General features: G+C 49.9%; 2 protein-coding genes across 2 annotated transcripts; one reads left to right on the top strand and one right to left on the bottom strand.

The window, feature by feature from the left end:
- Positions 1-206: 206 nt before the first annotated feature.
- ITGAE (integrin subunit alpha E) lies at positions 207-59701 on the bottom strand. The gene is made up of 31 exons (XM_036033265.1): positions 59488-59701; positions 43567-43687; positions 36601-36707; positions 35426-35493; positions 34940-35057; positions 34595-34732; positions 34060-34175; positions 33268-33419; positions 32524-32677; positions 31757-31907; positions 31202-31269; positions 30323-30458; positions 29565-29707; positions 29093-29233; positions 28219-28443; positions 27070-27200; positions 25567-25688; positions 24170-24333; positions 22864-22992; positions 19317-19390; positions 15987-16119; positions 14280-14378; positions 13517-13596; positions 12757-12834; positions 12218-12287; positions 12029-12136; positions 8653-8709; positions 8247-8342; positions 6732-6827; positions 1426-1536; positions 207-529 (listed from the first exon to the last, which is right to left on the bottom strand). The coding sequence occupies exons 1-31, from the start codon at positions 59519-59521 to the stop codon at positions 383-385; spliced, it is 3567 nt and encodes a 1188-aa protein (XP_035889158.1). The 5' UTR covers positions 59522-59701; the 3' UTR covers positions 207-382.
- Positions 8899-11392, top strand: HASPIN (histone H3 associated protein kinase). The gene has a single exon (XM_028534322.2). It carries the CDS (start codon positions 8925-8927, stop codon positions 11196-11198), a length of 2274 nt encoding a protein of 757 aa, XP_028390123.1. The 5' UTR covers positions 8899-8924; the 3' UTR covers positions 11199-11392.
- Positions 59702-59918: the final 217 nt, after the last annotated feature.

Genomic DNA, 59918 nt, shown 5'->3' with positions numbered 1-59918 from the left:
GAGGGAAAGGGAGGGAGAAAGAGAGGGAGAGAAACATTAATGTGCAAGAGAGAAATCAATTGGTTGCCTCTCCCATGCCCACAACTGGGGACCCTACCGGCAACCCAGGCATGTGACCTGTCTGGAAATCAAACCAGAGACCTTTCAGTTTGCAGGACAACACCTAACCCAATGAGCCACACCAGCCAGGGCCAAAGACACTTCTATAAATAAAACAGTTTAATACTATTTAATACCAAATGTTTCCCAAGTTTATTTTTTGCACAATGCACAGACACATTTGGGACAATGTATTATTAAAAACCAATATCCTACAAACAATTTCTTCAATTCTGCCCTAGATCATCCTAAAAGAAAAAGTAATTAGTAAAACACCAAGTTTCTATAGGTTCGAGGACAGGCTGACAGTCTCTCCCAATGCACGAGGAAGCTGGTCCTGATCTTCTGTGAGTGAATTCTCTGATTTCGTCTGGGCCTTCCTTACACTGTCTGAGTTCAGTTGCTGGTATTTTCTCTTAAAGAAGCCACACTGAAACAAAGGGCAGGGAAGCCCAATTATAGACCATTTATCTGGCTGTTGCCAAAAGAGCCCTTATACTCCGCGGGTGCTCATGCTTCCTCTGACTCTCTCCCAGGTAACACAACCTTTCAAGACTCATCTTAAATGCTGCCTTTCCCACAAGCCTTTCCTGGCGCTCACTCCCCAGTCAGAAATGATGTTCACCCTTTCTCTGAACCCCCAGAGTTCTTTAACCCTTTGAACTTAATTCTGCAAAATATTACAGTTTTGGTTGTACCAGATCCTGTTTATGTAAAAGGACTCAGCCTACTATAGTAAGGCCAGAAGATCGAATATGGCCTCCTACATCAAGACACTCACCATCTGGTACAAAGGGAAAGAATTGCCACATAGTGTCACCTGGAAGGGTTTCTGGGAAGGAGCTCATAGGAAAAGCATGTAACTCAGCTCAAAGGACTTAGGACTCTCTGGGCTGAGTTTTCAGGGAAGAGTGTGAGCAAAGTGAACAATGTGAAGAGCATGGGGCGGTAGACAGCTTGATTCCAAGCACAAAGACGCAAACCTACTTAGTTTACGCTCTGAGGAAAAAAGCAAGACTTAAGGGCGGAGTGGGTAGAGGCCAGAGAGTAGAGAATCTTGTATAGCAGAAAGAGAGAACATTAAAAGGATTTAAATAGGGAAGCAATAATCGGATCTGAGGAAAAACTCTCTGTACTCCAATACCTCAATTACATCTTTATCTTTCTCAGAGAGAAACCGTCTCACTCATTTGCCTAACAGATGTGTGGCCAAAGAAAGAGGGTCAAGTGGCCAAATGGCCAGGGCAGCTACTCTAAGTCTGGGCCGGCTGTCCCAGAGAGTACTGTGCCCAGCACCAGAGCCTGTATGGGCATGACAGAACTGACCTTGAACAGGATGACTATAATCACGACCAAAACCAGAAGGCCGGCAACACTGCTTCCAATGATGAGAGGCAAGGAGTGGCGGGCCTCGTCCTGCAGGAAGATGACAGTGATCTGGGACAAGACAGAGAGGTCACCCAGTAAGTCAGGTAAAGCAAATGAGAAAAAATTCCACATGTTATTTTAAGGAGGAAAATATGAGTAGAGGCTTACAGTGCTGGGGTAGGAAACCTGAACTAGAATTGATGAATTGCTGGATGCTCAGTGTGGACAACTCTGAGAGTTAAAAACTGCAGGGAGCCCTGGCTGGTATGGCTCAGTGGACTGAGTGCCAGCCTGGGAGCCATAGGGTTGCCAGTTCGATTCCCAGTCACAATACATGCCTGGGTTGTGGGCCAGGTCCCCAGTTGGGGGTGTGCAAGACACAGAAAATCGATCGATGCTTCTTTCCCTCTTTTTCTCCCTCCCTTCCCCTCTTTCTAAAATAAATAAAATCTTAAAAAAAAAAAAAAACCACTCCAGGGAACCCAGTCATAAGGAGGTCCCCACAACACTGAGATTTACATCCAAGAGCTTCACCAGGTTCCCACAGTAAATACTGGAGAAAAATCTCTTCCCCTCCAGCAGGGGGAGAAGGAAAAGGAACCATTTTTTGAAATATACCAGAGCACCCATTCTCCTAAAAAGGCCTGCCTTCAAGAGAAACTAGTTAACCATAGCCTAATCTACTAGGGTATTTATTTTCGGGGCCTAACTTACCTGGGTGGGGGAAGGGAAATACTCAACTTGAGCCCTCTCTAGCTGTTCTGTACCGCCTATGGCAGTTGGAAAAAAACCTGAGAAACACTTCTGAAGGTCACAGACCAGAGGCACAAGCCCCCTAAGAGACTGAGACCTATTTACAGGCTCTGTCATCCTTCCCCTCCCCCACTCCTCACCACCACATCACTGAGGGCCTGTTAACAGCAGTTCCTTTTACCTAATACATTGTGCCCAGCAGTCAAGAAAAAATTACCAAGCATACCAAAAGGTAAAAAACACAATCTGAAGAGACAGAGCAAGCATCAGAACCAGACATGGCAAGGACATTAGAATCATCAGACCAGGAATTTAAAACAACTATGAGTAACATGCTATGGGCTCTATGGATAGAGTAGGCGGCATGCAAGAACAGAAAAAGAACATATGCGCAATGTAGGTAGAAAGATGGGAATCCTAAGAAAGAACCAAAAAGAAATGCTAGAGATAAAACACTGTAACAAAAATGAAGAATGCTTTTGATGGCTCATTAGTAGACTGACCCTGGCTAAGGCAAGACTCTCTGAGCTAGATAAATCTATAGAATCCTCAAAAAGCAAAGAGAACAACTCTGGCTGGTGTGGCTCAGAAGCTGAGCACCAGCCTGCAAATCAAAAGGTCACCCATTCGATTCCTGAATCAGGGCACATGCCTGGGTTGTGGGCCAGGTCCCCAGTTGTGGGCATGCGAGAGGCAACTAATCAATGTTTCTGTTCTTCTCTTTCTCCTTCCCTTCCCCTCTTTCTAAAATAATGAGAATACTTTATAGAAACTACTTTGACTTGTAATACAGAAATAGAGCTAAGTCTGTCAGAAGATTGTGACCTTCTGTTAAGGATTCTCTGACAATATAACAGAGGGTCCCACGGGATTAAGGTCTTTAGGTTTTAAAGACTGACAGCTGGGCGATTATATATCCTTGATCCCCAAGCTCATCATCTTCAAAAAGATGACCTATTGAAAGTGATCTTTAATTCCTTCCAACTCTGCTCTAACAGCTCTTTCTGAGTTCTACAACGTCTGATAATACAATTTTCTCCACAAACTCTATGGCAAAGATACTGGCCTGCTCCTCACCGGACTAAAGTGTATGTTACCCCAGAGACACGAAAATAAATGCAGAACCACACCCATGTGTAGGCCTTGTAGAGCTCTTCCATGAGAAGCAATCCCCAGACTCAGTTTGAGAGTCTGAGCTGTCTCTTCACTAATAGCCACACAGAGAGATCCGATAAGATCACTGGGGAGGAAGGCGGCAGGAGGGAGGGGCCTGACGAGGAGGCTGCCCGAGGCAGTGGTAACCAGCCTAGGGAATCATGGGCCAGGTTTAAAAATACAAGGAGGGCAGAGATGGCTCTTGGGTTCTCTTCCTCGAGGATACCTGGATGATCATGCTGTAGCTGCCTGCGTTCCCCAAAGGCCGGTATTTTGGATGGATTTTGGATGGGAGAAGAAACTCCGGGCACAGCCTAGATAGGGCTGGCCTGGCAGAGGATGGCAGGGTTATTCTTTGGGTGTGCTAGAAGGGATAGGCTCTGACATGAAGCCTGATATTCTTCCAGACTTGTGTAGCTTTTGTGTCTTACGTTGTTTTGGTTTATAAACTAATCCTACAGAAATAATTAAAAACTAACAGGGGGAATGACAGGGGAACTCAGAGTAAAAGAGTTTAGCCCTGATAGGTTTAAATGACTAATGCATATGGAAAGCTGTTATTGCAAAATTTGTATAGCTTTTGAATAAAGACTCCTTTCCTCTATCACCAAATCTGTGCCTACGGAATTTTGCCTAGTGGGTGGCTGGGCAGCGGGACCCCACTTGTGGTTTAGTGACAACAGGACTCAGCTGGAAAGCTCAGGGGATGTGCTTCCCAAGTGCGACCCAGACGTGGCTGTCCTGAGTTGTGGGGAGCATACACATCATGGCCAGAGCACGACCCTGGCACTTAAGTGAGGCCAAAGGGCCAGCAAAACTTCTCTGCCTGCCCAAAATACGAAGTTCCTTTCACGCGAGGGTTTAAGCACTGAGGTCATCAATGCTTTGGAATGAAATTCTGTATGGAGTGGAAGGCTGGACAAATTTGTCTCTAAAGCCTCTCCTAATTAAGTTACAAATGCTGGTAGCCCTGGCTGGGTAGTACAGTGGGTTACAGCACTTTCCCCATTTGCCAAGATTGCGGGTTTGATCTCCGATCAGGGCATTACAGGAAACAACTAGTGAATGCATAAATAAAAGGAATAACCAATCGACGTTTTTCTTTCTCTTCCTCTCTCTCTCTAAAATCAGTAAGTAAAAATTGTTTTTAAAAAGAGACAATCAATGAATGCATAATTAAGTGGAACAAATCAATGTTTCTCTCAAATCATTAAGTAAATTAAAAAAAAAACACATGCTGGTTACTTCCTAGGGTTGACCCTCCAGGCCTTATTTACACAGCTGAACTTAAAAAGGATTAAGTTCTAGGTTTTGAGAGTAGGAGGGAGCAAAGCAACCAGAGGGAGGAACAGGAAGAGAGCTGGGGTTTTTTCCTTCTATGGAAGTGAAGTGGGAGGAAGAAAGGACTTGAGAATCGGGGTTTAGGAAAGTGATGAAAGGAAGTTCCAAGGTGAGAGTGGTTTAACAGGCCAGGTCTGAGTTGAAGAAATGCTCCTACTTCTCAAAGTCTCTTCCCCTTCCTCCCTTCCAAACCCACAGGTTTTCAAAGGGCCCCAAGGCCACCCTGGTAGAGGTGAAGGGAGAGGCAGGACACAGGATACCACTGCTTGTAGCAGACACTGACAGGGCTACTCCACAGCCATTCTCTCCTTTTAGATTTGGTCCAGAAATCATGACTGGTCTAAGCTAAACACGACAAAGCTTGACTGTCACCTTTGCCAACAACTGACATAAGATTCAGTTCTCACTAACAACATATAGGGAGATATGTGCTGGGAGTTTTTAGGAAAATTTCACTCCCTGAAAAGGGAAAGCACATGAAGAAAAGATTTTTTTGCTACTGACCTCTTGCTTCCTATTTTGTGTCCTGCCGTGTGAAAATACAGCTGTGGGCAAGGCAAAGCTCTGTGCGGGCCACTAGGGAAGCATCACCAACACAGAGATGTGTGCACAAGACTCAAAGGAGCCCGGCCGTTGACCCTGGTCTGCCTCCCTTACTAGGTGAACAATGAAGGCCAAGTCTGCCCTTCCTTGCAGCTGAAACGCACTTGGATACACAGCTATTTATACTCACAGATTCACTGCAAGTCAGGTGCTCATTGTCAGGAACTACTTAATACTTTGCTTAGGGCAGGGGGGTCAAACTCATTTTCACCAGGGGTCACATTAGCCTCGTGGTTGCCTTCAAAGGGCCGAATGTACTTTCAGCTCCTTAACAGTTAAGGAGTAGTTACATTTATACAGTCCTAAAATTATTTCAACCCTTTGAAGGCAACCGTGAGGCTGATATGGCCCCTGGTGAAAATAAGTTTGACATTCCTAGCTTAGGGTATTGAATTTAAAGAAAATAATTATAAGAAATCTATACTGTAGAAAAATATCGGTAAGACGAGGAAATATATAAATACTTAAGAACGCGTACAGAAGAAACTTGTTAACGGTAACTCCCTTTGGGAAGAGGGAGTTGGCGTGGGAAGGGTGGAGGGAGGGAGCCATTATTTTTCATTTGATATCTTTCTGTAAGGCTTGGATTTTGTTCTAAGCCTTACTTCTATTTTTTAAAAATCTGGGCAGTGGGATAATGGGGCCCTTCTCTTTCTTCCATATCATTTCCTGTATTAGAAATGCTTAAAAATAAAGGGACATGTTATTCCTGACATGTCTAGAATTGTTCCTTTCTCCTCCTCCTCCAGAAAGGAAATCAGAGGATCTAATAGTTAGCAATTGAGTCTCTAAACATTCCTTCCAGTAATGAACCATGCCTGGCTGAAGAGATGGGTCGTCTCTGAAGCCAGGAGCACATCTAGGTGAGTGTCATCAAGAATGACAACCAAGGGGAAGGCACACAGCACTCAGGCCACAGACTGCAGACGTCTGTTTGACCTGCGGTCACACATCTGTAAAACCAACCCCAGGAGTTCCAGTACTTAGTCTAAGGCTTGTCAAAGGAGTATGGATTTCTGAGTACGGCAACTGTTTAATATTGTAATGAAATGCTGATACTATACACTGGAAAGGGTTAATACACACAATTTCTCATTTCACAGATTTTTAAAAAAATATCTTCTCAAATCAAAGTATATGTCACTGTTGGATCCAGCCTAGTTTTCAGCTTAGACTTCCTCAGCTTAGGCCTCGTGTTTAATTGCGTCATTTCACAGATGGAAAAATTGAGACAGAAGCCAACTAGCTCAAAGTCACAGAGGCAGCTGGTGGCAGAGTTGGCAAGATCAGAGGCAATGAGACTGAAAACAGGAACAGGGCAACAAACAGCAGAGCACCTGTGCAGAGGCTCTAAGGCTAGGCACAGTCTTCTAGGACACTACCCAGGAAACCAGAAAACAGACAGGGATTACCTTAGTTCTGTGGTTCTCTGCATTCAGCCCCTCATACAGAGATTTGTTGAAAGATATTTCACCAAGGATCTGCAGTTCAGTTACATCTCTTAGGACCTATGGGGGGAGGGGGGAGGAGAGAAGAAACATGTTTTAGACATGGACTTACTGTTTATGTACAGCATTTACCATCCTCCCTTTAAACGTGTTCCATCTCTAGTATTCCTAAGCCAGTTAATGGCTTTGGTAACCAAATTACCCAAGCAAGATACCTGTAGTTCCTCAACTTTTCCCTCACCCTTTACCTAATGTCACACGCTCACCCACCCACCTCAGCTCAGTTTTCTTGATAATGTGTCCTTTTTCTGAGCCTCTCTTTCTCCATCCCCACAGTTACTTGTCCAGTTTAAATCTCATCAGTCACCTGGATCACTGCAAGACGTTAACCTACACTGTAGCTCTCACTTTTGAATGAGTGATCAGAGAAAGCCTCTGTAAGAAGGTAACATCTGAGGTAAATATAAGAAATCACACACATGAAAATATGGAAGAACAGTGTCACGCAGAAGAACAAGCACAAAGGTCCTGTGGCCAGAACAACATGGCAAACTGGAGGAATAAAAAGGGCAGAATGGCTGGAGTATAAGAAGCTCAGAAGAGGAGAGTACTAGCAATGATGTTGAAAAAGAAATCAAGAAACCAGATCATGCAGTGCTTTGCAGGCTGCTGAAAAAGTATGGACTTTAGTCTAAGTATATTCAAAAGCACAACATTTGCTTTTATAAGATAGCTGTTATGTGAAGAATGTTTGGAGAGGGCACGCCGAGCGCAGAGGCAAGAAGAGCAGACAGAAGGGAACGGCAACAATCTGGGCAAAAGATGGCCACCTGAACTACAGCATTGGTGGGGGTGGGGAGGGGTGTGCATGGATTTAGAATATACCCTATTTTGCCCTGTATAATCCACACCCACGTTTTGGGACCAAACTTTCAGGGGAAAAAATCTTTCACTTTAAGTTCTTAATTCAATTTTTAATTTATTTATATTGAGATCCTTGTTTTGGGTACTAGAAAGGAATTTTAGCATTTATTTTTGAACATACGGACATCGTTATTGCTTCTTAGAGCTACACTTTTAACGCATAAACATAAATAAAAGACTTAAAAACATTTATGTAGATACAGAATTAGTACTACCCACGTATAATGCACATCCCTATTTTCCCCTAAAATTTTGGGCAAAACAGTGCACATTATACACAGCAAAATACGGTATTTGGGAAGTGGAATGATGGAACTTGCTGTTGGAATAGGTACGGGCATGTAAGAAAACGAGGAGTCCCAAGAAATTCCTAGAAAGTAACTGCAGTGTAAGTTATCCTGTGTAATCGGGTAAGGAACAAGCGGGAGCAGAATGTGGGTCAAGGGACGTGTTATATTTGAGATGCTAGTATCCTGCTATTACCCTTTCTACGGGAGACAGATGCCCGTGAGTTGCAGGATAATCAACTCTGGAGCATTTCACAGTCTCAAGTACCTGCTTGGCTTCATTCACGGAGATCTCCACAGCTACCGTTACATTTTCTTTATCCGAACTGATGGCACAGCTCACTGAATGCCATTCCTCCACATGCTGGAAGAGGAAAGTCTAGTTAGCACAATCCCTCTTCGTATGGGAAAGCTGGGATTTTAACACAGCACACAGAGTACCTAAAAGTCTCACAACACAGATGAGAGCGGCTGCATCGCTCACCTTGGCCAAAGCAAAGGCACGACCTAGGCAAACGTGATCCAGTGAAGGAGCTAAGGAGGGCACTGGGGCCGCCCCGCTTGCGTTGCGAGGGCAGGGGGTGGGCAAGGGTCGGAAAAGTAGTATCGGGGCCTCTCGTCATCTGCTTCAAGCCTTCCTCCCTCCCTTGGCCTCTGGGGCCCACAGCGCTCACCTGAACCGGATCGCTCCCACAAGCGCGCTCCCGACTCTGGGTGCACACAGTGTAATCCTGAAACGAGAGCCATTACCGCTACACAATAAGAACCGAAACCACTGAAACAATCCGTCAGAGCCGGTAGCTCCAAAGAGTCCGTAGAAATACGCGTGCGCGTAGGATGGTGCATTACGACCGGATGGGCGGGCCTGCCGGCTGGCGCCTCTGCGCCTGCGTCAGTGAGGTTGTCTCGCGGTGTTTGCATTTAAATCGATTGGCGGGTGAGAGCTATGGCGGCGTCACTCCCGCGACACAGGAATCGGCTCTTACGAACGTACGGGGCTGCGGGCAGCTGGGGGCCTCGGCGGCCGGGCCGGGCAGGCGCGCAGTGGTTCGCGCCTCAAGATCCAAAGCGTTTCTTCAGCAGCACCAGCAGCAGCAACGCCAGCAGCAGCGAGGAACCCTCGCAGTCTGTCACTTCCGACGATTCTGACGACCCCGACTTCTGCAGCCAGGTGGGTCGGCGGCAGAGGCGAGCTGGCGGTCGACTCTCCAATGACCAGCCGAGCCTGATCGTGACCCCAAGACGCCTGAGGCCGCGAGCGCGGCCCCCGCAGAAGTGCAGCACCCCCTGCGGCTCACCGCCCAGCAGCCCGGGCCGCTTCAGCCCCGGCCTCAGTGTATGCAGCCAGTCCAGGGACGGCGGCGAGCTGGGCACCAGTGCCTCCCTGTTTAGCTCCCCGGCCTCTCCGGGCCCTGGCTCTGGGTCTCCAGTGCCAGGAGACAGTGTTATCGGCCCCTCCGCCCCTCTGGGTGCAACTTCTTTGGACCAAGCACCTTATCCCTGCTCCCAGGAGGCAGCAACAGGAGGAGGCAGGTTCACCAGGTTGACCCACCACGCCAGTGCCAGCCTCAGGTCAGCTCACTGTACCCTTACGGACACAGGAAACCATGAGGATTCTGAGTTTGGGACAGATGGGAAGAGTATGAGGGAGACCTGCTGTGAAAGGGTACTGGTGGGGAAGAGGCTGGAGAGCCCAGTTTTATCAAGCATCCGAAGGAAGAGGGCCACAGCCCAGGACTCATGTCTAGAGACTGGGGCTCAAGGGTCTGTCCAGACAGTCTATGAGGAGGCCAATGGGAAAATGAAAAGGCCCCAGAGAACTGGCCCAAGACGGAAAAGGAAACATCAGGAGGCAGTAGAAACCTCCCTCCTCCAATGCAACAAGTTTAAAAAGGGCCAAAATATGGAAAAAGACTCATTCCTCACCCAGAACTTGACTCATTTACAGAAGGACAGCTCTTGGACTAAAGCCAGGGCTTCCTTCAGTTTCCACAAGAAGAAGATCGTGACTGCACTGTCAGAGGTGTGCAGCAGCAGCAACGACATTGCCAGTTCTCCCTCTGGCTCCCTCATATCAGAAAATCCAAGCCCTCCTGTCATGAACACAACAAACAGTGCTTTGTCCCCTTGGCACTCCTCTTCTATGTATTTGTTGAGCCCCTTAAAGACACTACATGTCGCAGACAAAAAGGCATCTTATGCTGAAAAGGTTTTTAGGGAATGCAACCAGGAGGGTCTTGTCCCCTTTAGCTCTTGCCTTTCCATGGAAAAACTGGAATCCTGTAAGAAGATTGGGGAGGGGGTATTTGGCGAAGTGTTTCAAGCAGTTGTTAATCATATACCTGTTGCCCTAAAAATCATTGCTATTGAAGGACCAGATTTAATCAATGGAACACATCAGAAAACTTTTGAGGAAATCCTTCCAGAGATCATCATCTCCAAAGAATTGAGCCTCTTGTCAGATGAGGTATGCAACCGCACAGAAGGCTTTATTGGGCTGAACTCAGTGCACTGTGTTCAAGGACCTTACCCTCCCTTGCTCCTCAAAGCCTGGGATCATTATAAGTCAACCAAAGGGTCTGCAAATGACCGGCCTGACTTTTTTGAGGAAGACCAGCTCTTCATTGTGCTAGAATTTGAATCTGGAGGGATTGACTTAGAGCAAATGAGAAGGGAGCTCTCCTCCATAGCTACTGCAAAGAGCATTCTACACCAGGTCACTGCATCCCTCGCTGTGGCAGAAGCATCACTGCACTTTGAGCACCGGGACTTACACTGGGGGAATGTGCTCTTAAAGAAGACCAGCCTCAAAGAAGTCCACTACACCCTCAATGGGAAGACCAGTACTATCCCCACCCGTGGGCTGCAAGTCAACATCATTGACTACACCCTGTCACGCCTGGAACGGGATGGGATCGTGGTTTTCTGCGACATTTCCATGGATGAGGACCTATTTACAGGCGAAGGTGACTACCAGTTTGAGATTTACAGGCTCATGAGGAAGGAGAACAACAACTGCTGGGGTGAGTATCACCCTTATAGTAATGTGCTCTGGCTACATTACCTCACAGACAAGATTCTGAAAGAAATGACCTTCAGGACTAAACGTAACACCCCTTCCATGAAGCAAATGAGGCAAAAGATCCTGCATTTCCATAAGACAATGCTGAACTTCAGCTCTGCCACTGACCTGCTCTGCCAACACAGTCTATTTAAGTAAGTCAGAGGTGCCTTACTACCCTAAACTTCGAGGCCACTAGTCTCGAAAGCCCCCCCCCCACCAGTGCTGTTTTCAACCTCTATCCCCAGAGGAGGGTGACATTCTCATTGTTTCCATGTTTCTAATCAGCTTTCCAAAGAAGAATTTTGTTTCCAAGTGGAAACTGAAATGTTTAAATGACAAATATTCTTTAAGAATACACGCGAGAATAAGTGTCTACAATTTATAAACCCTCTTTCAGTCAGCAGAGTCCATTCTATAAATGTCTTTGCACATTTCATTTTTGAGCCTTGACACTTTATGTAGCCTAAAGAAAAAAGTATTCAGGAAAGCCCAAGACCTCTGCTGTCATACTAATCAGAACCTGCAGAGCCTGTAGGTATCATCAGGCTGGCTTTGGGAACCATGCTACAGATCAGGAGTCAACTGACAGCAAAGCAGAGACCACGACAGACAGACTGGAGGGAGAGAAAAAAGGAAGATGGTAACCAGTTTATAGGGAGACATCCAAGAAGTGCCACATACTTACCAAGCTCATTTGCCAATCACAGAGAAGTAGACTAGCAATTTTCAACAGGAAAATAAATGTCTCCATGGCTACTAAAAAGGTTTGAATTTTTGCTTGTTTCTCATCAAGGGAAGGGAACCAAATGTTGCTTTAAGAGCTGGGTGGTTTATATTCCTTCTGAACATGAAGGAATTTACTCCTAATGTATTCCCAGGTTAACTAATCTTGTTTTAACTCTAGAACTCTGGTTTTTATACTTTTGAGAATTCGTAAGTCACTGTGGAAAGAAATGTGATTGGGATTAAGAACCACATCTAAGTACCTGAGTCTTTGTCAGTTTCTTCACTGTTATAAGCCGGAGCCCTTGTAATTTGATGGGAACACAGATTTGCAGCTGGAATTCAGCTTTAAATAAATTTTCGCCATGTATCTGCAAAGAAAAGAGTGGGAAGTCTAAGTTGGTGTCGCTTTGCCACCTACAGCTTTGCAATGATAATTACTAAGCACTTACATTGAAGGGGAATTCTTTGTAGTCAGAGCCACGGAGCTCCTGGCTTGTGTTCACATACATCACTGATGGCCTGCAATGGAGAGGACATGTGCTAGCCTCAAGGCCCCCTTGTTGTAAGTGAACCTGAACACTACCATTTGGATACACTAGGACAGGTTCCTTAAGAGGATTCAAAGCTAAATACCAAAATGTAAATTGGCGGTAGGGCAGTTGGGATCAGGCAGAATATGTGGGCTGGTTCTGGGTATAATTATTTTTCTCAGTGGCCTTACCTTTCCCTTCCTTACTTTTCAATCCCAGAGCCCATCTTCTTCCCTCCTTAGCATCATGTCAGTACTTTTTGGTAGCAAGACCAGTTGACACTACTACTTCAATTACTACTGTGGGTTTCTAGGACCCGACTGTTAAGGTCCTAGAGATCAGTGGGAGCTTCCTCCCAAAGAAAAGCAGTGCCCACATCCAGCCTGCCCTCCAGTTCCACTTACAAGAAGGAATACCTGAAACTGTCCTGTAGGTTTTGGCCCCCTAAAGGTACTTACTTGGGAAGAACTGCAGTGAAGGCATGCCTGAATTGAAGGCTCCGGGTCTCTGTGACCAAAGACAGTCTTTCATTGGCACTAAGAAATAAAAGTGTCAGTTCTTAGCACACCTGCTTTGTACATACGTCTACTTCTGTGCCTTGGCTTCCCAGGGTCATCAGGGGTCAGATAAGAAAAGGCTTGTAGATAAGCAGAGTGCAGAAGAGTTGCTAGAAGACCATACTTAGAGAAACCTTGATTTAAAAGGGTTTTTCAACCTCAGCAATATTGATATTTCAGGCCAGGTAATTCTTTGTGAGAGACTGTCCTGATTGTTCAAGATGTTAAGCAGCATCCCTGGTCTCCACCCACTAGATGCTGGTAGCACTCCCAAGTTGTGTCAATCAAAAACACCTTCAGGTACTGCCCCTGGGGTGCAGAATCACTCTCATTTGAGAACCCTTTCCCAACACTGTCCCCCACCCTACCCCCAGACACACAGGTTTCACAGATGACAGAGCTTCCCCAAAGTTAAATAAACCAGAACTAGAACTCCAGTCCAAGGCTCATTCTACCAGACTATACCACAGTTTTACTTGTGTGCCAATAAAAGAATGTTTTAAATCTCTTTGATAACAATCATGGGGACAAAGGTGCCTTTTCTGGGGTCACTGAGGTTCTTCCTGGGCAGTTAGGGAGCCATAGTTCTTGTGCAGCCACACGGCAGGGAGACTTCTTCCAGGGCCACAGCCCAGTCTGCTATGACACGGACACTGCTTACTTTGTGATGTTCACAATGATGTCAGCTGTCCTGTTCGGAAAGGTACCCTCCTTTAGTTGCCAGACTACTGAGAAGTTTGCCTATTAAAAAAAGAAAAAGTAACTTGATTCTTCTCTATACTATTCACAATTCAAACTGCTTGCTACTAAGTAGACAGTCCGGGGAAACACAGGCTCCGGCACAAATAATGCCCCTTTATTACAAAATCACAAGCATGTAATTCTGTAACATAACAGTATCACACTCAAACACACCATATGACATTTTAGGTGAAATGTTCAAATTAAAATTAAATTATTACACCCATATTATTACCTTACCAACCCTCTCTCAAGCAGGTGTTACTTCTGCCAGAGGCTGTATATTTCTCACATTTTGGTGTCTTGGAATGCTTCCACATTTATTATTCCATGCAAGCCTCTTATTCCCCTTTTACAACTGAGGAAGCATCTGAGAAATTCTCACCGCTCAAAGATCGGCAGTGGCACATCAGAGACTCACCTCAGGACTAATAACTTCGGGTCTCATGACCCTTCTATACTACCCTCTGCCTCTGCTGTACTGCAGTGAGCCAACAATTTATGGCTCTACCCCCCACCCCCCACTCCCTATTTTCAGAACAAACTTGGCAGGTCTGAGCACAGCTATGGATTGACTGTACAGTACAGGGAAGTGTGGGGACCACAACTGAAATTCCAATGAGACGGAAGTAGAAGACAAGTCTAGGGCAGTGAGAAGAGTCAGCCAATCAAAACGGACTCACAGATGACCTCTTGAGTATGGGGTGACTGATCTTGCAGTTCATGACCAGGACAGAAGCAGCTGGCTTAGGGTCATCACACTGAATGTTTGGGGAAGGAGGCTGTTAACACAGAAAAGACTTATTAAAACGAAAAAAAAAAAAAAAAAGCAGTTTCCTCACACAAATCTACAGTGCCATTTGCTGATTTTTCTCACATGCAAGACACCCTGCTAAGAGCTGAGTGCACCACTCAGACTTGGTCCTAGTCTCCCTCACAACCTGGGCAGGAGGGCTCAGTAGTAGATGGTTGAGCAATTTAAACACAAGGCCTAGGGAGTGGTTCTGTGAGAGGTACAGAGCAAAGCAGTAGAGAAAGAGATGAGTTCGAATTCGGAGGAAACTGAAAGTCTTCATGGGGAAGGAGACATGTGCATCAGGCCACAGGCCAACACAAATTAACCTACTGTGGTGGCTGGAAGGCTGGCACGAGCCCCAGCACCACCCTGCCGCCTTCAACCATGGCTCCTCCTCCGGACCACTGAATACAGAAAAGGATTTAAGCGACTACTATCAATTCTCCCAAGGAGGGTGCATCACTAGTCCATTCTAGATGCTTAGGAGATCATTTCATTCTTTTCATATAAGGGATGCTACCCTAGCCCAAATAGCCTGAGACCATCAGGGGTGAAGCCAGCTTTATTGGTCCATTACAGTGAGGAAAACTGCGCTGGTCTGTCTTAGCAAACAAAGGAAAAGATAGTTATTAAAGGACTCTGGGAAAGGGTGGTGTTCAGGTGAAATGTGAATGAAGCAGTGTTTTGATAGGCTCAAAATAAAGCCAGCTGCCTCAGCTGGTGTGCCTCGCCCCATAAACCGAAAGCTCCCATGTTTGGTTTCTGGTCAGGGCACATGCCTAGGTTGCAGATTAAGCCCCAGTTGGGGCATGTGTGAGACAATGAACTGATTTTTCTCTCCCCCTCTCTCCCTTTCCCTCTCTCTAAAATCAATAAGCATGTCCTTGGATGAGGATAAAAATAGATAAATAAAGCAGGACTGTGTGTCAAAGGGTCACTCAGCATCAGAAGTGCACTGCAAAGTGGGCCCAGGGACCCATTTCTTTGCAAACGATTAAGATGAGTGTGAAGTTCTGTCCAGAAATGCATCATGCATAGTGCTGTACTGCGGGTGAATCTAGACTGCTTGTTCTCATCAAAGTGACTTAGATTGTCCAGGCGAAAGTGAGATGATTCCACAATTACAGATAGAACTTCAAACAGCAAAGTTTGATGGTCAGTGATTTTGGGGAACAACACTTCTCAGTGCTATGATACTTCACAGCTGCAGGATGTCCTTAGGCAAAATGCCATTCCCTAGTATCTTGCAGCTGGCTTTGTGTCTGCAATCCCAGGCTGATAAATGGCAGGGCAGACTTCTACTTTTTAGTCCTGGCTAGTTTATGAGAGATCATTTCTCTCTCAGAATCTGGGTTAAGAAAGAACGCAAGCAGGGAGGAGTGATTGTGCAGTAAAAGGGTACCATTGAAGGCTTGCGAGATGAATGGCACCATTGGACCCACGGCATAAAGTTGGACGCATCTAGTTAATGCTCATTTCTTGGAACTGACCAAGATGAGGCTGGAGGCAGAGTTAGAAGGTTGCTGTAGAAAAGCAGGTCTGCAGGGAGGGAAAGCCGTGAGCGGCATGTTTCCAAAACTGCTGTCAGAGTTACCTTTTGTATTCTCTTAAACAGGAGGTTTCCGGGGTAAGTCAAAGCCATGCTTGTCATGTAGGAGTCTTCCCCAGAGTTAGTTAGGTTAATGTTCATTGTCAGCTCCTTTGTGACACCCACCACCAATCTCTGCCTGCACAGGGTAGGCAAATAGATAAGTGTTACCAGTTCATTCATTCTGTAAAAACCTCGATGCAATGCAATAGCACATTTCTAACTAACCTCTTAGATAAGTTGCCTAAAGGATACATTTAGCTTAGATTTTCTTCCCCTTAACATGAGCAGACACCCAGACCTCCACACCCACCTCAGTCACCCTGTGAAATAATAATAATGGCTATACTTTTAGTGTTTATTATGTACCAGGGACTGTGCTAAATGCTTCACATGCTCAGGGTATCCTCACAATAACCCTGTGAAACAGGATGGGTATTCTCCATTTTATACAGAAGGAAATAGAAGCCAAGAGAGGCTCTCTAATTTGCTGCCTAAGGTATAACAGCCTCAAAAAGAAATTGGGAAAATTGGATCTAAATTCCTCTTTCAACCACTCATCACACAAACCCATCCATTTCACATATTTAGGTAGCAGCTTCTCTGCACCAGACACCCTGTTCAACACCGGGGAGCAGTGGTGCATGAGACAGATGCCACTCCCGCCCCTGCCCCTGCCCCTCTTGTGGCCTTAGCTTTCCCATCCACAAAATCATTCAGGCCCTTCCGATGTAAAGGCTACAGTTTAACATGTGAGTCTGTTCAGCCCCGTGAAGCGAGGACGGGGATTTGCAAGCGCTCCCTTCAGTCTGCAGAGGCACTGAGGCCCCAGAGTGCAGAGCAACTATCAGTAACCGAGGTCTGCAGGAAAATGTCTCAACAGTACGAAGGAAACTGTCCCACCATCTGAAACAGTCAGAGATGGAACATGTAGCTCTGGGAAGTAACCATTTGTTTTGTTGTATTGTTTTTGTTTTTTATCACAGCTGGGAAGATAACAGATTGATTGGAGGGAGAGAGGGCCAGAGACAGAGCCTGCTGTGGAGAGCCATCTGAGAGATGACACACACCTGAAATAAGACAGTAGCGGCTGGGGTGGAGAGGAGGAGTAGAAACCAGAGGTGGTAAGGCCGTGCTTGCCGGCAGGGCAAAAAGGAGAGAAAACCCAAGAATGAGTCCTAAGTTTCCAGCCTGGATGACTGATGAGGGAGACCACAGGCGGAAGACTAAAGGGTGGAAGAGTTCAGTCTGGGACATGATGAGAGGTGTTTGGGTTTGTTTTGGGGGGTTTTTTTTGTTTTTTTTTTTTTTTTCAGATAAGAAGGTAGAGATGTTGAAATGTCAGTTGGACATAATGTTTCAGAACCCAGGAGAGAGATCTAAGAGTCGGAGTAGTAACAGGGGTTCTTAACCTGAGGGCCAGGGACAGTGTCGGAGGCCCGAATGCAAACACGGATGTGTGCACATTGATCTTCTAGGGAGAAGGGTCTGCAGTTTTCCTTAGATCCTTTAGGAGGCCCATGTCCACAGCAAGGTCAGAGACCACTGAAGCGTTTGGATGCTGAAGATTAAGTATTTTTTATACTTTTGAGAAAAGAAGAGGCTGCTTGCTGTGTACACTAGGGGGCGGTGTCGGGCCAGCCCTGTGTGCAGCATCTCCAGTTCACAAGGAATTGGCTGAGAGGGCGGCTCTTGGCTGTAATTAATTCCCTGCTGGAAACAGCTGTGCCTGCTTGTTAGGCTGGATTCCAAAGCACTTAAAAGTCTTGAATTGGATCCTTAGAGACTGAGATGGGCAGCACTAAGTAATTCATGTCTGAAATGCAAGTCCTGAAAATGTCTATGAGAAAACCTACCAGGACTTGGGGAACAGTGTCTTCCCCGTGGACACCAACTCCAGCCACTGACCATCAGTACCATGCTGCACACAGAGCACTGATAGCCAGGAGGGCCTTTTAAGACCACCACGTGCCCAAACCAAACTCCTGATCTCTTCCTCCCCACCCAGCCTTCCAAAATCATTCTTCCAAAGGCTTCCCCAGTTCAGGTCTTGGCATCACTGTCATTCTAGAATTCAGTGCGGTCCAACAGAACCTTCGCAGTCATGGAAACAGCGCACAGCTGTGTCGTTTAATATCACTAGCGCTGTGTGGGTCCTGAGCACTTGAAATGTGCGTAGCACAACCGAGGGACTGAAATTTCCATTGTATTTAATCAACTTTCATTTAAATTGGATAGCACAGTTCTAGGTGCTCAGGCTGAAACCTTGAAGATGTCTTAGAGCCCTCTCTTTCCCTCCCTCCCCACATCCAGTCTCTCATCAAGTCCTGTGGGCTCCGACTTCAAAATGCAGCCACCTCCATCGCTACCACTCTGGCCCAAGCCACCATCACTCCTCGCCTGAGGGATTAGAAGAGCTCCTTCCTATCTCCCTGCTTCCACCTTTGCTCCTACAGTCTGTTCTTCACACCACAGCAAGAACGGTCCTGATAAAAGTGAAAAATCACATCATTCCTCTGGCTTCCCAGCTCACAGTAAAAGCCCCGTGCAGGGCCCATGCAGCACTGCCTTTCCCTCCTAGTCCTACTGCAACCACATGGGGTCCGGGCCACTCCCCCAACTCCAGGTGCTCCCATCTCAGGGCACCTGCAGTCACTTCTCCTTCAGGTGCCCACGTAGCTCATTCCTTGACCTCCCCCTGTGTGTACCAAAGTGTCTCCTCAGCAGGACCTTTTCCTGACTGCTGTTTAAAACTGCCACCACCTCCCCTTCCAGCACTCCCTCCCACTTTCCCCACCTTATTTTCCGGCATAGTACATCCTGACAACATAATATTTAGTTATTCATTATCTTCTCCCCCTAACAGCAGCAGGAGGGCAGGGCTTTCTGTCTGTGTTGTTCACTGATGCGTCTCCAGTACCTAGAGTGCTTGGCACAGAGGTGATGTGCCATAAATATCTAATGAGTTAAACAATAAGGTGAGTCAGGGAAGAGGTTACCTCTAACTGAGGTGGTCCCAGGAGAGACACTGGGCTATGAAAATAGCATTGCCTTGGATATCAAGAGACCTGGGTTCAAGTCCACCAGATACCTCGGCGACCCATGCAGGCTCTCAGCTACTGAGTCTGTTCTCTATGGAATATGGGAAAGCAGATCTCTGTGTTGCCTCCCTCATGGAATGGTTGAGGAAGCAATGAGATAAAAAATGCAAAAGCCCTTCGTGGGCCATGAGGGGAAGGGGAAGGTGGTATGCAGCTGACCCTGATCAGGGGTTTGCCCAGGTAAGCCGTCAGGAGGAAGTTAGCTGCAGAAACTGTGATGAGGGATCCAACTCACTGAGAGGTGGTGACGGCCAGCTGCAACTCAGCAACACAAAACAGCTTATTCCGGCAGGCCTTCTCATAGGGCAGCTGTAACGACACAGAAAGGGGCAGGGTCAGCCCAGGGACCCGCCATTCCCGGCAGTCTTGCCTCATGATCTGCTCCTTGGGACATGCCTGTCCCTCCTTTTGACTCTCAAGAAGTACAGTTACAGGGAGGTGAAGGCTGTCTGACAGGCTGCGGTTGTGTCCATTGGCCAAGAGAGCTGTGACCGTGACATTCCTTGATCTGTCAGGGATAGGAGGAACAGTCAGGTGACAGGTGACGGTAAGGGGTGTGTCTACTCCTACAACACAGGTATACCATGAGTGAAGTCTCTGGCCAAGGTCAACAATGGGGTGACCTTCATGGCATGGAGGCAGTGGCTGTCACAGCATCACTCACAACTCACCACTTTGAAATTCAGGGGAGGAAAACCTATATGAAGAAAAGCTTCCTCGGTCCTTTCAAGCGGAGGGAGGAAGAGCAGGGGCACGTATGGAGGGCACTTAACCAAATATGGTCACGGTCCAGTCCTGCAAGGTCCTCTGACCCCATGGCCAGCCTTCTCTGTAGGTTAAATAGCCCCCTTGCGATCTTGCCCACACTACAACAAACTAATTCAGAAAGTCACATCGGGGCCATCCAGTCCTGCAAGGTCCTCTGACCCCATGGCCAGCCTTCTCTGTAGGTTAAATAGCCCCCTTGCGATCTTGCCCACACTACAACAAACTAATTCAGAAAGTCACATCGGGGCCAAAGGCCCAGTTCAGATTGAAAAATCCTAGTTCAGGTTGAAAACTCAAATTTTCTGAAGAATCTGGGTTTATTTTTTATTATGAAGGAAACACAGCCAGCTCCTTAACTGGGAAACCTCTGCCTTTATCTCCCCAGCAGCCAGTGACCATGTCGGCAGCTGTACACAAGGACTCAGTCCAGGGTCTGGAGCACTGACGGCAGCCCGGAGCTAGAAAGCAAACCTCTGCTTCCTGGAGGAGGGGGTTGCAATTTGAAGACATCAGAGCTTGACACTCTGACCAGGTCAACAGTTTCAGGGAAGGTATTTTTTACTTTTTTTCAGTTTTGTTTTTCATATAGCCAAGTAGCCGGCTCTCTTTTACCCAATCCCAGCAAGAAAGCAGGGTGAAACTGCCTTAAGCTCCCAGCTAAAACTCATTCTCTGGAAATATCTATGTGCTTGAACTAATACCAAATCACTTCTCCTCATCCATTTTATCCGTGGAATAACAATGTCCTTGCCAAACCACTAGAGTAATCACGATTCAGGTAAGCATCATGAATGGATGTTAAACAAGATACACACTCATCTGAAGGCCCCTCCCCACGAGGTGCTCACACACCACAAAGAGAAACAGCATGGTAATAGGACGACGTGGTGCGGCCTGACCGGACGCACTCGGATGCACACAACGTCACCACTGGGACAGCCTCGCCCAAATGCATCATCCGGGTCTAACCACGAGGACACATCAGATAAACAAAAGTTGCACAGCACCCTGCAGAATAACTGGCCTGCCCCTTCAAAGATGTGAGAGCCATGAGACAAAGGCTGAGAGCCTGGCCTGTTCGAGAGGACTGCACGTGAGTGATGGCGAAGCGCAGTCATGGGTCCTGGGCCAGAACGACATTTTCCTTTCGCTAACGCAGGACATTAATAGGGCCACTGAGGAAATTTAAATAGAGTAAATAATAGTATTTTTTTAGTTTCCTGATTTTGATCACTGCACTGAGATTGTATAAGAGAATGTCCTTGTTTTTTAGGAATATATACTGAATATTGCAGACTGATAGGCATAAAATCTATAACTTACTTCAAATGGTTCAGGAATATGAATGTGTGTACATGTGTGTAATACCCATGTATACCTGTGTATGTGCTGTCTCTGTACATAGAGAGAGAATGATGATGAAGCGAGTGATAATATGTGAAAATGTTAACATTTGGGAAATATGGGTAAAGAATGCATGGAGATTTTTGGACTATTCTTATAATTTTATAGTATGAAATAGTTTTATTATTTCAAAATAAAGTTTTTTAAAAAAACAAAATACAGCCCTGACTGGTGCGGCTCAGAAGATTGAGTGCTGGCCTGAAAACTGAAAGGTTGCCGGTTCTATTCCCAGTCAGGGCACGTGCCTGGGTTGTGGGCCAGGTCCCTGGGGGGGAGCATGAGAGGCAACCACACATTGATGTTTCTCTCCCTCCCTTCACTTCTCTAAAAATAAATAAATAAAATCTTTAAAAAAAAACAATATATATAATTAGTGATAATCTCTTTATTGATTCAACTTTATTACATTAGTTCTCCCAATCTTTTTGGCATCTACCTTGCTGTCAATACCAAAATTTAAGAAAATTATTTACAAAATAAATACACTATTATATTTTTAAAATAAAGTCTCTTGGGAGGGGTGGGGAGAAAATATGGACAACTGTAATTGAACAATAAAATAATTTAAATTTTAAAAAAGTGAAATAAAGTCTCTTGCCTAAAAAAATTAAGGTGAACACCTTTGTCCCCGAGGAATCCCCCCTCCCCCTCCCCCTCCCCCTCCCCCCTCCCCCTCCCCCTCCCCCCCTCCCCCCTCCCCCCTCCCCCCTCCCCGGGCAGACGGACAGTGGAAACGTCACCCTGATCTAGTTGCCCTCTGGTTTCTATTCGCTGTCTGTGATTGATACACTGGCTGTTGGCCAAAACTGGAGCTGGAAGCTTATGTGATTTAATTAATATACAGCATTTGTGTAAAAAGAGTGGACAGTTAGGGCTGTGCTATGGTTACCTGGAAATACGTTATTTGAAGTTTTTTTGCCAGCATGAACTACTTTTGGCTTTTTAGTTTTAATTTTGGAGACTCGGTTCATTCCAACTGACTGTAAGTATTACGTTTTAATGCTCACATTGTCACTTCTTTGGACCTGTTGACTTTTCTATACCCCGTAAGACTATCTAAAGGCAGGCAGATAGAATATTCTAGGGTCTGGGGCCTAGATACAAGCAAAATCACCTTAGGTATCACAGCATCAGGACTGTTTGTTTTCCCCTCTGATTCCCCTTTTCTATGGGAAAAGTTTCCTGTAACAATACACACCCTTTAGGGTGCAAGTTTGGTGGGCCAGACACCGGGCCCGAATGCCCTGAGCGGGACCTGGGCAGACAGGTGCGCCAAAGGGCAACCTCCCTGCAGTGCAGGGCAGATCGGCTCCCGTCAAGCCCCCACATACACACTGTCGTCGGAGACTCTTGCCAAGTCAGGCAGTGTATTCATACACTTCATGAGACACGCTGCAAGCACTTTCTGTGAACATAGAGGAGCCAGCCTTGGGTGGCAGTTTAGAGACGCGGCTACCCACCAGTGAGGTCCATTTGTGCAGTCAGGGAGGGGCCCAGATGCAGTCTGAACATGCTTCTGATTCTAACAGCAATCTTTGAAGTTAGGGGAACAAGTGCTTTTGGGGGGATGGCTCTCAGGAGGGTGTGGTCCTAGCTGTGGGTAGAGTCACCTGGAAGATGGCGGAGGTCTTGCTGTAGAGGTCCAGGACAGGGTGGGGATGGTGGCTCAAGCCCTTGGGGGTCTGGAGTTGGTAGCTGACGTAGATACTGATGTTGGAGAAGTGGTCCTCTTCAGAGAGCTGCAGCGTCACCAAGGAACGCAGAGTTGGAGTTGGAGATGGGGAGAAGATGACAGGGAGAATGCTTTTAATTGTGAGGTTGTCACAATAAGAAATAAGCAATGAAAGCAGCGAGCCACAAGTCCTAAGCCTCTTCTGCATAAGCCAGGCTGAAGGGAAACTTTAAGTTAGCCAAGCTGCCAAGAGCATGGTAAAAAAAATCTCCCTTGATCTGCTATGGCCTCGGATCTCATAACTCCTCATGGTTTCCACCCCAATCACAGAGTGATTCTGGCTTGAGTTAAAACTGATTCGACTTGATTCGGAAACGCAAATGTGAGCCATGGAAGGGAAGACTCGTGGTCACATCTGTGTTTACAAAGAAAGATCAGAGCTGCATGGAGGACATATCAGAGAGGTAAAAACCAAAACAAGGAGATTGCCTGGGATGACATCGCTCACTCTCTCTGAGTGAGCCTTTCTGCCGTGGTGGAAGCTCTGGCGTGAGAGGAGGCAAACATGCCTCTCGGTGGAAAAGGTGGTTGTGCTTTTGTGTGAAGAAGCCACAGAAACTCACTAGAAACTCTCCCTTAATCCAGTTAATAATCAGAACAGATATGGGAACGGATGTGTAGCCAGAAGCATAATTTATGAGGTTAGTGGAATAAATGACCTTTTTAGATGCAAAGTTCCAGGTCCTGTCAGGCTCTGAGCCCTGACAAGCACTTTCTCTGCCTCGGGGCACCTTTGTCAGGAGTGAACCTTTGTGAAAGGTAACTTTTGTCTTTCCGTTTCTACTTTCCCTCATTCCGTTTTCCTGACATCGATTCGAAGGACCCCCAGCCCCACTGCTGTCACCAGGTGAGATGACACGGGGATGGGAAGAAACAGCAACTAGAACAGTTCTCTTTCTGCTCCGATGCCAGGAGGCTCGGTGATCTAGTTAGTGTTCAATTTCAGTAGGTTTCTTTAGTCTGTATTTCTGGTACGATTAACTCCATCTCCCATACCATTATGTGGTTCTTTTTTTTTTTTTTACTGTATTTTTTTTCATTACCATTTAGTCCCCTGGCTCTTGATCTATTATTATTTTGATTGTCTAGTTTGTATGGACAGACAGATATCCTTCACTGCACACCCCTCGGTTCTTTTCTCAACAACACAGACCCCTCTGGACCCTTCTAAGTCCCTCACTTACCTCTCCCTCTGTGGGGATGAGCTTGAGGTTCTCACAGAGAGAGGTCCTGCCACTCAACTCCTGAAGGAAGCTCTGACAAGTTCTTTGGTCCAGAAACTGTAGCCTCTTCCTCTGCTTCATCATATCCACATCCAACGTGAAATTCAGAGACATCTCTCTAAGGCCTGGGAGTGAAGACCAGACCCTCCCGATGAGGCTAGTGTGGGCAAGTCCCGGACACAGGACCCCAGCCTGCCTGAGGTTCCTTGGGAGCCCCTCTTGAGTGTGTCCACACACAGGTGCTTCCCTGGGGCTGGACTTCTGAGGGTCTTCACTTCAAAAGTACTTGCCTCATGGTCTTCTGGCACTTGGCTGGGGTCCCGCAGTGCCCCAGCCCCAACCCCCAAGTAGCACATTCCCAGGGCTGAGTAAGCCTTCCCTAGGGCAGGGAGGACTCAGGGGGGAGTCTGGGATCAGTGAGAGAAGGAGGAAGAGGGGAAATAACACAGGGAATGGAGAAGGAAACCACAGAGTAAAACCTAAAAAGAGCAGAGCTGGCAGCACCATATAGGTGACCCGGCCAACTCCCTTACTGCACAGAACAGAAACCAGGGCCCAGAAAGTACAAGACCCCTTCCTGGTAGCACACAGCCACTCAGCAGCTGCCAATCAGGCTCCACGTCCTGACTCTTCCAGCCTGTACAGCTGGAACTGGCAGGCCTGTCCTCTTCAACCCCCACATTTGACAATGGCCTCTGTCTGCAGTGAAGCCACCCCGCCTGGGAGAGTGCTTTCTTATTTGCAAGGAACCATAGCGACATCTCAGGGACTGTTACTGAGCTGTTAAATCTTGGGGACTGTTGCTGACAGATTACTCTAGTGGGGAGCTCTTGAGGTGTCAGTAATTCCCGGGGCTGGGAAAGCCACGCCCACCCTCTGTCTTCTGGAAACAGACCTGTCTCCCAACCAGTGCCAATCCCACCTGGGCCAGGGAGACACAGTGAGGAGGGGAGGGGAGAAGACGTAAATCAGGGAGAAAGGGGAAGGGCACTGCCCAGGAGCCCCTATGCATGCACACAGTAGACGGAGGTGGAGAAATGGCTGCCTCTCTCTGAGTCGTCTTTCTGAAACTCACCCCTTCAAACCTGAAGAAGGGTTCCAATGCCCCTCTTCCCAACAAGGTCAGATACACCCCTTCAGAGTGTGGGCTTAACAGCAGATCACCCTTTACTAGTGCGGTTCACACTAAACAGAACCTAATGTCAAAGGAGCTAAGCTCCAAATAGAGGGATTTCAAACACGGGGACCTCATAGCTCACATACCCGACCCCACCCCCATCCTCTCTGCCTGCCCCGCCCTCCCCCAAGCCACCAAGGAATAAGCCAACCCTGGGAGGGTCAGCTCAGCCACCTGTTACCTGACTGGGTCACAGAGCTGATTTCAAAACATAAAAGCATATCCACATTGCTATTGAAGCCAATGGGCAGCATCTTGAGGGTGAAGTTCATGGACACCTTCAGGTGAACCACAGGTCTGGAGCTAGATAAGACAGCAAAGAGGACCATGAGAAGTGATCAAATCAGTGCTTGGCTCACTCATTCATTCAGTGAATATTTATCAAACATCTCTAATGTGCACCTGCTGTTCTGAGTCTTCAGGATACAGTAGGGAAAGAGATAAGTCTCTGTTCTAGTGGAAAAATAGACAATAAGTAAATACACAAGAAGAAACAGTTAGGTACAGGTAATGCTATAATGCAAGTAAAATAGGATAAGGTCATAGAGACTGGGGCTTCTTTGGATGGGTAGTCAGGGATGGCCTCGCTGACAAGGAGACAGTTGAGATCTGTTTACAAGAGAGAGTCAGCTACGTGGAGATTAGGGGAAGTGCACTGCAGGCAGGGGGCACAGCTGGTGCAAAGGGCCTGTGGTAGGAATGAGCCTGGTTTAAGGGTCATAACGGTCAGCATGACAGGAGCACAGTTAATAGTAATGGGAGATGGGCAGCAGTAACAGGAGGGGTAGGCAGGGCCAGGCCATGGAGAGCTTTGTGGGCCATGGGAAGGAATCTGGGTTTTACTCTCAGTGGGAACCATTGAGGGGTTTCAGCAGCAGGGTGGAGGAATCGCTCCGGCTGCCGTGTGGAGACCGGAGCCCAGGGAGTGAAGCCCGGAAGATGCCAGGGCAATGATCCAGGTGACGGGGGCAATGTCTTATATGGGAAGGTATCTGGAGGTAGAGCCAAAAAAAAAGGTGTGTTGATGAAGTGGCAGGGGAAGGAAAAGAATAATCACGGATGACCCCTGGGTTTTCATCCTGAACAAATGGTGTCATTTGCTGAGACAGGAAGCTTAGCGGGGTCTGGGTGGGGGAGAATGGAGGTGAAAATGCAGGTGAAAATAAGAGGTCCGTTTTTAGACAAGTTGACATTGAGATGCCTGGGAGCAACAGCAGACAGGGTGCTGAGTTGACAGCCATGTCTGGGGCTCATGGGGAGCGCAAGGCAGATAGGTGCCCTGTCAGCTTATGTACACACGTGGCACTTGGTAATTCACTCAAGGGTGCGCACAGGAGCCCCGGGTTAGTGATGACAACAACAGCAGCCATCACGGGCACTGCACTAAATGCTTCACAGAGATTCTCCCAATTAATCCTCACAACTCTGTGAGGTGGGCACTGTGGTCACCCCCATCTACAGATGAGAAAACCGGAACCCAGAGTTCAATAACCTGCCCAAACACACACACCAACACCATTACATGAGAGCTGAGCCTCAAGCCCAGAGGGGCAGACTCCAGGGCCCATGCCCCGAGCCACCTGCTCTCTCCGGTCAGTGCCTGGTGTCTTCACGGGGTCACGTAGGGGAGGGCACGTGGGTGGGGCTGGGACCTGGGGCCGCAGAAGGCAGCGCAGATGCCTACCGGAGCAGAACCGCCCGACCAAGAGTGCCCACGGTGATGTCATCAAGGCCATCGCCACTGAAATCTAAGCCACCGTCCACGGACATGCCAAAGTAGTGGAGTCCTGGGGCCACCTCCGAGGCTCTGATGCGCTGTGGAGGGAGAAACACAAGGTGTGGGGGAGGGAAAGGAGAGCCCTTCTGGTTTCATTCAAATAAGCAAGTCAGCATGGGCCCCACCCCTCAATGGGAGCCCTCAGTTCGAGACCGGGAGGAGCAGGGCAAGGTCTCCCAGGGAAAGTGGCATTTGAATGGAGACTTGAAGGGCAGGTGGGACTTGACAGGGGAGATGAGAAAGCAGGGGTTGGGCAGAGCAGGGTGGTCTAAGGAAACTGGGGCCAGGGAGCAGGAACAGGAGGAGAGCTGGGTGTAAGGAGGCTTGATGTGGGGCTGAGGGGTGGGAGGGTGTCTAGTCAGACACAGGGTGGAAGATGGGGAGGCGGTGGGGGGGCAGGGGGTGTTGGTGATGGAGGGAGGGGCTCTATCAGGAGAGCTAGAATGTTAGGATGGACATGGGGACTGACAGGCTGTGCTGAGTGTGGGGTGTCTGGGATTATCCTGGGTTTCTGGTGGGGCGGAAGGGTCCCAGAGGAGCAGCAGGTCTGGGGGCAAGGGGGTGCTTTCTGTTGGGCAGCATCAGAGAGAGATGCTTCAGAGCGATTCAGGTGAGGTACTCAGGATGCAGCTGGACAGGAGGGACTGGAGCTTAGGTGAGAAGCTAGTTGGAGGTGGCATAAGATCACAAGAGAGGTTGGCAACAGAGCCCTGGGGGATGAGAGTTAAGGCGTGGAGGGATTATGTGGGGGGACAGGATCCAGGGAAGGGACAGGAAGAGAGGAAGGAGGATCCAAGGCAGGTCTGCAGTCGGGTATGCCAGAGAAGGGAGCTACAGGTCGGAGGAGCAGACAGATGTTGCCACAAGCTCTTGCCCGACCTGGGACCTCCCACCGCCTGAGTGACTTCTGCCCTTCACTGGGCACTCTCAGTCCTGTGGGAGTGCCTGGCACTCAGACCTGGAGCTGACTTGGGGCTCAGACCAGCACATCTGGTGGGACAGGGCAGGAGTGGCCCCTACCCCGGAACAGAAGCAGGAGAGAGCCCTGCGGGTTACCTGGGAGTAGTTGGTAGAGAGGCCATCCCGGTGCCCATTGTAAATGTACACACTGCCGAAGCTGATGTCATCACCTGCCCCCAAACCCTCCAGGGGGGCCCCGATGGCCACATCTGTGAGCTTATCCTGACTGATATCCCCCACTGTTGCCATGGCAAAGCCGAATCGGGCATCGGCGAACCCAGGATGCCCACGCAGCGTGTGTGCCAAGGAGAAAGAACCATCCTGTAAAGCAAACAGGCAGCTCAGCCCTCAAGACAGGGATGCAGGGGGCCCACCCTTGGCCACCCCAGGAGGCATGCTCACTGGAGTCGTAATTCAGATCCTCTGGCAGGAAGTCTGAGGCTCAGAAGAGGCAAGAGGCCTTCCCAAGGTTACACAGTGAGTGAGCGGTAAAGCTGGGGTCCTCCTGCCGTGCAGCTCTGGACCAGAGCCTACGCCCTCTGCCCCTGTGGTTAGGGGCACCAGACTGGCAACCGGGAGGCCTGGGTTCTAGTCTTGTCTTGACCACACACTTACTGTGTAAACCTGAACACACCTCAACATCTCTGAGCCTCACCCAGCCTTCTCACCTGTGAGGTGCGAGTGTCAGCTACCTCCCATAGTTACCAGGTAAGATAATACACGAAACCTGCTTTGTCAACCGTGCTGCTCTCTGGGACGTCGTCACCACCGATACAAGATGATGAGATGGGGAAAATGAGCAAGAGGGGCACAGGAGGCAGTGGAGCCGCTGTCCACCTGGCCCCCGTCCTCCCTGGGCACTGCCCTGTCGCGGTTTTTGGCACAAGGCAGGGCCAGGGCGAGTCCCGCCTCCGTCACCGCTGCCCAGGCTGAGCAGCCTCAGCCTCAGCAAGCGTGGAGACTTTCCCACCTGCTTGTTCAGACGGTACACGTAGACTCTGCCTTCCTGTCCGTGAATGTGGTAAAATGGAGCCGCCACCAGCAAGAAGTCCGTGGTTCCATCCATGTCGATGTCCACGGGACACAGCTCAGAGCCAAAATAGGACCCCATCTACAGCCCCGGAAGAACTCAGCTCATAGGGCACGTGGGGGAGGCCCCCTCCTGTACCCCCTCAGCAAGGCTACACCCCTGCCCCTGCTCTTCCCGGACCCCCAAATTTGGGGCATTCCAGATCAGCCTGTTCACCAGAGTAACACAGGAGACCAGGACAGCAGCCCGACCCCCACAGCGGGGAACCGCCGGCACAACCAGACATGCGGCACGAGCTCTGCCTGGGCTGGGTCCCCAATCCAATGTGTGCCCTGGAGCCTGTCCCTCCCCTTGGCCTCCAATCCCCCATCTGTAATAACGGAGGGGTCCGAGGTCCCTCCCCAGCAGGTACCTGCTCTCCGTCCAGCACTGGCATGAAGTTGGTCTCTCCGCCCTCCTCCTGGAGCTCAAACACGGCCCCCCGGTGCTTGTGTCGTGGAGCCCCCGCCACGTAGGAGAGGCCACAGGCCTTATGCAGCACCGCCACCGAGTAACCTGGGGCACGGGTGCTGTGGCTGTGACCTGGGCTTGGGGCTCCCACCAGGCCACTCCACCGCCCCCGTCACCACCTTCCCAGCCAGGCCTTGGAAGTGGCCTGGGCAGGAGGACAAAATAGGAGACCGTCCCACTCATCTTTTTAAAAATTGGCATCGAGGAGCTCTCCCACTTACCTACTATTACTCGTCACACACGTGCCCTACCACACAGATGTGATATACATGCATTGTTACACATACAGCTTTGCTCAAAATACACTCATTTGCACACCCAGGATATAAGGACTGAGGTGAGGGGTGAAGGGTCTCCCACCACTATCATTAATGGTGAGACCTCACGTTCCCTACGTAGCCATCCAGGGCCACTCCACAAATCGAGAACTGAGCAGCCCTGTCCCTTCCCAGAAGGCCCTAATTTTCACCTTCAGGTCCCTAACCAGGGACTATCTTTTAGTCCATATGACCAATCTGGGCCATTCCCAACTAGGAAGCCTAGTGCAGCCTAGGGTAAAACCTCATTGTCCCTGCCTAGATCCCACCCTCACCCAGGTGGTCTCCAGGTCCCACCCTCCCCCAGGTGGCCTCTCCGCCCTCCCCCAGGCACCCCACTCACCCAGGTAGCTGTGCTTTTCAGCCTTGGTGTCCACCACTGTCTGGTTCAGGAAGTGGCCCTTGTTGCTGTGCATGTTGTAGAGCAACACGCCCCCTGACCAGTCAAAGGCCCCTACGGCCCCCAGCAGCACCTGCTCCTGCAGGGGACACGGGTGAGGCCATCTGAGCTGAAGGTACTCGAGACCAGTCACTGTGGCCTCAGATCTACCAGCCAGCACAGCAAACCTTGTGCTGTGGGGGCAAAGGGGTGTTCTGTGGTCCCGTGCCCACCTGGCCAGCAATACAGGAGGAAGGTGGGATGGCAAACACTGGTTCCTGCCAGGGGAGCTCTCCCTGTAATCCCAGCAACCCCCAGAGCCATCCCAGGGCCCAGAGTGAAGCACTGAAACAAGTATGATTGAGAAGACAGAGATCTTCTCCTTTCTTGCAGGGTACCCAGCCTGGGCCTGGCACACAGGGCCCACCTGGGTTGAGTGACAGTGCACGAGGGCCATGTCCTGACCGTGCCTGCATTTCAGCCCTCCTGTGGGAACAGCGCCCCGCCCCGTACCCCCCCGGGGGCAGAAGTAGGCCACTTGGCAAGCTGGCCCAGGCCAAAACCTGTTACTACCCTCTGTTTTAAGAACTGCTCAGTCTGAGAGCACACAGAACAAGAAGACCTCCCATAATATGGTCATAAATGTGGTCTTTCTTTGGTCTACCTCAGAGGTCCAGATTAGGGTGAGTAAGAAGTGTTCTCCACTATCCTAACGTGGCTCCTTCAGAGACATCCCCATAGGAGGGCAGAGCCCTGCACTGGGAGCAAGGGTCTCTCAGTCCCTGGGAGTGCTGGTGCCCTTCCTCTATGGCAAGAATGCCTGGTGCTGCGTTGGCCATGTACCTTGTCCAGGATCTGGGCGCTGAACCCGACCTGTGCCAGCTGGTAGTGGAGGGCTTCTCCGACCATGCCTGTAAGGCAAGAAGCCCAGTGAGGCACTGCTAAGGGCAAGGTGATGCAGAAACCACACCAGGGAAGGTCCAGCCTGGCCTCGCTCACAGACGGAACCAGGTCTGGTGTGATGGGATGAGCACCAGGCTGAGGGTAGAGACATGGGTCCTGCTTTCGCAGCTACCCAGAGAGAGCTTGGGTAGTTCCCTCCCCGTTCCAGGGCCTCGGTTTCCTCATCTGTGAGCTGCTGGGGGCTCACAGTCACCCTTCCTTCTCCAGCACCTGGTCAGTTCATCAGAGCTCCCTGGAGATTCGGCGAAGTGCAGAGGGCTGGGGATATTGTTACCTTTTTAGAGATGGAACAGCTGAGGCTCAAAGAGGTGACGGGAGTTGCCCAGAGTGTCCCAGGGAAGTAGGTCAAGGGTGGGGCTGGAGGGAAGGACTGGGGTCTCCTGCTGAAGGCCAAGCAGGCAGCCACAGGGTGGCCGAGGCCCCTGGAGCTCTCACCTTCCATGGGAACGATGCTTTGCTGCAGTTCGCTCACCAGCGCCCCCAGTGCCGTGTAGTCGGTCACCTTGAAGACATGGGACTCACTGGGGTCCGAGGCGATCAGCCTCAGTTCTTTCTCCGTCTTCGGCTTCTTAAATGCCTCTCCCACCTGCACAGAGGTCCGAATAGATGGGTCAGCACCGTGAGGGCTGACTGCTTCCTAAGCCCCGAGCTCTCCAGGCCCAGGCACAGGGCTGACCCTGCCCCCTGGCCTTCAGCGCCTCCATCACCTGCCCTCTCCTTTCCCTGCTCCCTGTCGTCCCCTGAAGACACACTCTGGGCTCCAGTCTTTTACATTTCCTGAACCTACCAGGCTCCTTCGCATCCCTGCACATGAGTTTCCACTGCCTGCACAGCCCTTCCCTCCTCCTCTGTACCCTGTCTGTCCTCCAAAACTCAGCTCAGCACCATCTCCTCTGCGACCATCCTTCCTCCAGCCCCAATGTCCTTCCTGTAGGCTCCAAGAGTGACCACTGTTCTCCCCACCACTGCTGGAATGTGAGCCACAACCACACTGGGAATGAGCCTTCCGCGGGAAGACCCAGGTGGCAGTGGGAGTGATGCCCAGGACATGGGGCCTGGGAGAAAAGAAGTCGATGAGTGTTTGTGAACAGAACAGGGTTTGGGTAAGCCTCTTGCAGAAGCCCCCATGAGGAACCCTGGCTCCTCCCCACCATAGGCTGCACAGGGTCAGGAGGTGCCTGGCCCCTGCTGCTGGCTCTTACCCCAATGGCGAAGCGCCTAACACCTTGCATCTTTGGTGACTCGATGACAGTCGTGAGGTTGCAGGGGTCTTCGAATATCTCCCCGTCGGTGATCACCACCATGATCTTGGATGCCTTTTCACTGGAGCCGTGTGTTGGTGTGAAGATGTTGTCTCTAAGTAAGGGAAAGTGAGGGCGGGGTGGCCTTGTGGCACACGGCAGGGCTGGGGGTGGGCAGCCTGCTCCCAACAGAAAAGTGCTGGACAGAACAAAGAACAGACGTGTGTGGGAGTGATAGTGACATTAATAACAGTGGCTGATATTTACCAAGCACTTTTGTGCCAGGCACTATCATAAGCACTGTGCATATTTTAACCCATTTAATCCTCACAAAATCCTCTAAGGCAAGTGCTATTACTATTCTCATTTTTAAAGTGAGGAACCGAGTGGAGAGGTTAGGCACCTAAGGTCTCCAGGTACATATTGGAGCTGTGATGTAGACCCAGGCAGCCTGACCCCTGAGCCCGGCCCTGCATGCACAGCTGCTCACAAGAGGAGTCTTCAGAAGAAGTTTTGGAGGACTGTCCCAGAGTGTCACTCATCAGCCAAGGTTGCATGGAAAGACCTCACATTCCCCTCTCAGCCAGTTTCTCTTCACAGTCCTGTCCAGCCACCTCTCCGGGCATGATGCCCCCAAATCTCTGGGCAGGGGTGCCAGCCAGCACCCAGTAGTACTCAGGTAATTCCCGCTGCCCTCACACTCACAGGACATGCTTCATGGCAGAGGCTGTCCTGGTGACATTGCCCACTTGAGTGATGTTCTGGACTCTGCTGAGGGAAGCCATCACATCCTGGCTGTACTTAAGGTCGAACTCAGTCTTGATCTCTCTTCCATACTGCACCAGGGCAAAGCTGCACTGGAGGGAGGGCGGGGGGAGGAGGTTAGCAGAGTCACCATGCCCAAGGCCCTTGAGTGGCTCCCCTTGGAAGGGGTGGAAGAATCCACTCCTTCATCCTCGTTAATTGCAGGAGAAGATGCTAAGGCACAGGGAAATCTCTGAGCAAGTGGGGTGGAGGGAGGTGTGACAGTAATGCCCCCAGTGAACCATAGGGTTCTTCTCCCTGAACCCATGAGTTTGTGTAGTCCCTCTCCCCTTCCTATGGACCGTGTGGCTTTCTTTGGCTGTTGGGATATCAGCAAATGGGATATAATCAGATATATGAAAAGCACTTGTGTGCATTAGGTTTCGTCCTCTTGGAATGTTGCAGCCATGAAAACATTGGGCTGACCTGCTAGAGACACGTGGCCAGACGAGTGAGGCCATCTTAGGCCATCCAGTCCCAGTCAAGCAACCAGATACCTGCAGCTGCAGGAAATCACTCCAGGCAAGACCATCAGAAGAACCACCCAGCTGAGCCCAGCCCAGAGAGCTGACCCCAGCCCAAAGAGCTGACCCACAGACCTGTGAACAGCTCAGTGGTAGTTGTATTGAGGTGGTTTGTTCACAGCAATAGACAGCAACAGACTGTGTGAGTCTAGCTCCTGGGGAAGCCTACCTCGAAGCACTTCTCATACACACTCTTCATCATGTTAGAGATAAAGTCTTTGGCTTTCTGGAAGTCTGGGGCATCAATGCTTCCTGAACCATCCAGGATGATGGCGATTTCAGTGCCTGGGCCAAGACAGGGAGCAGGTCAGGAGTGGGCATGGAATTTGGGGCAGCAGTGAGTGTGGTTTGTCCTGCTCTGTAGGGCACCCACCCCATTCAAGCCCCAAAGGCTCAGTTCAGGTAAGAATTCAGTTCAGTGAAGCTCCCAAGAGTGAAGCCCTTGTCTCAGATGCAGAGAGAGAGCCAGAACCTGCTCAGGCTCTGACTGTGTGTGAGTCACTCCCACTCTTGGGCCTCAGTTTGCTCATCTGTAAGATGGAGGGGGCAGAGCAGGGACTGGTGAGGCCTGCAAAAGCCATTCACTGCTCCCCATCTCGCAGACCTAGGCACCTCTCACTGCTGGATGGATGTCACCAGCCTAGGTGTCAGCTCTGAGAGCCTCTGGGAGCCTCTGGCAGCAACCTACGTCTGCCTCTTCTCACCAGCTTCTGCCTCCTCCTCCTCTTCCTCCTCCTTTGCCCCCAGAGCCCGGCGCCACCTGGCTGCATTCTCTGTGTTGCCTTTTTTGTTCAGGTAGCAGTCTCCAGCATCCATATTCGCCTTGGGATCCAGGAGATTTTCTTTAAAAAATACACATGAAAGAGCTCAGAGTCAGATAGCCTCCCTTCTTACCTCAAGGGAAGCCCACACTTAGCCCATGGGGGGCCTAGGCCTGCCTTGCCCTCCCTGGGCCTCTGTGTCCCTCTGCCGAGGGCTGGAGCCTATTCTTGGAGACCCAAGGAGACCTCTTCAGAGCTGTCCAAGGCCAGTGCGTATCCAGTCCTTACCAACATTGTTGAAAGAGACCTGGGTCTTCCGACTGAGGTCAGGCGCCAGCAAGCTACAGGTGCCTGTGAGTTCTGAGCTGAGGCTGTGGCGCTTCCGGGCCACCATTTGAACACAGATCTGGGGAAGAGGGAGAGAAAGGGAGAGGAAAAGTCTGGGTCACCCCCAGCCCAGGCCCCCTAGTCACAGCTATGCAGAACCAAGTGCCTCAACTAGGCAGGGGATGCCAGAACAGCTAGCTCACCCTTCACCAGGGGTAGGAGTTGGTACCAGGGTCAGAGCTGAGGTTAGCCCCTGGGTCAGTGTGCTGGGAGTACATGGAGTAACCCGTCAGAGCCGAGGTCAGCCCTGGTGTTGGCACCAGGGAGACAGCTGGGCTTGGCCCTGAGAATAGCACACCAGTGAGATCTGGTATGAAGACCAGTTTGCCACAGGGGTCAGTTCCAGCCTCCTGAAGGCCCTGCAGCCGGAGTCCCATGCACACTCACCAAAACACTGTCATTGTTCCGGACCACTGTCACTCCCCGGTGCCGCCCATTTGGGATGCGGACATGCTCTGAAACAGTTAAGCCTAGGTAAGGTGGGCGGGATGCAGGGAGGCAACCCTGGAGCCAAGGTCAGAGAGAGCACAGGGCCTGTGATGTCTGCTCTGTGCTGGCTTGTGACAAGTGGTGATGGGACCTAGGAATAACTGAGACCTGGTGTTGTTCCTCTGGGGGCTCCGAGTCTGGTGGGGCAGGTGGATGGGGAAGAACTAGGTGGTGGGTGTGCACAGAGCAGGGGGGCTGTGCAAGATGCTGAGGGACTAGCTCTATGGACTGATGAACTCTCCAGTCTCAAAGAGCCTGCCTCTGGGCAATCTTACTGCCCCACAACTCCAGGGGCAGACATGGTAGCTCCTTCCTCTCCCTTGCCAATGTGGGCCTCAAGAGACTGTCTTGTTTTTGAGCCACTAGATCACCCTGTCATCCTGCTGGACTATGTGCCCTCCAGAGGCTGTTCAACACAGTGCTCTTACAGAGACCAGGCTCTGCCCTACAGAGCTGAGGGGTCATCGGCGAATGTGTGCCTTGAGCTAGATTGGGTGGGATGGGTAGCATTTGGTTAATAAGAGAATTTGGTTCATTCATTTGTTCAAACAGCATTTATGGAGCACCTAATATGTGCCATGTCCCATGCTAGATATTAGGCTGGCCACAGTTAGACTGGGAAGGTAGGGCTGGATTCCACCGAGGTGTGATGAGTTGGAATAGGCTTGGGAACCAGGGGAAGTTGGGTTTGCGTCTGTGGTGTGACCAGTACTATTTGTGCAACCTTGACTAAAGTCAACCAAAGGTTTTCTCTGAACTGGAGGTTCCTCTCCTGTCAAACGCTATGGTTTTGAGGAGTAAAAGTGAATGAAGAAGTACTTAGCATGGTGAGCACTCAATACATATTAAGTGTTGTTTTGGTTTTAGGGTTGGGTCAGGAAAGGTGTGCTGGGGGTTAGGGTTGGGCTGGGATGGGATTGGACGTTGGGAGAGAAGGTGGGCTGTGGGTGGTAGTGGAGTCTATGGGGGAGGGACTGGGCTATATGGGGCGGGGGTTGCAGTGGGCTGGGCTGGATGAGCAGGACTCCTGGAAGAGGTCCTGGGAGCATTCCCTGCAGTTGGGTCTGACTTACCCACAGGTTGGCAAAGGATCTCCTTCTGGCTGAGGGCATCCTGGCTGAGGGAACACCGGTGCAGGGGTCCTGCTGTACCGTTGGCTCTGGAGCTGGTGACCAGGAGCCTGGGTGGGAGGGTAGACCGCAAAGTTGAGCTGGTTGCCAATCCCCTTCTCCTCCCTGCCTGTGCACGCACAGTCTTCCCATTCCAGGCCCATGGGTCCACGGGCTCCCTGGCTGGAAAACTGGGAGAAGGCGCAGACCGAGGCAAGGCAGGCAGACTCCACACCACACAGAACATTGCTCAGCCTCTACTTTTGCACAGCTCCAGGCAGGAAAGGGTCCAGTGCAGCCCCTCTCTGCCCTCTCATCCACCCCGACATGGATGGGGCAATGCTGGTGGTAAACAAACATTCTGCTCTTTGGTGGCAGTGGGGGGAACCTGGAAGCCACCTACAGCATAGTCGCTTATATTGGGGGCAGTGCTGGCTTCCCAGTGGCTGCCGTGGAGAGGGGCTGTCCCAACTGGCGTCAATGACACTGTTCCCTGAGAAGAGCATGCTGGTGCTATCCTATGAGTCGGTCAGAACTGGAGGTCTGGGGTGGGCACCTGAGCCTAATTAAGGCAGCCTCAGGAGGTATGATGCCCAACAATAAACTCCCCCAGCTCCCGCCCACCCCGAGCTCACTAGCCACGATGCCCAGAGAGGGCTGGGCTGCCTGAGACAGGAGTGAGCTCCGCATCCTAGGGTTGTCAGGAAGGGGTGCTGGGAAAGGTGCCCCGAGGCTGGGCTTGGTAATGGTGACCCAAGTCCAAGGTCTTTGTGCTGAGGGTGGAGAGAAGCCACAGAGGACTTTATAAAAGGGAAGCACATAATTAGTCTATGACTTTGAAAGGTCGTAATGAGGGTCTAGAGGGTGGAGGGCAGGAAAGAGGTGCTGTCTCTACACTTGTGTGCGCCCCGCCAGCTTGACCCGCTCCACCCCACACCACCAGCAGTCCCCACGTTGCTGGGCCCAGTGGACACCTTCCTGTCCTCGTCTTTCCCAGGCTCTCCGCAGCCCTGGTGGTCAGTGACCATCTCCTCCTTGAAAGCCTTTCTTATTGATTGCCTCCTCCCCTCTCCTGACTCCCCCTCAGACCCCTTCACCAGCCAGCTGACTTCCAAACGGAAGTACTGGGGCCTGGTCTGTTTCCTTCGCCAGCGCTCTCTCCCCAGGGACTCTGCAGTCCCATGGCTCCTGCCCACCTAGAAACGTTGAGATTCCCGCCTTCACACCGGTGGCCCTGGCACCCCTCCACCAGGGGTCAGACTAGCCTGGCAGTAGAAAGCAGAATAAAGTCCCCCCCGCTCCCCTGAGATGTCATGTCCTGATCTCCAGAACCTGTGACTATGCTACTTTTCATGGTCAAAATGACTTTGTGGACTTAGGTTAAGGATCTTGATATGAGGAGATTATCTTGGATTTTTTAAAATTTTATTATGCACTTACAGTTTACTTTCAATATTATTTCTCATTAGTTTCAGGTGTACGGCATAGTGGTTAAACACTCATATACTTTACAAAGTGTTTCCCCAATATTTCAAGTACCCACCAGGCACCATACATCATTATTACAACATTATTGACTATTCCCCATGCTGGAACTTTACATCCCTGGGACTATTTTGTAACCACCAATTTGTACTTCTTAATCCCTTCACCCTTTTCACCCAGTGCCCCAACCTCCTCCCCTCTGGCGCCCGCCTGCTCTCTGCATCTATGAGCCTGCTACTGTGCTGTTTTGTTCATTTATTTTGTTCTGTAGATCCCACACGCATGTGATATTGCATGGTGTCCTGGATTACTGAGCTGTCCCACTGTAATCACAAGAGTCTCTGTAAGCGGGAAGCAGGAGGCTCAGGGTCAGAGAAAGAGCTGAAGCTGCCACACTGCTGGTTTTGAAGATGGAGGCAGGGACCACAAGCCTAGGAATGCGGATGGCCTCTAGGACCTGAAAACGGTGAGGAAGTGGACTCTCCCCCAGCCCCAGGATGGAACACAGCCCTGCCGATACTGATTTCAGCCCAGTAAGATCCATTCTGGAGACTTCTGCCCTCCAAAACTGGAAGAAAATAAATTTATATTGTTTTAAGCTAAATGCATGATAATTTGTCGCAGCAGCAATAGGAAGCTAATACAATGACCAACTGCGCATCTCAAACAGAACACGTGGCCTTGACCTCCAAGCCTGCCCCTTTCCGCCTTCCCCCAGCAACACATGGCTCCACCAACCACTGCAGCCTACAGCCCGCAGCCCGCAGCCTGGGGACACGCTTGCTTCACCTTTCCACTCTCCCCTCCACCCAATCCATCCATAAACCCTGTTGCTTCTTTCTCCAAATTATATCTAGAGGGCATATCTACTCTCCATTTTCCCACCACCATCCAGGCCACCATTATCTGGTCTGGTCTATGGTAATACCATCCTGTTATTATTACTTTTTAAATTAACTCATAATTTACACCATGTCACTCCGCTGCTTCAGCAGCGTCCTGTGCACTTAGACAAAGAATCCATATCCCTTGCTGCAGCCACAGGGCCTTCTGAGATCCAGCCCCTTCACGCCTCCAACACTTCCCTTCCTGCTCCTTCCCTCTCCCAGCCCCTGCCCCACACCAGCTGGCTCCTGCTCCTGCCCCCCACCCCCACGGGCTCTTTCAGCCTCGAGCCCTGTGCCCGCTGTGCCCTCTGCTGGAATGCTGGCCTTCCCCCACACCCCGACGCTGGCTCCTTCTCCCTGATCAGCCTCCTTCAATGGTCACCTCCTCATCAGTTTTCTCCAACTTCGCAGTCCAGTTCCTCTGCTTCAAGCCACCCTGTTTTAGTTCCTTCAGAACCTGTCACGTCTGACAGTGTCCTGCTTACATGTCTACTTGCTTATATCCTGTCCCCCCCACTGGACTATAAGTTCCCTGAGGATCTTGTCTGTCCCGTTTGCTATGTTGTTCCCAGGGCCTGGCTCAGGAAATATTTGTTGAATGATGACTAAATGGTAGCCCGGGCAGCAGGTGAGGTACTCATCTCTGCAGGCTCTGCAGCTGAGCCCCACAATCCGGTTACCTGTCCAACAACCCTGCCTCCCTCACTGGCCCCAGCACCTCAGAACCAGGCTCTGCCCCAGCCATGATTTGGTGGGGGTGGGGGGTGCGGGCCTGGAGCAGTCTCCGCTCTCCATCCTCCTCAGGCCTTGGCCCAAGCTGTTTCCTCTGCCCACAATGCCCTTCCCTTGCTTTGCCTGCTGAGCTGGTATCCCGAACCCCAGCTCCTCAGGGGCCCTTCCCAAAAGAAGGAGCTACTTCACCCCTCCAAGCCGTCCAAGTAGTCCTGTCTACTAGAACCCACCCCCACTCCTGGCTCTTGTTCCCACCCAGACTGTGAGCTCCCAAGAGACTACCACACTCAGCCACACAGGTTGCCCCTTGCAGAACCCAAGGGTACCCTTCATATCACAGCCACATGGTGTTGCGGCCAGGGGCCCAGTCTGAGCAGCCCCTGCCACCCACCTCTTCATCACCCCAGTATGCTGGGTGGTCTCTTGATCTCCAGGTTCACTGACTGAGTGACTGATGAACTAAACAGTAACTAAGCCCACCAACAGCTGACGGCCCATCGGATCAAGTTACCCAGTTCTAGCCTGTCTCTGTGTTCCGTCTGTCCCCAGATGCCCATTCCACTCCCCCTGGGCCGGCCACGCCCACGATGCTGCCAGCCTTGGCTGTCACATTTTAGGGAGAAACAGTGTGAGGAGTGACAGGGACATGTCATCCTCACATGGGAAGCCTGAGCCTCTCTCTGTGGCCTGGTGGCCAGCAGAGCATTTCCTGCCCCGTGCAGCAGGTGCATGGTCGCAGCCCCATCATTTGTGGCAGGAACCCCCAGAAGTGCATCTCACCACATCCTCCCATGAGCCCTCCTCCGCGTCAGCTGGTGTTCAGAAAGCTTCTCATGAGCCCAGCTGGGCTCTTCCCCCATCGTTGGTGGGCTCAGGGCCTTCTGTTGGGGGCAAGGGCTTCAAACTCCCCTCATCCATCATGGCCTTTCAGCTTGGACTTCTGAGGGACAGAGTCTTAATGTCTGTCAGGCCCGGTGCTGGGGGACTGAGCAGGAGATGGTCACAGACACGCCAGACTGAAGCCCGGCTTCGCACACATGTGGGGCAATGAGAACATCCTGCGCTGAGAAGCCGGGAAAACGGAGCACTGAGCCAGCACAAGCCCTGGCCCAGCAACCCCGCTGCTGGGCACACACGTGCCTGACAGTGGGAAGGGCACCTGGCCCATGCTCTACTCTGCACAAAAGCCCAAGGAAAGAGCCCAAATGCCCTCATGGCACTCCTCACACCAGAAAACTCTAGCAAAGAGAATGAGCACTATCGCCTCAGTCAAGACCATTGGGTGAACGTCACAGACGTATGTGAGGGTGAGAAGTCTGCTGTGCACCTCGGTTATGACCAGTTCAAGAACAGGCAAAGTCACTGCATGGAGATGGCGGCTGTGGTGGTGGCTGGCTCTGCGCAGGGCCTGTGGCTGGCACGGCTGGTGATGCCCCACTCTGGGTCTGGACATCGCCTGCCCAGGGCCCACTTTGCAAGCGCTCACTGAGTCGCCCACGGTGTGTGCATGGTTCTGTGTGGCACATGCCAGCACAGTTTCACCAAACGAAGGAAAACTGCCAACACCAGCCTTTGATTCAAATTCCCGCAGCCAAAAACTTCCCAACAACCCTCTCATCACCCGCTGTCCCCACCCCTGCATCAGAGCTTCCCTGCTCTCCCCAAACCCTTGCCAACAGGCACTGCTCACCTCTCCCTCCTCATTTTTCCCCACGCCCAGCTTCGGCCACCGACTTTGTCTCAGTTCCTGGATCTTGCTCAGGCCAGCTTCCAGGCCCAGCTGGACTACCTGCTTCTGTGCCTTCTCTCACCAGTTCCTACGCCTCCCCCACGTCCCAGGGCCTCTGCACATCCTCTGCCTGAAGGACACACCTGCCTCTACATCTCCACAGAGCCCTGGACATCCCACCAGGGCAGTCATCACTCTTCTTGTCATCTCCTGATCCGTCTGCTTTTCTCACAAGCCTGGGAGCTGCATGAGGGCAGGGACTGCATCTCCTTCACTGTCTTGTCCCCCAAACCTCACTTGGCACTGAGTAGATGCTCCATAAATACTTGCTGAGTGAATGAATAAGTAAAAGAAAGAAGAAAGAAAGAAAGCATTGGCCCTGCCCTCACCACTTAAATCTGATGGTCACCAGCTTCTTCACTGTAAAAATGGAAAAGCCACAGCCCAGCAAGGGGTCCAAGCTTGCTGGCTGGTGGCGTCCTGGCCCAAGTCCCAGGGCTGCCTCAGGGGCTGCCAGTGCCCACCCATTGGCCACCAGACAGAGTTCCCGCTCTGCTCAGCTCAGGGAGATGTGTAGCTCCACCCAGCCAGCAACCCTCAGCATCTCACCTGGCTCTGCCCTAAGGCCTGCTGGACCCTGGGCTCTGGCTCAGGTGTGCTGGATATGAAGGCATCCTTTGACCATTGTCCAAAAGCAAAGCAGCAGGGTGGGGGTGGGGAGGGAAGCAGTGCCTGAGCACGGCTGGGTTGCAGAGCAAGACCAGGAAAAGCCTTGTGACCGTCATGAACAAAAGCAGAGAGGAAGGATTGCTCTAGCTTGGAGACTAAGAGACACAACAATGATCCTTGACTGGATCCTGGCTTCAAGACAGAAGCAGTCCTTAAGGTCATTTTGGTGGTAACAGTGGGGAAAACACACTAAAGACGTGCTTCCCCACCAGCACACCACCACTGCCAGCATCTGATGCTAAGGCAAGTTTGACTTGCTTATTGTCTGCCCGCCCTGAGCTCTCGGAGTTCTGTCTGCTTTGCTCACTGTGTCCTCAGGACCTGGCTCACGGGAGGTGCTCCGAACAAACACTTGCTGAGTGAACAACCACTGTATACATAATTCAACAACTTGCCTTTTTCTCCTTGCAGTGCTTCACGACTGATCTACCTTAATAACCACTGCACTCTTTTCATTCATTTTACCTGCCACTAGGGTTGCAGTGTGTGACTCACAGCTTATTCCTTCCGTTTTCAGAATGATGAGCATTTCCAGTCTTTCACGATTCCATGCAGGGCTACCCAAAATGCCCTCACCTGAGAATCTCTCTAGGGCTGGTATCTGGTAGTGGAATCACTGAGTCCAAGATCGCGTGCATCTTCAGTTTTACCACATATGGCAAAATTGTTCTCCAAGGTGGTTACACCAATTTACGTTCTTGAAAGTTTCACCACATCCTTACCAACAGAATGCTGTCAGATGTAAAGTTTTTTGCTTATCCAATGGGTGGGTACAAACGATATTTTAAAACTATAAGATAATATAATAGAGCTTTGTTTTGGCCAGAAATGACATGAAGCCCTTTGTGTGCATGAACTCAAGCAGAGTCTGCATCAGCCCCGTGAGGCAGGTAAGCCACGCCCCTCTGTACAGCTGAGGAGCCAGGCCTGGGAGTGAGCACCTGGCCACAGAGACAGAGCGTAGCTGTCGAGGAACCGCGGCCACCGGACCCACCAGCCACCACTCCCTCTGGCCTCATAGTTTCCATTTTTAAAAAATGTTTTTTGTCACTGTCCCCAATTTCTACATTGAGCATGTATAAGAGACAAAAGAGCCTTAATAAACTTTATTTGTAAATAGTTTCGAAGTCGCTCCACCCCTGCCTCAGCCGTGAGGAAAGAGGCCAGTTGAGGAGAGGGGCCCAGGTGGACTGGCCTGGGGCTCACAGCCTCTCTGAGCCTCCCTCTCTCCCCTGAACGCCCTTGGGAGAGTTCAAGGGTGTCCTCCCCAGATGAGGTGGGGGGTGTCCAGGCTTCTGGGGGGCCCCTCAGGCTCCCTGGTGCCCCCCACCCAGTCCTCAGGCTGCCTGTCTGCCGGGCCCCACTCACCAGCTCTGCTTGCTGCTGGGGTCTCGGTGCAGCAGGGCGCGCAGCACGTGAGGCCCGCCGCCCTTGGGAGTCACCCAGGGCCAGGCCACGTCCACATTGAAGGCCACCAGAGGAGCCAAGCCTGCGAACAAAAGGGGAAGATTTAGCAAAACAGGTACCTGTCGAGGCCTGGCTGGACCTTTCCACACACTATTCCGCCAACTTCTGTGGTGTCGCCGTCCCCGTTGACAGGTGAGGAAAGCCAGACTCCCAAGGGCTTTTCTTTTCATGGGAACAGGACTGGAACGCAGGCGTGTCGGACCCAGGGCTGTGTCGCCCCAGGGTCCCTTCCCCAGGAGGCCTTCCCTGGTTCTCCCCCCAGACACACTGCCCACCTTCTCACCTCCCACCGCACACTTCCGGTACCTGTCACATAACACATGCTCATCCTCATGTCTTTGTACCAAAGTTAAAGCAGACAGTGAGCCCCAAGGTGAGGGTCTGCATGCATTCAGACTATGTTCCCCCAAGTGATTAAGAGAAAACATGTCCTCAAAATACCTGCACAAGAAAGTTTATAGCAGCTTCATCTGTAACAGCCCCAACCTGGAAACAACCCCGATGGCCATTGCCCAGGGAAGGGATGAACCAGCCGTGGTGATTTCTGCAGTGGGATGCTGCTCGGGAGTGAAGAGGAACGGGCACCTGACACACACTATAGTATGTGTGTCACACACATCACTGTGAAAGCAGCTTCACTGACACAGAAGAGTATCTACTGTACAATTCCACATGTATGCTGTTCTGGAACCAACGGAACTAACCTGTGTAAAACATAGATTAGTTCCTGGGGGCGGGTGATTAAATGGGACGGGACAGGAAGGAACTTTGTGGGGTGATGGAAATGTCTTATATCCTATAGGAGTTTGGATTACAATGTTTTACACATTTGTCCAAGCATTTTGAGGGGTCTACTTAAAATTTGTGTGTTTTACTGTATGCAAATTTTACCTTAAAGAAAACCTATGTAAATCTTAAACTCTAGTTGACAGGTATGCTGAAACGTTAAGAGACGAAGGGTACCGATGTCTGCAGTTTACTTTGAAATGCATCAACATTTAAGGTGGCTGGCTGGCTGGATAGGTGAATATATATGGGTGGATATATACATATGTATTTTATGTAATATAAAATACAAATACGCAAAAATATAAACATAAATTATATAAGTGATAACATAAAATGAAATGTTGACAACTATGAAATCTGAGATATATATGGTTGTTCACGGCACACTTTTTTCCAAATTTTCTGTATGTTTGAAATTTCTCATTAGAAAATTTGGGGGATAAAACTGATATGTCCAGATTGCCACCCAAGGAAACTGTGCTCATGCATACTCCAATGGCAGACGAGGAGAGGGCCCCTTTCCCCCAGCATTGCGCAGCTGACTGCGTGCAACTTTTTCATTCCTGTTCTACAAGAGTATCTCATTACTTTGTTCCAAAACTATTTTTTAATTATGAGTGAGGTCAAGCCTCTTATTTTAAGTTCATTTACTGCCTATTCATATGTTACCTATTTTATGAGGTATTTATTGTTTTTATTCATTTGTAAGAGTTTTTTGAATCCAAACGAAATTGTGTGTTATCAGATGTTTCTCGGCTGTTTGACTTGACTTGATATTTTTCCCACATCTCCGTTTTTTATGGAGTCAAATTATTTTTTCTTTATGATTCTTGAGTTTTGTGTCGTGCCTCTCAGAGATATTTTTTCAATTCACTCAATGTTTTTTTATATCTCATTTGTTTCATTTCTTGTGCTTGAATCTTTGATTCATCTAGCATTTATTTTTGTGTATGAAGTGAAATAAGGATTCAGCTTTACTTTTTCTCCCCCCGCAAATGAAATTATGTCAACAGTATCCCCAGAGATTTGAAAAATGGCCTTTACCATTCTTAGAATCCTCCCATGCATTCGGGCCTCATCTGGGACCTCGTTCTGCCCCGCTGGCCTCATTGTCTCTTACTTGGATGCATTCATTAGTTCCCTGACCTTTTTCTTCCAAGACTTGTCTCTCTGGCTGCATCCTCTCAACACCAGCTGCTAGAAGGAATTCTTAACAGTGTGGTCAGTCCAGGCCACTCCACTGCTTAAAACTCTGTATTTACATGGAAAGGGAAAGGGAAAGTTCTCTCTCCAGACTTATCTGCTCAATTACTGTTCAACAGACTTTTGGTCATGATGACTCTTAAACACCTGTATCACTTTTCGAACACTCCTATTTTATGATAGTATAATAACTTTTTCTTCCCTGAATACACCAAATAAACATGCCATAAGGAATGATATTCTGACATCACACTTTCAGGGAATAAACGCACTCACCAATTTATGTAATATAACAGTGTCTAGCCCAATAATAGCCTAGGGAACAAATTTGCATTGCTTGCCATGATTGGATGAACCCCAAACACTTCGTTTTGCATATGCATGCCAACTGGGAGGGCTGAAGAGGTAGCATCTTCTCTGGTTCTGCAGTCTGTTCAGTACACGAGCTCTTTCCAAGTGTTTCAACGTGCCTTCAGGTTTAGTACTTATGTTGCCTTCAAGGTGTTTTTCCATGCTATAACTTTATTTTTAAAGTTAGTTTGAGTGCAAGATAGCCATGAATCTCTGGAAGGGTGAAAAACAGTGAGAAAATGATATAGAAAAAATATGTACCTTCTCTATAATGACTCCTTCATACCCATTATTCACCACCCCTGTTAAGTCTTCATTTCCTTCCTCAACGAGGACAATAAACTCTCATAATATTCAAGTTATTAGGGTTTTTAAAAATATAAATTTGACTAATTGGTATTGGTATAGGATTTATTTAATTGGATATTGGGTTGGATGGGCTGTATCAAAATTTTTCATTGAAACTGATGGAAATATTTTTTTCTGATGAAAGGCTTTTCATTTATCAGTAGTCATTTTAGGAACAAATTAGAATAAGTAGCCCTGGCTGGTGCGGCTCAGTGAATTGAGCTCTGGCCTGTGAACTGGAAGGTTGCTGGTTTGATTCCCTGTCAGAGCACATGCCTGGGTTGTGAGCCAGGTCCCCAGTTGGGGGCATGCAAGAGGCAACTGATTGATGTTTCTGTTTCAGGTCAATGTTTCTCTTCCTTTCTTTCTCCCTCCCTTCTCCTCTCTCTGAAATAATAAAATCTTTAAAAAACAAAATAAAGTAAGCAAAGTATAGGTTTATAGACTATACTATATTTTATGTAAGAGAAAGAAATATGCACATATAAATATGTTGCTCTTCATTCACCAAGAAGATACAACAATTTAAAATCTGTATGTATCCAGACACAACTCCCTTCCTTTTCCCCTCCCCTGGCTGCCCAAGACAACGAAGGGAATGAAGGCCCGGGAAAAAAAGGTGGTGCTGGCCCCACCGTCATGAAGAAGCAGCAGGCCAAGGAGGTGGTAAATCCCCTGTTTGAGAAAAGGCCCAAAAATTATGGCATTGGACAGGACATCCAGCTCAAAAGGGACCTCACCTGCTTTGTCAAATGGCCCTGCTACATTTGGCTGCAGAGGCAAATGACTGTTCTCTGTAAGAGTCTGAAAGAGCCGCCTGCCAGTAACCAGTTCACCCAGGCCTTGGACCACCCAACAGCTACGTAGCTGCTCAGGCTGGCCCACAAGGACCAACCAGAGACAAAGCAAGAGAAGAAGCAGAGATTTCTGGCCCGGTGAGAGACAAAAGCTGCCAGCAAAGGAGAAGATCCCACCAAGAGGCCACCTGTCCTTCAAGCGGAGGCTAACACTGTCACCACCCTGGCAGAGAACAGGAAGGCCTGGCCGTAGTGACTGCACACAGTGTGGATCCCATTGAGCTGGTTGTCTTCCTGACCGCCCTGTGTGGGAAGATGGGAGTTTCCAACTGCATCACCCAGTGGAAGGCCAGGCCCAGGCATCCAGTCCACAGGGAGACCTGCACCACCACGCCTTCACATGGGTTACCTCGGAAGAGAAGGAGCTCTGGCTAAGCTGCTGGAAGATATCTGGACCAATCACAACAACAGATATGACGAGCTCCACCACCACCGGGGAGGCAGCGTCCTGGGTCCAAAGTCGGCGGCTCACATTGCCGAGCTGGAGAAGGCCAAGGCTAAGACACTGGCTAAGTGTACACTATTGAGTTTTCTGTACATAAAAGCAATAAATTCCCCTTTGACCAAAAAGAATTAAAAAGAAAAGTTAAACAAATAAAATCTGTGTGTATCCAATAAAATAACTTCAAAATAGCAAAATGGGCAGAATTAAAATGAAAAATACAAAAATCAACAACCATGTGGGAGGCTTGAATGTTTTAACAAATCTTTCATATTAGTTATAAAAGCAGATAAAAATCAATAGGGATATAAAGGAGCTGAACAACACAATTAACAAGCTTAATTTAAGAAACTAAACAGAACACTTTACCCAACAGCAGCAAAATAAACATTCTTTTAAGTGTACATAAAATATTTACTGAAATTGGCTATACGTGCAAGCCTCAATAAATTTCAATAGTTTCAAGTGATTTAAATACATTCTCTGACTCTAGTGAAATTAAAACTAGAAATCAATAACAAAAAATGAGCATTTCAGAAATTAATGCACTTCTAAATAACCTAGGGTCAAAGATGAAATCATAATGGAAATTTTAAAATATTTTGAACGTAATGAGAATTAAAATGACAAATCAAAACTTGTGGGAAACAGCTAAAGCAGCATTTAGAGGAAATGTACAGGCCTCACTGCATATGTTAAGAAAGAAAAAAAGTTAAAAATCAATCATCTAAGTTTCCTTTTCAAGAAGCTAAATGAATAGCAAATCAAACCCAAAGAGATGACAAAGGCATACAGATATAAACATACATCAAGGAAACAGAAAACTAACTTACAATAGAGAAAATCAACAAAGCTAAAGTTTGTTTTTACAAGTTAATAGGGACACCATCCGGGTCAGGTGTGGGCGTGACCTACCCTTCTTTCACAGCTCCTGCCTCTCCCAATGCGCCCCCTCCCAGCCTGCAGCCCCATGCCTGTGCTCCTTCCTCATGCAGTTGGTTGCTATGGAAGAGCTTAGACTGCACAACAGGAGCTACGAGGATGCTCTTGTCCAATAAGCATGTGGCTCCTGACCATCAGTTATGAATCTGCCAGCACATGGGTCCCATGTTGGGTATAGAAATTCCACCCAGTATTTCAAGAGTCACTTTTTTGCTTGCTGCTGGAAGGCAGTCTTTGCAACATACAGGAAATTTGAAGAAGTATTCTTCTTTGTATTACTAGCTTAATGATTATTATAATAGTGAGGTAATGTAAGTATTGTGGAGGAAAGGGGGCATGTAACTGTAGGCTATGCTGTGTACTATAAAATTCTCCACATTTAGCACAGACATTGAACTTTATTACATAAGTGTTTAACAGACCCTTCTGCATTAAAAAAAAAGATAAAGGTATAGATGTTAAGTGAAAAAGTCTGAATTTTATTCTGGGATATGTTTGAGGTTTTATCCATGTGAGTTCTTAATTTTCCATTTTGTAGCTCTCTTATAACTTCATTGAATATAATTATATGTGTCTAATAAACTATTTAAATGCTAAAAAAAGAAATAAAAAATTAATAAAACTGATAAACCCCTAGCAAACTGATCAAGAAAAAAAATAGAGGACATCCAAACACCAATATGAATAGGGAGAGGTCATCAGAATAGATCCTAAGACATTTAAGAAATAATGAGAGGACAGAATACACAACCTTTTACCAGTAGCTTTACAATTTAAATCAAATGAACAAATTCCTTAAAATAAAAATTTACCAAAATTGGCAAAAGAAGTGTAATCTGAATGACCCCATATAAAAGAATGTGACTTCACTGTTAAATCCTTAGAAAAAACTCCAGGCCCAGATGAACACTTCCAAACATTTGAAGAAATCTTCCAAAGATTGAAGAAATACCAATCTTGCAAAAACTATTCCAAAGAACAGAAAATGAGACAACAGTTTCCAATAATTTTGTGAGGCCTGCAAAATACTGATAATAAACCCCAACAAGAGTAACACATGGAAGGAAACGTGACGGTCTCTCTGGAACACGTGTGTGAGGACACTTCAACCAACAAAATCCAGGGGTTTATGAAAGTCATCCAACATCACGACCGAGCGGAGTTTATTTCAGGAGTGCAAGTGCAGTTTGACATTTGGAAATAATTTAATCACTATGTTAACAGAAAAAAGACAGAAAAAATCATATGATGGTTATGATAGATGCAGAAAAGGGCATTTGATAAAATCTAATACTGACTTGTGATTTAAAAAGTTGTAGCAAGCTAGGAATAGAAGGCAATTTCTTTAATCTGTTTAAAAATATCCATGAAAAGCCTTCAGCAAACATCTTCCTTAATGGTGAGTTATTGAAACCTTTCTAAAATCAGGAATAAGACAAGGGTGCCCACTCTCACCACTTCTATTCAGCATTTTACTGGAGGTCTTAGAGCACTAAGAAAAAAAAATACAGAGCATTAACAATTTTTTAAAGATTTTATTTATTTATGTTTAGAGGGAGGGGAAGGGAGGAAGAGAGAGAGAGAGAAAAACACCGACTGGTTGCCCCTTGCACACTCTCAACTGGGGCCCCGGCCTGAAACCCAGGCAGGTGCCCTGACCAGGAATCGAAATGGCAACCTTTCATTTTACAGGTCAGCATTCAAAACACTGAGCTGCACCAGTGGGGGCCAGACCATAAAGATTTAAAAGGAAAAAAAAAACTATTATTTGCAGATGACACAATTAGGTAGACTGAAAAAGCCAACAGATCCACAGACAAATGTTGAGAATCAGTAAGTGCCTTAGGTCACAGGGTGCAGAGGTGATATGCAGAGAGCCACTGTACTTGTATGTACTTGTATGTATCAAGGATCACATAAGGGATGAAAAATTTTAGAGGATGCCACTGACTGAAGACATTAAAAAAAATCCATTGTCTAAATAGAAAACTCACTAAAGATACACAAAACCTCTACACTGAAAACTATGAAAGACTGAGAGAGATTAAAGAAGATCTAAAGAAATAGAGAAATAGATCATGCTCACAAGTCAAAAGCCTCAATGTTGCTCTCATTTATCATTGTATTAATCTAGAGCTTCAATACAATCCCAATCAAAGGACCAGAAAATTATTGGGGGGGAGGTGTTAACAAGCCAACTAAAAATTTTATATGGAGCAAGAGCAAGAGTAGTCAAGGAAGTCTTGAAGGAGAATAGCAAACCTGTAGGACTTGCCTTATCACTTACGACCATTTATTATAAACTTATAGTTAAGGCAGAATTACATTGGCACAACAAACAAACAGAGCCGTGGAACAGAGAGCACATAAACGTATGGCTCCTTACGACGAGGGGACACTGAAGAATGGAGAGAAAGAGCACTCTCTTCAGTACAGGGTGTGGGGCCGCGTGCACATCAATATTGAAACAAAAAGTAATTTCGACTCCTCTCTCCCGTGATACACACAAAAAAAATCAATTCCTGATGGATGGGACATTTAAATGTGGATTTAGATGGCTTATATATCTAAGTGTGAAAAATAAAACAAAGAAGCTTTTAAGAGAAAACAGAGGTAGATAAATATTCGTTAAATAGGACACAAAAAATATTAAACATAAAGAAAAGAACTGATAAACTGAACTTCACTAAACTGAAGCACTTCTGTTTCTCAAAAGCCACTATGTTCAGAGAACAAAAAGGCGAGACAAAGAGTGACAGAAGATACCTGCAATACAAACATAGGACAGAAAATGCATATCAGAGTATGTGGAGAATTCCTACAGATCAATGATAAAAAGCCATCTAAGCTAACTGAAGAGGACATTTCACAAAAGAGATTATGCAAATGGCCCTGGCTGGTGTGGCTCAGTGGATTTAGCACCAGCCCGCGAACCACAGGGTCGCTGGTTCGATTCCCAGTCAGGGCACATGCCTGGGTTGCAGGCCATGTTCACAGTGAGGGGCGCGCAAGAGGCAACTACATATTGATGTTTCTCTCCCTCTCTTTTTCCCTCCCTCCCCTGTCTCTAAAAATAAATAAATAAATAAATATTAAAAAAAAAAAAGATGTCAGGAGAGTAGTTACCCTTGGGAATGAGGTGGTAACTAACTGCAGAGGGGCCCTTAGGGTGCTTCTGGCATGCTGGCAATGTTCCATTTCCTGAAATGGGTACCTGAAATGGATTTGATTTCACTTGAAAATCCACTGGTCTGTATTTGTCCATTATTTCTGTATGCTATACTTCAAAAACAGTTTACATTAAAAAAATAATTGCAAGTGTTTAAAACACACTGAGTATATAAAGTCCCATGAGTTCATAATGACATTTAAGAGACAGCGAGAGAGAGAGAGAGAGAGAGAGAGAGAGAGAGAGGGAAGAAATGAAAACACTGCATTGGTCACCATTGGAAATAATGAGGGAACCATCCCCTTATTCTGAAAACTGACTATTAAAAGGAAAGTATTCAGCAATTTTCTAGTCTTTCCAATGTCAACTGCATTAGGACCAAATAGTTCTAGTTGAGGAGAAAAAGTTCTCCACAGAAGAATTATTACTAATGAGTGAGGAATCATACAATCATAGAACAGTTTTGCAAGCCATTACATAATAATTAACTCGGCCCCGCCGTCAGTGGGTGAGACTGCTCGATGGGTTTGGGATAGTGCTTTGCAGGGAGGTGGACAGCCCTGGAGCCCGTTAGTCAAGCTCAGTGTGCCCAGGTGGGTCCCCGAGCAAATGTGCCTCCTGGTGCAACACCCTGGGAGGGACGCAGGGACCCAAGGCTCTACCTTTCTAACATATTCCCAAGTGACACCTCTGCTGCTGCCATCAGACCACATTTCGAGTAGCAAGCATGTGAAATACTTTGGGACAGGAAACAAAAAGGGGGAATGGGATGCGGGAAGAACGGCACAATCCCAGGATGGTTCAGAGTGTGGCTGCCAGAAATGAGAGCCTGACTTTAATGAAGCCACGGGCACTAACGTCCAGGTTTGGGGAAATGGAGGGGTTAGAAGAACAAACCGCACGCAGATCCCGAGTGACCTGGGCTACAGGACAGGTGACCGAGCTCTGCAGTAAAGCAAGGACTTGAAAAGCACACAGAGCAACGCGTGGGCGAGGGGCTGCGCTGAACCTCAAGGCGGACCAAGGAACTGTCAAGAGGGAGACAGGAAGACTTGAATGTGGACTGGGCGGGCAGGGACACCAGAGAAGTGTTGCTAGTTTTGTGAGGTGATGAAAACGTTGCAGCTGTCTAAGAAAATATCCACATACATCAGAAACGTGCACTGAAGCATTTAGGACTGAAATGACAGATGTTTGGGATTTACTTTAAAATAATGCTTCTGAAACATGAATGTGCCAGTGAACACCGAAGTGGCCTGTTAAAAATGCCGTGTCCGCCCCAGCACGTCAGGGAGTGGGGCTGAGACCCTCGTCTCAGCGGACCCCAGGGGCCCCCCAGCGGCCCCTCAGCTGCGCAGCGCTGCTGGTCCCGGGACCCAATTCTGAGCGGCAGGCTTTAAAATGCTTTGGCGAAAACGCTTGAGAACAATGTCATTTGCGTGGTGGGTATATTGGGTTCGTTATTGTTGTTTCCTTTATTTCTGTACATGCGTACACTTTTGTTATTAAAAACCAGCCTTCCAAAGGCTGCAGGAGGACGCGGGGTAGGCCGGGGCGGGGGGGCGGCGGGGCGGGGCGCGCTGCAGGCAGGGGGCGGAAGCACCTCCCCTCTCGCCCCCCAGCGCTCTCCCTGGGCCGGCACACGGGGGCAGCGGTGCTTTCCTCTTTCCCGGTACACCTCTGCTTTGCCCAGAACGATTTGTGGTGACTCATAAAACACACAGTTCACTAAGGTAAAACTTGTTTTAAAATAATGGGGAGGGTGGAAATTTTTTTAAAAGACAGAAGGAAAAGAATGGTTAAAAAAGAGAGCGGAACAAAAGAGAAGCACAACCGAACCGAAACGGGCAGGAGGCTGAGAGTGGCCCTGGGTGTCCATCAGCGGTCAGCGAGCGCCGGCACCGTCTGCTGAGGGGCCCTCTTGGCTCTGAGTCCGGCACTGGCACACAGTAGGCCCTTAATAACACTAATTGTTAAATAGATGCATTAATAAATGAACTGTCTCGAAGCCAACATAAGGATAAAAATGATCAGTTATGTCATTCACAGCATCCACAAAATTGGGGGGGAGAACCCAAATACTATTCTGGTGAAGCAGAAATAACAGAAAATCAGAAAGAAAAAAAAAAACAAAACACCTTCCTGAGGATTCATTTAGCAAGAACCTGAATAAATTGGGGGCAGGGTGGGGTAAACAAAAGAAGCAGAACACAACACTGAATGAACGAACCTGCACCTGGGAGCAGTTATTCGTGCCCCCCCCCCCCCCCACTGCCCTGGAGAAGAGCAGACAGTCTCCAGCCCCTGAGCTCCTCCCCCTCCAGGCCCAGGTGTCCCTTGGCAGATTTGGTGAGAGCGCCAGAACCCGCCCCAGCCTGCTCAAGTGTTCCTTTGCACGAATCTTCCCTCCCGAGCGCTCTGTTTCGAGGCCGTCTCCTCCTCCTCACCATGCACCCGCTCCCAGAAGTCCTCCTGACCTCCAGACCCCCACCTGGCCACTTGCACCCCCACAAGCCTTTTCTCACAATCTAAAATTATCTCACTCATCTCCTGCTTCCTTATTGCCTGCGCCTGTTCCCCCACCTGTGTCACGGCAGGGCCGGGTACGGTGAGGTGCTGGGTGGGTGACGTGGGCTCACAGACTCCCTGTGGCCTACCCACGGACCCTCAAGGGCTCCAGAGCGAGACCCCAAGTGGGGAAGAGGGAGTACTGTCCGCAGGGAATCTGGACTCCAGCTTCTTGGTGCATTTCATGCCAGCCCTGTGTTTCTTGATTGGCCAGGCTGGGTGAGGGTGAGCATCAGCCAACCAGCAAGACAGAATTCTTACTGTCTGGGTAACTCAGACATGACACGAACCCCGAGATAGTCCAGTGTCCTCATCCGGGCCTCCACGGCACCTCCCTGCCCAGCCCGCTGCCCCCGCTGCCAGATCTGCTCCCAGACATGCCCAGCTCCATTGCACCTCGGTGTCCCCCCAACGCCATCTGCACACGATCCACCTCCAGGCCTTCTCAGGAGCGACACCACACCCAGGGTGCCTGCCTCCCCCTTCCCACCTCTGCCCCATCCTGGAGCCCTGCTCAGGCACTCCCTGCCCCAGGCCAGGGTCCCAGCCACGGCAACCCCAAGCCCCCTTATTCTGTGGTGTCCCTGTCTGGCTCTGACTAAATCCTGTCTGGGTCAGAGTGATCTGTGATTAAATCTGTCTCCCCCAAACTGAAGTGCTCTGAGTCATCCAGACGGCCCCCACCCCCACCGCTGCAGAGCCTGGCTCAGCACGGGGCCAGGCCCAGAAGAGGGGTCCTGGACATGTCAGAATGGGCCACATTCCTGTTCCCCACCCCACCCCAGCCCACCCCCATTTTCCCTTTGCTCAACTCCCTGGTGCAAGACCCCTGAAGGGTGGGAAAGGGCAGCAGAGAGATGATCACAGCTACCCTTCCAGAGCACCTGTTGTCTCCCAGGCACCGTGCTGGGTGCTGAGGCTCAGGGAGGGCCAGTGATTTGCTCGTAGTCCGTGGGTGAATTAAATGTTTGTGTCTGGGGCCCAGGTCTGCCTGATTCCTAAGGCTTATTAAATTCCTGAGAGGTAGGCACTCAGAGAGCAGGGTCACAAGTAGCCCCCGGAAGCTGGGCATGCTCGAAGCTCGCTGAGCTGGGGCAAACCCCGGTTTGAGGGTGGATAAGTAGGTCAGCAGGCACCTGGCAGAGGGCACCGTGTATTTGCTGAGCTGTCCCAGTCACCCGCCTCCACCCCTCCGTGCCTGGGGTCTGCCACCTTGCTGGAGCAGACTCCCCCTCAAGCCCCTGACATTAACCTCTGCTCGGGCTGTCCCTGAGTCAGGCAACCCCTTCCCTTCGCACTGAGACTCAGGAAAATAGCATCGGTCCCAGAGGGACACAGTCCTGAGTTCAAATCCTGACTTCACCACCGAGTCACTGCAGGGCCTCGGGCTTGTCACCTCACCTGTGTCCCCATCTGTGGTGTGAGGCTGTGCAGATTTGATGGGGCAACGCCTGGCCCGGCATCTGACACTGAGCTAGGGGCTCTGCGTGGGTGCTGATGTTACAGTGTTAAAACCACAAGAGAAGGCTTGTCACGTTCTCGCTGACGGTCTTGCCCTCCACCCCAAGCGCCCCTCGAAGGCTGCCAGACATGACAGCCTGGCTGAACCAGAGTGTCACCGCACTGCCCGCAGGGCTGCCTCCCCAAGCTGTCTCGAGCCTGCTGAGTCAGACGAAGACCCTCTCTCCATCCTGTCTGCCACCACTGCCTGCCGCCTCAACCCCTGCCCGCCCACCACCCCGGGCATTTCAGATACACGTTCCCACGGCACTCGTTCCGCCTTAGCAAAACGGAGGCCCCGGGCTGGCTGTCGAACTGGGGCTAGACCTTGGTGTTCTGGGCCCACTCCGAACACCCAGCTAGGCTGTGGGGGAGCTTACATCTAGATGCATGTGCAGGGCGCCCGTCAGGTGGAGCGGCTCACCCCTTGGCCCACCCACACTGGCCTTTCCCAGGGGAGCCTCCGAGTCTCAGCACCAAACCTCAGTCAGCGGAGCCCTGAGACCCCCTCACCTTCCCAGTCTGCCTGACAACGATGGCCAGCAGGCCCTGAGCACTGACTGTGTGCAGGCATGGTGCTAAGTCCTCATGGATTTTCTGATTTTCCTCCTAAATATTTCTCCTGGGTGACTCCTCCTCTGCAGGCTCACCGGCCCCAGCACCTCTGGGCTGGACCTCGGCAGCATCGCCCTCGCTGGCTGGCCTCTCTCTGCCTCCCCTCTCTCCAGGACTCCGCCTCCCACACAACATGCAAGTCCCATGGTACTCCCCCCTTAACACTGCTGTGGCTTCCCCCTGTCCCCAGGAGGAGGCCCAGGCCCCCTCAGTCCAGCACTTGGCACCTCTTTGGCCGGGCTGACACATGCCCCCCATACACACTCTACAAGACGTCCCAGGGAAGGTGGGCGACTCCAGGTTCCCAAGTGGCCTGCACCCCCACCTGGCTTGCCCACACACACTGCGCTTCTCTGACAGTCTACCTCTGCCTACAGCGCCCTTTCCCTCCCCCACATGTGAGACCTGAGGCTTCCTCAGGGGCCTCCCCCCTGGGGCTACAGTGTGTGTGTGTGTGTGTGTCCTGCTTTCTTGCCACACAGAGGCCCCCCAGGACAGGGATGGTGTCCTCACTCACCCCCAGGGTCTACCATATTCTGATTGTGGGGGCACAGGCAATGTCAGAGCAGACGGCTTTCTGCCCCGATGCAGACCTCACCCTGCCTCTTCCTAGACAGATTCCTCACCCCCCACACCTTTGTCTACACTGCCATTCCTGCACAGAAAGCAACCCCAGCCCCCAGTCCATACCTGCTAAAATTCTCCCCCATCCTCAGACACTACAGTCCCCTACCCCCACAGCCAAGGTTTTCTACGACCCACCTGTACACAGGTCTGGGCTGTGCCCAGGCGGAGCCAGGCCTCATGGCCTCCCCCCACCCCACCCCCCGCAGGGCCCAGCAGCACACAGACCCCAGCCTGAAGGTGGAGGACAGCAGAGCCGGCCAGGGACCCTGGCTCCTTCACCACGGGAAGGTTTGTAGGCTGACAGGGTTCCCTTCCTGACAGGCCCTGGGAGGGAAAAGTGAGTGCCTGTGGTCGCAGAATGAGTCGGGAGAAGACTGACCTGGGGACAGGGGGCCATCGGGTAGCAGAGCGAGATGGGACTAGGGCTGGGGACCTGGGCCCTGGCAAGGGCTCAGCGTGCCTGCCTCGAAACCCGCCTCAGGCAATGTTATCTCATTTGCTCCCGTGGGAGGGGGCGGGGGGACTGGACATCTCCACAGTGGGCGGCCGGGGAAGTGGCAGGTCAGAACAGTTCTGGATTCTCCGTAGCCTAGGGAGGCCCAGCCAGGCCAGGGTCCTGGGCTTGGGGTCGCAGTCTGAGGGCTTCCTCCCATCCTCCCCAGCACTTCCTTGTCACTTTCTCAGATCCTCAAGACTCAGGGCTGGTTTCACCTCCTCCAAGAAGCTCCCCAGGGTTACTCCATCCCTGTCTCAGGACCACCTGAGAGCAGAAGTGCCACAGTTTCATTTCTCCCACCCAAACTGGAGCTGCTGGGGCCCTGCTGCCACATCCTTCCCATAACAGCTAAGCTGTGGGCTCAGTAATTTCATCACAAGTCCATTCCTCCCTGCTCTCTGCTGTCCATCAGCCTGGGAGTACCTAGGCCTCTGAAGGGGCTGAGTAAGTGTCATCTGGATTGGCGTGTCTGAAAAAGGTACTGGGGCGATGGCCAGTCATTCCAGAGGACACGGAGGACACACAGCAGGGCCAAGAGTGACATCAGGGTTAACGTCCCAGGCCACGGAGTATTCTAGAGCTGGAGGGCAGGACAGAGGCCTGGGCGGGGCCCTCGTTCCCACTAATACTTGCTTGTCAGCCTGGACAGGCACTGCCCCTCTGGGCCTCAGCCACCTCCTCCACACTGGGAGGGTGTGAGCCAGCGTCCGAGCATCTTCTCCGGACGGTCCTGGTGAAGGGGGATCAGAGCCACACGCTATAAAAGAGTGAGGCTGTCTCCACACACCTCACATAACTGAAAATAGAGGTGAGTCTAAACTGTAAGGTAAGGAAAAGTGAGTTCAACAAAGTTCTGACAGTTCCACGATGACTATCTGGATGTTTTTGTGATATCACACATTAAAATGTGTCCCAAATGTATGCTTCACTGGAGCATAGTGAAGTGGCCTGCCTCTTGGCGCTCGGGCTGCACAGTGGGCGCTGAGCCGGAGTCCGCTCCAGCGGGGACTCCGCACACAGAACCCCGGTGCCTACTGGCTGGCCCTGGCCGATCCTTCGGGGAGAGCTCACTCCCCCCAAAGTCTTGAAACTACTTCCACCTGATGTCCATCTCCTTCTTCTGGCCAGAGCAGGAGACCCCCAGAAGCCCGCCCAGATCACCAGGCAGGACCACGCTGGCCCACACGTCAGTCTGAGCAGCCTCCAGGCCAGCTGGCTGTGCTCAGCCCATCCCTGGGACCTTGGGGGAAGCTGCAGGCTCAGGGTTTGGCTTCCCCAGGTGTGGCTCCCACGGGATGTTGAAAAGCGAGAATGGGAACTCCAGGCAGCGGGAGGAGGAAGTGTCCCTCTCCCCACCACACACACACACAATCTCATACTGGCACCAGCATCACGAACAGGAAGCAGGCTCCCCCCCATGCATCCACCTTCGACCACACTGACACACGCCCGTCCCCCACCCTTTGTCCTTTACCGGTGCTCATTCTCACAGGGTCCTCACGGCACCAGCTGAACCCCTGATCTCTAGAAGGGGGCTCTGTTGGGGACAGGGAGACACCATCAGCCTCCGCTCTGAGAACGAACCCAGCGTAGACCCGAGGGCTGGCCCAGTGTGGGTACCTTGGGGAGAAGGGCTGGCAGGGAGGGGAGGCTGGCTGGAGAGGGAACAGGGTGGCGGAACTCTGGAGTCTGAAGCCACAGGCTGTCAGCACAGTCAACAGCGCTCAGAGGTCCTTCTGAGAAAGCCTGGGGACCTCCCCTCCAAGGAAGAACATCTTCCTGGAGACATTCCCACACTTTCTCTGACCTCTAGTTCTGACTGAGCCCATTTGACAGATGATGGACAGACAGACAGACAGACAGGGCTGTGCGGACGGCACAGCTGCCCTTCCGGGCAGGCCTGAGGCTGACTTACTGGTCATGCAGAGCAGAGTGTGGAGGAGCCACATCCTAGCCGAAGCAGAGGCAGCAGAGTGGGCCTCGACCCACTCAGCTTCCCCTCCACAGCTGCGGCGGCCAGGAGGCGGGGACAGAAGCGCTCACACAGGCAGGCAGCACTTTGAAGCACACAGACGTGGCCCCACTCGTACAAGGCTGGCTGTGCGGCATCCTCGGCAGTGGTGGGCTGAGTCCTGAGAACTTGCAGATACCTGTCAGCCCCGTCCACCACACGTGTGGCCTGGAGACAGCTCTGGATGTCCTCGGCGGGTGCAGCATTAATCCGATCGTCATTTATCATCCACGAGAGTCCCAGCCCCGTTGGCCTAGAGCACACCCCTAGATATCTCAGCCCAGCACCCAGCCCCGGGGCCTGGGAGACAGTTGGCTCAGCAGTGGTCACAGGCC

The sequence above is a fragment of the Phyllostomus discolor genome, chromosome 8 (genome assembly GCF_004126475.2).
Source record: "Phyllostomus discolor isolate MPI-MPIP mPhyDis1 chromosome 8, mPhyDis1.pri.v3, whole genome shotgun sequence".
NCBI classification, from domain to species: domain Eukaryota; kingdom Metazoa; phylum Chordata; class Mammalia; order Chiroptera; family Phyllostomidae; genus Phyllostomus; species Phyllostomus discolor.
This window is presented reverse-complemented; position numbering and strand designations above follow the sequence as displayed.

Coding starts and splice junctions, on each gene's coding strand:
- HASPIN (XM_028534322.2), top strand. CDS start 8,925: ATGGCGGCGTCACTCCCGCGACACAGGAATCGGCTCTTACGAACGTAC.
- ITGAE (XM_036033265.1), bottom strand. CDS start 59,521: ATGTGGCTCCTCCACACTCTGCTCTGCATGACCA. Junction 28,444..29,092: donor TGTACCGTCTGAACAAGCAG/GTGGGAAAGTCT, acceptor TTTGCTTTACAG/GATGGTTCTTTCTCCTTGGC. Junction 19,391..22,863: donor AGACCTCCGCCATCTTCCAG/GTGACTCTACCC, acceptor GTGTCGTTACAG/CTGCCCTATGAGAAGGCCTG.